This window comes from Malaclemys terrapin, chromosome 23, assembly GCF_027887155.1.
Source record: "Malaclemys terrapin pileata isolate rMalTer1 chromosome 23, rMalTer1.hap1, whole genome shotgun sequence".
Lineage (NCBI taxonomy): Eukaryota > Metazoa > Chordata > Testudines > Emydidae > Malaclemys > Malaclemys terrapin.
Genome location: NC_071527.1, coordinates 14,650,292 through 14,719,701, shown reverse-complemented (window position 1 = coordinate 14,719,701; position 69,410 = coordinate 14,650,292). Strand labels below are relative to the sequence as shown.

Below are 69,410 nucleotides of genomic sequence, written 5' to 3'. Positions count from 1 at the left end.
TGGGGGAGGGGCACCGGTGCCAGATCAGCTCAAGGGCCTGGATAGGAAGCCACGTTAGAGCCACTCCGGTAGAAAACATGACTGCACCCCCCTGTTGCACCCCAGTAACCCCCTGAGACACGACTTCATCCCCCTGTGATACCCCAGGAACCCCCCTCCCCGAGACACAACTATACCCCCCTGTTGTACCCCAGTAACCCCCCTGAGACACGACTGCGCCCCTCTGTGATACCTCAGGAACCGCCCCTCCGAGACACAACTGCACCCCCTACCCCCCCAAGACACGACTGCACCCCCCTGCGATACCCCAGGAACCACCCCCCGAGACACGACTGCACCCCCCTGCGATCTGGGTGCTAAGCCACAGGAGAGCAACAGCCCATGCAACCAAATCCAGCCCCGGTTGGACGGCTGTTCCCTGGGAGGCATCACGAGGCAGCAGTCCCAACCCCAAATAACCCTGCAAAGATTTCATAGGCGCAAAAGGAATGCAGCTCCAATCGCCCCCATCTTCAGCTTTCAAAGACCCTCCAAATGCAACACCCAGCAAGAAAACAAACCTGCTGCTTAAACGTCCCCCAGCGTCCTGAAAAGCCCACCGTCCATCAGGGCTGAGCCCGGCTCAGCTAACGAACTCATTGCACTTGTGACGGCGAGCGTGAAATGCAGGCTCCCGGAGCAGACTGGGAGGCAGGAATGTCCTACAAGGGCGTGACTGCCCTGACTGTACAGGCGAGGGTTGGAGACCAGACCCGAGCCCAGCTCCCATCAGGGGATTGATGGGCAGTTCCCATTGGGGGGGTGGCTGGGAATGGCTCCCCTCAGTGCAATGGGAGCTGGAGCTGTTCCCATGCCAAGGCCAGGATGGCTGGAGAAGCTGTGCTGTGTTATCCAAGAGGTGCAAAAGGGATTGTGCAGCTGACACCCCCATGCCACCCTCTTGGCTCAGGCTCTGCTGAGCCCAGGGCCCTGGCTGGGCATTGGACTAAAGGAGGAGGCTGAGGGGGGAATGAGTGGGGTAAGTCATTGGTTGTTGAATAAAACACTCGAATATCCTAGAGTAATAGACTTGGACGCTGCATTGACTCTGGTGCAAGCTGCGATGTTCAGGGGAGAACTTGGCCGGGGGGGGGGGGCGTCCCGTGGCCTGGCATACAGCTCCAACGGAGCCACTGAAGCAGCCCTCAGTATCCCAGGAGGCTTTGCAGGCCAGTTTCCCTGCATGCCTAAGCTGTCCTATTGGCCACTTGGCTTGGGCGGGGAGCTGCCAGCCATCCTGCCTGTGGGTTTTGCTCCGGCGAGGTGGGTCAGTGGCTGCCCTGAAACCCTGAGTTTCACGGGCACTCAGCTCTCAGTGATGGCCCTGGTGGTTGAGGGCTGGTTGCTCTGCATGGGGGCAGGGGAATGACACTAGTGGGTGGTCCATCTACCCCCACCAAGACCTAGAGCTGGAAAAAGCTTCTCAGGGCCTATCCAGCCCTTTGCTGGCCTTGTGTCTGGCCAGAGAGCACTGGCAAGGGCAACACTGTAAATATCACCCATTTTTCACCTACACCCTACTGTTTATCCAAGGTGTTTGCTGGCCACTGGGAGTGGGAGCTTGAGATTCCCAAGCTCCTTGGGCCCCATCCCCAGTGGGGTGTCAATAAGCATAGCTACATGGACGCCAATGGTGCAACATCCATTCATACCAGCTAGTGATCCTGCCCCTTATGTCTCCACCCTTCTATCCAATGTTTAAGTCACTACATCCCAGCCGTTGAAGCCCAGGACCGTTCTAAAACCCCCCCATGATCTCACATGCTCTCCAGTAGTTCCACAGGCTGGGAGAAAAGGAACCAGAAAGCGAAACCCTTCCACACTCCATGAAGCTGAACCACACGCCCACCGGCCCCTTCAACTCGACCCCGTCAAATGCCTTCCAGCCCAGAGGGATGCAAGTAAATAACCATAGACTTAAGAACTCCTGACACCCAACAGCCCTGGCCAGAAAAAAAAGCAAAATAAACCCCAAACAATTTTCCTAACCTACAGTTACAGCATCTTTGGGTCTTACAGTAATTTTTTTTTTACCCACAATTCCACAGTGGCAGTGAGTGAGAAAATGACCGATCCATGTCAAGATGTATGAAAAAAGTACCTTATCCAGCAGGAAAAGGGAATGTTGAGAAAGTCACAGAAATGACGCATTATATGTTTATATTCCATAAAAATTGTGCCAAAACCAGTTATTTTTTTCTTTTTTTAAATTTTGATAGTAAAAATCTGCTCTTAGTTTTTGCGATCCCGTCCCCTGTCTTCATCAAAAGGGGAGGGGGTCTCCTTGTTCCCTTCACCTGCCCCCCCCCACAGTCAATGGGGCTGGAGCAGAGGTCAGTATATATCTATAGATCTATAGATATATATTTTAATTCCAGGACGCAAACTGTTCCCTGGGACTGTGGTTGATCGCTTGTATTTTGTTTTAAATCCCTGTTTCATTGTTCAAGGGATTCCTCAATTCCCCTTTTTGGTGTTTGTTTGAAATTTCATATTTACAGCATTTCAATCTGTATCCCCGCCCGCCTCCCCCGAATTAACCCTCCACCCCCACCCTAAGCTCCCCCCCCTCCCCGGCGAATTCCTGTGATATTGGCTCCCATGGTCTCTCTCGGGAAGAAGAGGGCGAGAGAATTCAGAGTTGTGCTTGAAAAGCACTTATGTGTAGTTTGGGGAGGAGCCGGTGGTCGTGGTACATGTAGGTACCAATGACATAGGGAAGGGTCGGAGAGACGTCCTGGAGGCCAAATTTAGGCTGCTAGGGAAGAGACTGAAATCCAGGACCTCTATGGTGGCATTCTCAGAAATGCTCCCAGTTCCACGCACAGGGCCAGGTAGGCAGGCAGAGCTTCAGAGTCTCAATGCGTGGATGAGACGATGGTGTAGAGAGGAGGGGTTTACATTCATTAGGAACTGGGAAAACTTTTGGGTTGGGGGGAGCCTATACAGGCGAGATGGGCTCCACCTAAACCAAAGTGGAACCAGACTGCTGGCACTAAACATTAAAAAGGTCGCAGAGCAGTTTTTAAACTAGGAGATGGGGGAAAACCGATTGCTGCAGAGGAGCATGTGGATCGGACAGAGACTTCTCTTAGGGGAGAGTCTAATGATAGAGAATCTCCAGGTTATAGTCAGGAGCAGAGGAGGGAGGAGGATAATGTAAGGGCCAGATCAGATGATAAACATTCACATAAAAAAGAATCTGACACATCAGAAAAGGGCAGACAAATAAATAGTGACAAGTTTTTAAAGTGCTTGTACACAAATGCTAGAAGTCTAAATAATAAGATGGGTGAACTAGAGTGCCTCGTGATAAAGGAGGATATTGATATAATAGGCATCACAGAAACCTGGTGGACTGAGGACAGTCAATGGGACACTATCATTCCGGGGTAGAAAATATATCGGAAGGACAGAACAGGTTGTGCGGGGGGGGGGGGGGGGAGTGGCACTATATGTGAAAGAAAATGTAGAATCAAATGAAATAAAAATCTTAAGTGAATCCACATGTTCCATAGAATCTCTATGGATAGAAATGTCATGCTCTAATAAGAATATAACAATAGGGATCTATTATAGACCATGTGACCAGGACAGTGATAGTGATGATGAAATGCTAAGGGAAATTAGAGAGGCTATCAAAATCGAGAACCCAATAATAGTGGGGGATTTCAATTATCCCCATATTGACTGGGTACATGTCACCTCAGGACGAAATGCAGAGATAACATTTCTCGATACTTTAAATGACTGCTTCATGGAGCAGCTGGTACGGGAACCCACAAGGGGAGAGGCAACTCTAGATTTAGTCCTGAGTGGAGCGCAGGAGCTGGTCCAAGAGGTAATTATAACAGGACCGCTTGGAAACAGTGACCATAATACAATAGCGTTCAACATCCCTGTGGTGGGAAGAACATCTGAACAGCCCAACACTGTGCCATTTAATTTCAAAAGGGGGAACTATGCAAAAATGAGGGGGTTAGTTAAACAGAAGTTAAAAGGTACAGTGACTAAAGTGAAATCCCTGCAAGCTGCATGGGCGCTTTTTAAAGACACCATAATAGAGGCCCAACTTCAATGTATACCCCAAATTAAGAAACACAGTAAAAGAACTAAAAAAGAGCCACCGTGGCTTAACAACCATGTAAAAGAAGCAGTGAGAGATAAAAAGATTTCCTTTAAAAAGTGGAAGTCACATCCTAGTGAGACAAATAGAAAGGAGCATAAACGCTGCCAAATTAAGTGCAAGAATGTAATAAGAAAAGCCAAAGAGGAGTTTGAAGAACGGCTAGCCAAAAACTCCAAAGGTAATAACAAAATGTTTTTTAAGTACATCAGAAGCAGGAAGTCTGCTAAACAACCAGTGGGGCCCCTCGATGATAGAGATAGAAAAGGAGCGCTTAAAGACAATAAAGTCATTGCGGAGAAACTAAAGGGATTCTTTGCTTCAGTCTTCACGGCTGAGGATGTTAGGGAGATTCCCAAACCTGAGCCGGCTTTTGTAGGTGACAAATCTGAGGAACTGTCACAGATTGAAGTGTCACGAGAGGAGGTTTGGGAATTAATTGATAAACTTAACATTAACAAGTCACCGGGACCAGATGGCATTCACCCAAGAGTTCTGAAAGAACTCAAATGTGAAGTTGCGGAACTATTAACTAAGGTTTGTAACCTGTCCTTTAAATCGGCTTCTGTACCCAATGACTGGAAGTTAGCTAATGTAACGCCAATATTTAAAAAAGGCTCTAGAGGTGATCCCGGCAATTACAGACCGGTAAGTCTAACGTTGGTATCGGGCAAATTAATCGAAACAATAGTTAAGAATAAAATTGTCAGACACATAGAAAAACATAAACTGTTGAGCAATAGTCAACATGGTTTCTGTAAAGGGAAATCGTGTCTTACTAATCTATTAGAGTTTTTTGAAGGGGTCAACAAACATGTGGACAAGGGGGATCCAGTGGACATAGTGTACTTAGATTTCCAGAAAGCCTTTGACAAAGTCCCTCACCAAAGGTTCTTACGTAAATTAAGCTGTCATGGGATAAAAGGGAAGGTCCTTTCATGGATTGAGAACTGGTTAAAAGACCAGGAACAAAGGGTAGGAATTAATGGTAAATTCTCAGAATGGAGAGGGGTAACTAATGGTATTCCCCAAGGGTCAGTCCTCGGACCAATCCTATTCAACTTATTTATAAATGATCTGGAGAAAGGGGTAAACAGTGAGGTGGCAAAGTTTGCAGATGATACTAAACTGCTCAAGATAGTTAAGACTAAAGCAGACTGTGACGAACTTCAAAAAGATCTCACAAAACTAAGTGACTGGGCAACAAAATGGCAAATGAAATTTAATGTGGATAAATGTAAAGTAATGCACATTGGAAAAAATAACCCCAACTATACATACAATATGATGGGGGTTAATTTAACTACAACAAGTCAGGAAAAAGATCTTGGAGTCATCGTGGATAGTTCTCTGAAGATGTCCGCGCAGTGTGCAGAGGCGGTCAAAAAAGCAACCAGGATGTTAGGGATCATTAAAAAGGGGATAGAGAATAAGACTGAGAATATATTATTGCCCTTATATAAATCGATGGTACGCCCACATCTCGAATACTGCGTACAGATGTGGTCTCCTCATCTCATACTGGCACTAGAAAAGGTTCAGAAAAGGGCAACTAAAATGATTAGGGGTTTGGAACAGGTCCCATCTGAGGAGAGATTAAAGAGGCTAGGACTTTTCAGCTTGGAAAAGAGGAGACTAAGGGGGGATATGATAGAGGTATATAAAATCATGAGTGATGTGGAGAAAGTGGATAAGGAAAAGTTATTTACTTATTCCCATAATACAAGAACTAGGGGCCACCAAATGAAATTAATGGGCAGCAGGTTTAAAACAAATACAAGGAAGTTCTTTTCACGCAGCGCACAGTCAACTTGTGGAACTCCTTACCTGAGGAGGTTGTGAAGGCTAGGACTATAACAGCGTTTAAAAGAGAACTGGATAAATTCATGGTGGTTAAGTTCATTAATGGCTATTAGCCAGGATGGGTAAGGAATGGTGCCCCTAGCCTCTGTTTGTCAGAGGGTGGAGATGGATGGCAGGAGAGAGATCACTTGATCATTGCCTGTTAGGTCCACTCCCTCTGGGGCACCTGGCATTGGCCACTGTCGGTAGACAGGATACTGGGCTAGATGGACCTTTGGTCTGACCCGGTACGGCCGTTCTTATGTTTTTAAAAGGGAGACATTTTTTGTTGTTGTTGTTTTGTCCTTTGAAAGAAAGAAAGAAAGAAAGAAAGAAAGAAAGAAAGAAAGAAAGAAAGAAAGAAAGAAAGAAGTGCCGTTTGGGTTTCTGTTGTTCTTTTGCTCAAAGATGATCTGACCGATTGGGGGGGAAATGGTTCAATTGTCAAATTGCCCCCCCCCCCCAAATCCTCCCCACCCTCATCTTAACCCAACCGGGTTCAGACAGCAGCTCCCACGTGGCACCTGACTTCTGCATGTCTTCAGAGGAGGATATAAAAGCAGAGTTGGAAAACGCAGAAGGGGCAAGAGCTGCAGGAGTTTCCGAGCTTCCCATTGAGCCATAGGAAAACGGCGAGTGCATCTTGACAGACTGGGAGGGGCAGACCTGGGCCTAGCAGCTTTGTCAGGTTTAGAGGCCTGGTCCGAAGTTTGCTCGGTTGGCGCCGCGGCGACCACTTCGGGCCTAATGGAGGGTCCTCCCAAGGCTTTTTTCGAGCAACCGGGGAGTGGGAGCGGTGCTGGGGTGAGCGTCTTTGGGGCCCAGGAGATTGTCAGTCCCGAGGCGGGCACGGGATCTTTTGTGGTGCCGTGGCCAGTACCGTTGTGGGAGCACTGCGAACCGAGGCGCTTGGTCCCGCGTCTTGGGAGGGCTGCAGTGCGGACTCCATCAGGAGTTGCTTGAGGTGGATTTCCTGCTCTTTTCTTGTTCGGGGCTTGAACGCTTTGCAGATCTTACACCCGTCCGCCTGATGGGCCTCCCCCAGACACCTAAGGCAGGAGTCGTGGGGATCGCCCGTGGGCATGGGCTTGTTATATGAACTGCAGGGTTTGAAGCCGGGCATGTCCCAGAGCCCCGCAGGGCAGTCGGTGAAGGGCGCAACCGTCCCCAACTACTAAACTACACTTAACACTAAGATAACTATCTGTGACGTTGTGCAGTCTATGGGATATGCTTCATGCAAAAGGTCTCTTGTAAGGTATCATTACAAAGCTTATAATCTACTGAGTATGATCATCTGATTTGTATAAATGTACCACTCTTGTATCTAAAACTAGAAATATAAAATGTAACTCTGAGGGCCTATTGTAATTGTGTAAAGTGTGGACCATTAATGATGGGTTGGAATCTTGATGACTCCCATTGTCTGCAGATGGCTGTATTTACCTGTGAGTCTTCCTGTATATGTGTGTGCTGGCAAGTGAGTAATGAAGTCTTGCAGTGACATGTGATCATGTCACCTGAACTGGAATCCATCTTTAACCTGGTGCTTTTCCAGTGAGGGGGGGTGGAAACCCAGAGAGACAAAGAGTTCCCGCCTTATGCAAAAGATATATAAAGGGGGGAAGAGAAGAGAGAGGAGAGAAGCCATCATGAAGAATCCCCTAGCTATCACCTGAGCTGCAACAAGAGCTGCACCAGGGGAAAGAATTGTGCCCAGGCCTGGAAGGTGTCCAGTCTGAGAAAAACTTACTGAAGCATCTCTGAGGGTGAGATTATCTGTATTCAGTTTGATTAGGCATAGATTTGCGCATTTTATTTTATTTTGCTTGTGACTTACTTTGTTCTGTCTGTTACTACTTTGAACCACTTAAATCCTACTGTCTGTATTTAATAAAATCACTTTCTATTTAGTAATTCACTCAGAGTATGTATTAATACCTGGGGGAGCAAACAACTGTGCATATCTCTCTATCAGTGTTATAGAGGGCGAACAATTTATGAGTTTGCCCTGCATAAACTTTATGCAGGGTAAAACGGATTTATCTGGGTTTAGACCCCATTGGGAGTTGGGCATCTGAGTGCTAAAGACAAGCACACTACTGCGAGCTGTTTTCAGGTAAACTTGCAGCTTTGGGACAAGTGATTCAGGCCCTGGGTCTGTGTCTGGAGCCAGACGGGAGTGTCTGGCTCAGCAAGACAGGGTGCTGGAGTCCTGAGCTGGCAGGGAAAACAGAAGCAGGGGTAGTCTTTGCACATCGGGTGGCAGCTCCCAAGGGGGTTTCTGTGATCCAACCCGTCACAGTGGCGTAGTCGGCAGGATCTGTGCACAGCTGATTGCTTTGAGATACTGGTAGTGATTTTAAGTGAGTTTTAAGTGTGGTGGCTGGAGAACAGACAAAGTGGTTACTGGTTTGTTATTTTCTGTTTGCTTATTTCGGGAAAGGGAAGTAGGGACAGAAAAGGAAGCAAAATAAGTAAGAATGAAGATCAAAAGAAGTTCAAACTACACAAGTTGCAAATTGCCCAGAAAGACTGAACAATGGGCGCTGGGAATGTCTCTGTTAACTAAGAAGCCCCTGAGCTGAGTGCATCTCAGTTTCAGTGAACTGCAGATGGGTGTGGCCCAACCTCTGTCTGTGCTGAAGCTGACTGGGGTGTCTAATTTAGCAAGACAGGAGTGGAGGGGTGCCTGTTCTGGCAGGAGGGTGTTCTCTGTGGTATCCCAGCTCATCAAGTGATGGTCTCAAGGGAAGACAAATGGAAATTGATGTACAATTTGCCTGGGGAAAGCCTGACCTGGAAAAAGAAAAGGCTGCCCACCAGCCTGGACTTAAGAGACAAAGCAATTAAGACCCAGAAGCATGACCTGGCTGTAATGGAGTGGAAGAGGTGCACAGAGACATGTATCCTGGAGCTGGAAGTTGGGGTCCTGGTGACTGCTGCGGTGGGAACAAACCCCAAGGACTCTAGCTGGAAGCAAACCCAACCTGAGTGAAAGGGGGGGGGATTTTGCTGGCCAGCGAAAGGTCCCTCATAGCTGGAAGCTGTGAGCCTACAGCTGGGTCAGGGTCTCTTTCCCTTTTGGGGGACACAGGAGTGTCTGCCCCATAGGGGAGCCCAAAAATGAATTTTAGGTATACTGCCTCCGCCATGGTCAGTGTCCAAGTCTCTGGCAGTAAGTTCAGGAGGAGGGTGTGACGTTGTGCAGTCTATATGGTTTTATAAAAACTTGATAATAAGTCAATATAATGTAACTGAGATAGTTTTAGAGAAAATACGGTAATAAGTGAATGTAACGTAACTGGGATATGCTTCATGCAAAAGGTCTCTTGTAAGGTATCATTACAAAGCTTATAATCTACTGAGTATGATCATCTGATTTGTATAAATGTACCACTCTTGTATCTAAAACTAGAAATATAAAATGTAACTCTGAGGGCCTATTGTAATTGTGTAAAGTGTGGACCATTAATGATGGTTTGGAATCTTGATGACTCCCATTGTCTGCAGATGGCTGTTTACCTGTGAGTCTTCCTGTATATGTGTGTGCTGGCAAGTGAGTAATGAAGTCTTGCAGTGACATGTGATCATGTCACCTGAACTGGAATCCATCTTTAACCTGGTGCTTTTCCAGTGAGGGGGGGTGGAAACCCAGAGAGACAAAGAGTTCCCGCCTTATGCAAAAGATATATAAAGGGGGGAAGAGAAGAGAGAGGAGAGAAGCCATCATGAAGAATCCCCTAGCTATCACCTGAGCTGCACCAGGGGAAAGAATTGTGCCCAGGCCTGGAAGGTGTCCAGTCTGAGAAAAACTTACTGAAGCATCTCTGAGGGTGAGATTATCTGTATTCAGTTTGATTAGGCATAGATTTGCGCATTTTATTTTATTTTGCTTGTGACTTACTTTGTTCTGTCTGTTACTACTTTGAACCACTTAAATCCTACTGTCTGTATTTAATAAAATCACTTTCTATTTAGTAATTCACTCAGAGTATGTATTAATACCTGGGGGAGCAAAAAACTGTGCATATCTCTCTATCAGTGTTATAGAGGGCGAACAATTTATGAGTTTGCCCTGCATAAACTTTATGCAGGGTAAAACGGATTTATCTGGGTTTAGACCCCATTGGGAGTTGGGCATCTGAGTGCTAAAGACAAGCACACTACTGCGAGCTGTTTTCAGGTAAACTTGCAGCTTTGGGACAAGTGATTCAGGCCCTGGGTCTGTGTCTGGAGCCAGACGGGAGTGTCTGGCTCAGCAAGACAGGGTGCTGGAGTCCTGAGCTGGCAGGGAAAACAGAAGCAGGGGTAGTCTTTGCACATCGGGTGGCAGCTCCCAAGGGGGTTTCTGTGATCCAACCCGTCACACTATCAACGATTAACTTAGAAAGGTAACTACTAAGATAAGAGAAAGCTAGGGATTAGTGGAGCACTTGATAACAAGAGACCACGTTCCAACAATCATCATGGACGGTAAGAAGGAACTGAAGGGGATCGGGCCGGCAGGGTCTTATATAAAGCATCATATCGGCGCCACTCCAGGGGACTCCCCAGCCGGCCCGACGGGTAGCTGCTAGGGAAAAGTTTCCGTCATCCGTGCACACGGCACGCACACACTTAACTGGAATAGATACGAGCAACTCATCTCGAAGAAGAACCATTACAGCCGGGGGGAGGCAGGACCAGGCCCCACGCTGGGGGTGTCTCTTCCAGCACCAGCTCACATCCCTCCTGCATTAGCATGGCCGGTGTGTCCATTGACCCCCGATGTGTGTTACACACGCGGGTTTCCAGCCGGGATCCGAGCCGGGGTTCCTCTGCCAGCACAGAAGGTCGTTATCGAGCTGGGGGGCGGAGTCTGGTAGGATGAGCTGAAGCGGGTTGTGGGACCTTTCCACCTGAACCTGTGAGCTCCACCTGTGGGGACCCTCTGGGCTCCTCCTCATGCCCTTGGCAGCCCTAGGCCTTTCCCTGCTCTCAGCCCCGCCTGCCCCCTGCGCTGCCCCAGAGGGGCTCCCATCCAACCTGCCCAGTTCCTGCCAGCTGAGGGCAGCAGAGAGACAGGGATGCAGGCCTGGGGGAAGAGGGGAGATGTTCCTGCCTTTGCCATCCCCTACCTGCCCCGAGGCCAGTGCTGGGAATGTCCTCAGTTCCTGATGGCAGCCAGCCAGCGCTGGGTCCTCTGAGCCAGGGGTAGGGGGGCGGTTCCGGAGTGTTTGCACCTGCTCTGAAATTTGTCCCACGCCCACTCCCATCTCAACCACCTGGTGCCACCCTCGGCCCATCTTTGCTGCGCAGCTTCCCCGGGCCTGGGGTAAACCCAGATCCGGAGCTGGGGGTAAATCCAGGCCAATGCTCTGAGAGTCGAGGGAGAGCTGCACTGGGAGATGCAATCAGAGAGTGTGTGCGCATGGGTACATATATGTGGTCCCACGTATGCGGGCATGTTTGCATGTGTGTTCCTATGTGTGTGCATGGGCACGCATGGGTGTGTGTGTTCCAGTGAGTGCATCTGTGTTTCCCTGTTGGCGTGTGCATGCGTGTTCCCACATTCATACATGTTTACATACGTGTGCAGGGTCTCCTGTGTTCTGCGCATGCACGGCTGAGTATGCGTGTGCAGGTGCGTGCGTTGCCCTCTTGTGGCACAGGCCACGGATGGATAAAGGATCGACAGCTGGTGCAAACCAGCAGAGTTGCTCTTTAGCGCGGGTGCTGGGGGGCAGGGGGTTGGGCCATGCTGCTACTCAAGGATGGGGGCTCTAGCCCCAGCTGTGTGATCTGACCCCGTTCCTGTCCCGCTCTGGCTGATCACAAACTCCGCTCTGAGACTCACAGGTTCAGCCGGGCTGGCCCCACGGCCCAGGCTGGGGGTGGTGAGGTGGGATGGATGGAGGCTTCTGGCGGGAGGAGGAGGAGGAGAAACACATTGTTAAAGATGGGGTGAGGGGGGGTTAGCTGGTTTCTATCCCTCCTGGGCGCACAGGGGATGGGAGTGGGCTGTCCACAGTCTGAGGCAGCCGGGGCCGAAATGGACAAGGAAGCAATCGACTTAAACAAAAAAAGCCACAAAACTTAATATTTTAATAACTTTAAAAAGATCATTTTTAAAACCAGTGTCCCCAGTGAGACAGACAGCCGAGCCCTGGGGACCGCCGCAGGCTGGGGCCGCTTGCCTGCTTCAGCTCCGGCCGTGTCGTACCGTCATCGAAGCCAAGGGCGGTGGCTGGTGCTGCAGTGCCTGGGGGGAGGGGCGGGGTCCTCTGGGGAGGGGTTCATCACTGCTGGCTGGATTCATCTCCACTGCCCGCGCTCAGCCCGGCCCAGCGTCGTACCGCAGGCGGGGCCGGGGACCCGGTCGTACCAAAGGGAAAGGCGCCCCCTGTGGCCAGAGGACGTCGCGTCGGAGCTGAGCGGCTGCCCTGTTGGCGTTGCTATTGCTGGCGATGCTGGCCGGGCGCAGGCCTGGGGCTGGTGAGTGCCCAGCGGGTGGGGGCAGCTGGGCAGCGTAACGGTGCCCCCCGCTGCCTGGCAGGTTCCGCTGGGCAACCGTTGAAGCATCTGCATGCGGCGAGTCCGGGTGCGTGGTGGGTCTCTGCTCACGGGCAGGGCCAGGCCGGGGGCAGGGGGCCGGGTTTTCTCATGTGCAAAGCTGTGGTGTCCGGAAATGGGCTGAGTGCAAGAGAGCTACAACCCCGAATCCTGTGACGGCTGGAACCCCTGCTGGGAAAGGGGGGGGGGTTAGAGCAGGACTCGACCCCCCACTGTCCCCTACTCCCAGGCTGCCTCATGGTGAGTCAAAATGACAAATGGGATCCTGGCTCTCAGCCCCTCCCAGAGCTGGGGACAGACCCCAGTGCTCCCAGCCCCTCTCTCTGGCTTCTAATTCCTTTTCAGCCCAGCTCTGCCTCATTTCTCTTCTAACCCCCCCCCCTCCCAAACGCAGGCAGGAGGCAGTGAGCACTTGCTGGGTGGGGTTTGGCTGTGGGGGCTGTAGCAGGAGGGCAGTGGGGGACGGGGGACGGGGAAGGGTTGCAGGGCAGAAGGCTCCTGCGCTGTTGTGGAGCCCAACCCGGCCCCCCTTACCCGCGTGGTGCTGGAGCTGGAGAACTTGGAGTACTTGGCTGGTCTCTTGAGGCCGCCGCAGCTCAGCCACCTGCGGTACTCATCCCTCACCTGGCAGGAGAGAGGAGAGGGCTGGTTACTCCACGGCACAGGGGAGCTCATGGGGTGGGGTCTCAGCTGTAGGGAGACAAGGGCCCGGAACTTGCCAGGCAGGGCAGGAGCTCTCAGCAAAGCCAGCCCCAGCCCCTCCCACCAGAGGGACCTCCCAGTGTGGGGCACTGTGGGGCAGGAGCGCTGGCTGGTGCGGGGTAAGACGAAGTGGGAATGTTCTCTGAATACTGTGTGGGTGCCTCAGTTTCCCCTATGCATTTCTCAAGTATCTAGGTGGTGGGATAAGGGGGTGCGATTGTTGCAGAGCCCGAGAGAGCCAGTGTGATGGTGTCTGCACAGAGAATGGCCGACACCCCGTCTCCTGGGCCCCTCCCCTGCAAAGGTGCTAACTCAAGGTGTTGGAGAACAAAGCGATCAGGCGACCTCCTGGCCCGGGAAAGAGACAAAGGCCAGAGGAGGGGCTGGAGAGCGCCAGCTGGGAGGGTTCCTGGGGGGGCGCTGTGGGGCAGGGGTTGAGCTCCGGCTCGGGGGGGACTGGCCTGTTTCTTGAGCAGACAGTGCAGCAGGAAGATGAAGAGCCCCTGCAGGCTGTTGAGGATGGTGAAGATGTAGGAGACGACCAGGCTGCGCTGGTTGAACTGGAACAGGCCGAAGATCCAGGTGGTGCCCAGGACGCAGAGCTGGGCGATGGCCGTGATGGTGAGCACCCTGCGGGGGAGGGGGAACCAGTCACATGGCCCCGCCCCTCAGCCACGGCCCAGCTCCCCTTGGGGCCCCGCCCCTCAGCCTCAGCTCCTGTCCCCCTAGGGTCCCACCCCTCAGTCACAGCCCACCTCCCCGCCCTCCTCAGGGCCCCGCCCCTTGAGGGCTTGCCCCACCTCCCCATCTCTCCTAGGGCCCCGCCCCTTGAGTCAGAACCACCCCTCCCCCCGCATGTGACTGACATCTCCTGCACACAGCCCCACCTGCCCAGACTCTGCCCCCCAGCCAGTAGGCGGTGGGGGAAAATGTCACTCATATGTGGGCCCCTCTCCCCGGTCGCCCCTCCCCCCACACATGGTGGGATGACTTCTCACCCCTCTTGTGCCCCCCCCGCTCCCCCTCCCCCGACAGGGGGCAGCAGGGCAGTGCCAGGGTCTCTGCTGCCCCGGGGGCCGCGCCCGCTACCTGAGCTTCTTCAGCTGGCTCATGTCGGGGTTGATGTCAGCGAATTTCAGCGACAGCTTCCAGACGGTGACCACGAAGATCACGGCGTTGACCTGCCGGGGGCAGAGGAGAGGCGGGTTGGGAGGGGAGCAACTGTGTCCCAGGGGTGGGGGCTATGGGATCTGCCAGCTGTGAAGCCCATGGGGCAGCCCCTGGCCTGGGCCGGGGGAGCCCCACTCCCCATAGTGACCCAGCTCGGCCTCTGGGGACTGGGGGGGGACGGGGGATGACAAGTGCGGGGACCAGCTGCCCTGGCGCTGGGGCTGGGTGGCAGGGGAAAGAAGCGAGGGCAGCCGCCAGCCAGGCCCTCAGGGGCCGGCCAGGGGGCCAGGCGCTGGCATGGGGCTGGGCTGGGGGAGGGGATTTACCGCGATGATGCTGCAGACGGGCGCCAGGAAGCTCCAGATGAATTTCTTCTCCAGCGAGAGCCAGCAGCTGTGGGGGAGGGACAGACACGGGTCAGTCACTCACCTGCCAGCAGGGGGCACTGCAGGGTGGGGTCTGCTCCCGCTACCGGCAGAGTGGGGGATGGAGACTAGACAGCCCCCCCGCTTTGGTGCTCGGGAGCGTCCTTGTGTTGTACAAGTGTCCTGGGCTGTGGCCCTGAGCAGAAGCTGCCCCTGGCCCAAGTGGCAGGAGGGTGCCCCCCTCCCTCACACTGGCCTCACCCGCCCCATGGGGGCCCACCCCTCCCCTCCCCTGGTGGGCCAGATGACAGCGGCACACCCGGCTAAGCTGCTCCTGTCCCCGTGTGCTGCCTGGGCATGGTGCCATGTTCCCCTCGAGCCCCTGGCCGCGAGCACTGGGCCTGTCCCCCCCAGGCCGGTGACTCACTGGCGCGCCGTGCCGTAGCCCTCGCTGTAGGTGGCGGCCGAGACGCCCACGATGAGGGCCGGCACGCCGTAGCCCAGCAGGAACATGTAGCGGCGTCTGAGGCCGTGGGGGGTGAAGACCTGAACCACCAGCAGGTAGAGCTCGGCGCCCTCCAGGCACATCCAGCAGAAGGCGGCCAGGAAGAAATAGTGCAGGAGCCCGGCCACCACGCCGCACACCACCTGCAGCCAACGGGACGTGGGACGTCAGGGCCGGGCTCCCGGCTCCTCCAGCCCCAGCCCCTGGCAGCAGGGGGTGCAGTGGGGAGCGGGGCAGGAGCACTGGCTGTGGGTGGAGCTCCCGGCTCCTCCAGCCCCAGACACTGGGAGCACTGTAGGGAGCAAAGCAGGACTGCTGGCTGTGGGGTGGCTCCTGGCTTCTCCCGCCCCAGCCTGTGCCAGCAGGGGGCATTGTGGGGAGCGGGGCCTGAGGCTGGCTGGGGGGGCGCTCCCATCAGGGAGTGCTGCGTGGAGCCAGGCCTGAGGCTGGCTGGGGGGAGTTGCCAGCGGGGGTCTCTGCAGGGAGCGGGGCCCGAGGCTGGCTGGTGGGTCGCTGTGGGGAGCGGGGCCCGAGGCTGGCTGGGGGAGCTCCCAGCAGGGGTCGCTGCGGGGAACTGGGCCCGAGGCTGGCGGGGAGAGCCAGGTACCCTGTTGCCGGTGCTGGAGGTGCTGGTGAGGAAGACGGTGTAGGCGATGAAGAGCGCCAGGCAGAGGTGCAGGTGGATGGTGGTGCGGGGGCCCTTGAGGGCGCGGCAGAAGAGGAAGGTGATGATGGACAGCAGCAGGCACAGCAGCGAGATCACCAGCCCCACCTTGGTGATGAGGTCCAGGGTCCAGTCCTGTGCCGGGGGTGGGGTGGGGTGAGGGGGTTAGTCAGGGTCCCCCCCCCCAAGGCAGCAGCCAGGCCGGGCTTTAGGGTATAGCCAGACTAGCCTGTCGGCCTCGCTCTGCGAAACGGCTGGGAGAGCCCCCTAGTGGCGACACCGGGCAGCCTGCGGGAACCAGTGACTGGCTGGGTCCAGCCACCCAGATGGATTCGATGCTGCCCAGCCTTCCCCTCCCCCCCGAGGGGCTGACCCACAGCCCCAGGGCCATGGGAAGCCGAGGGGGCTCTAGGGTCACCACCACCCAAGGGGGAATCCCTGGCACCGATCCCTGCAGGACGGGGGCGCCAGAAAGTGCGAGGGGCCGGGGCTGTTCCCCGGAGCAGAGAGCAGAGCGCCCCCGCCTGGCGGGAGGAAGCCCCTGCCCAGGAGGGAGCTGCTTTTAGAGCAGACGGACGCACTTGTGGCTAAGGTGCTGCAGCTCAGGACTCCTGGGTTCTACCAGCTCTGGGAGGGGAGCAGGGTCTGGGGGTCAAAGCAAGGGGGCTGGGGGTCAGGACTCCTGGGTTCAATTCCCAGCTCTAATGTCAACCTCTCCGTATCTCCTTGAGGCATTTAACCCCTCTCTGGCTCTGTGTGATGGGGATGGGGACGCTCCCTGCCCTGCAATGCAATGGGGTGAGCCCCCTGCCCCTGCTGCCCCCCAGTTTCCCGGCCAGGCATGCAGGCACGTCGGTCGCTGCTACCTGGGGAGTCTCCCTGTGCCCTTGGGGATGCGGGGGCTGCTTGTGCCCCTGATCAGATCCAGGGCCCCGCCTGCCAGTGGGGAATGGGTTTACTCTGGGGGGAATCTGGAGTGACTCCTGCTCCGCTGGGGAGGATTGAGGGGAAGAGCAGAACCAGACCAGCCCCGAGGCCCCAGCGAGGGCCGCGCCTACCTCCAGCTCGTAGAAGGCCATGAGCACGGCGAAGCTGGTCAGGTGGTTGCACTGGCAGCGGGTGATGGTGGTGTTCAACTTCTGCAGGGTGCAGCCATCGGTCGCCCAGCGCCTGCTGTCAGGCTTCCAGTAGGCGCAGAGGAGGCGCATGTCAGTCTTGTTCTCCTGGGGACAGAGAGACGCTTGGGGAATGGGGGGGCAGGAACGGGGGGGGGGGGGGGGCTGGCTGGGGCCGCACAGGGGGCAGGACTCCTCAGGCCCCGAGAGTGCAGGTTGGGGGGGTACGAGCGGCTGGGCTGAGGGCACAGAACATCAGTTTGTTCCTGTGTGGGAGGCGGATTCACCTGCTGCCCAGGGTGGGGGGTGTTACTAGAGATGGGCCCAGCTCTGCCCTCCAGCGCCCCAGGCTCTCCTCCCCCCATGCCCAGCCCAGGGGCTCACCGGCACCGGGTGGCTGAAGCGGATGCTGACAGAGAGGCCGAGTGCCTGGGGGTTCGGGTCATTGATGAAGGCCGACACCACTGGAGACAGCACACGGTAGCTGGGCCGCCCGGGCTCCTGTGCCCGCTTCCCCGTCTGGCCGATCTTGTCCCACTTGGGCATCTCCACCCGCACAGCACCGTCCAGGATGGGGCTCATCCCCTGGTATGTCAGCAACCCGGCCAGCAAGAAGCCTGCGAGAGACAGAGGAGACGGATGAAATGGGGGGCAGGAGGGGCCCTGGGGCAGACTGGTGCCAGGGGTGCTGTGCTGCTGGGGGTGCTGCCCCCAATGCCCTGGCCATGCCCCGTCTCCCTACACACCCCAGTCTGGCGCTAGGGAGTGCTGTGCTGCTGCTCCCAATGCCCTGCCCATGCCCATCGCTATACAGACCCCAGCACAGGGGATGATCACATACCTTTTTTCTGCCCTGGGTCTCCGGCCCACTTTAATTCCATCTGCGTCTTGCTCTGCTGCAGCGTCACCGTCTCCTGGCTCTGGTTCCCAGCCTGCCTGACCGCCAGCCCCAGCTCTGCAACCACAATGCCAGCCAGGGCTCACAACAGAGAACATGGAGAGGAAGCCTGTAGGTAGGCAAGGTGCTTTCCTGGCTGTGGGGGGAGCTCCCAGCTACTCCAGTCCCAGTCTCTCCCAGCAGGGGGCGCTATGGGGAGCCGGGTGGGAGCACTGGCTGTGGGGGGTGTCACAGAGTCTCCAGGCGATGCTCTGGAACTGCTCCCCACAAAGCCAGTCAGGACTCTGGGGAGCCTCCTCTCCCATGGAGCAGACTGTCTTTAGGGCAAGAAGCTCACACGGCTTCACCTCCTGGGTCTGACCTTGGAGCATTCAGCATTTGCCCCTCCGTGCGCTTCCCACAGCGAGTCCGCCCAGGCGGGGTCCTGGGGAAGCCAGAAGTCCTGTACGCACCCCCACTTCGCAGTCAGACGTGACTCTCAGCCAGCCAGTAAAACAGAGGTTTATTAGATGACAGGAACACGGGCTAAAACAGAGCTTGTAGGTCCAGAGAACCGGATCCCTCAGCCGGGTCCATTCTGGGGTCCCGCGAGCCAGACACCGACACCTGCCCTCACTCCCCATCCCCAGCCAGCTCCCAACTGAAACCCCCTCCAGCCCCTCCTCCTCTGCTTTGTTCCTTTCCCGGGCCAGGAGGTCACCTGACCTCTTTGTTCTCCCACACCTTTAGCATCCCCTTGCAGGGGGGAAGGGCCTGGCCATTAGTTGCAAGGCGACAGAGGGTCAGTCAGAAACTGAGGCACCCACACAGTATTCAGAGGAAACATTAAGAACATTCCCACTTAGTCACAGGGGGGAGCTCCCGTCTCCCAGCAGGGGGCCCTGTGGGGAGTGGGGCGGGAGCACTGGCTGTGGGGGGGAGCTCCCGTCTCCCAGCAGGGGGCACTGTGGGGAGTGGGGCGGGAGCGTAGGCTGCGGGTGATGAAAGCCCAACTGGGGCCAGGTGCTGACCTGTGCCATTGTGGGATGCGACGCTGATCGTGCTGTCAGGCAGCATCAGGGCCAGTGTCCTCAGCAGCTTCTCCACTATGGCCATCAGCTCCGTTGCAATCTGGTGTCTCCACTCCACGCTCTCGCTCTGCTGCCCGACCAGATTTATCTGCTTCTCCAGAATGTCCAAGAAGCCCTGGCCAAGCAAACGTGGGGGGTGTTGGTGTCACAGTGCCTGAGCCCCAGCCGCACCCCCCATTCGCAGATTGCTAGTCCTCCACTGTGTTCCCACAATCCCCCTGAAAGGAAAGACAAGTTCTCCTGCAATTGACATCACTGCCTGGGAGGTCAGACTAGATGATCACAATGGTCCCGTCTAGCCTAGGAACCTAGGAGAGCTAGCTTCTTGGGCACAGAGCCCCCTGGAGAGGCAGGCATGGGAATTTTTGGGCAGTGCTGCTGTTTATTTCTCTCCTGTTCCAGGCGCTGCATCCCTATAGATCACCCTGAGACTAGATCCGAGTAGGAGCAGCGATTCCTCCCCCTAACGGGAACACACCCAGCAAGGCCCTGAATTTTGGCTTGGCACCTGCAGCTGCCCCATCACAGACTCAGCGCTCTGAGCCTTCATCTGCTTCAGCTCCTCCAGCGCCGCCTTGCAGAGACGTCCCACCTGTGCTGGGAAGCTGCCCTGGAGGTTCTGCAAAACAAGCCCCAGGCCTGGCTCAGGAAAAGAGATCACAGAATCGCAGCCCACCTCCCCCCGTCCCGAGAGGCTCCCTCGGCTCAGAAGCCGGGCGCCAGAGGGAGCGCGGGCAATGCCCCGTCTGGCCCCTAGGGGGTGCACGGCGTTTGCCAGGGATGGGGGGGGACGGCGGTTGCAAGCTGAAGCGAGTTGCAGCAGCCTGATGCTGCCGATCCTGGATGGTGAGAATCACCCCGGGGCAAAGGCCTAGGCCGAGGCTGGACTGCAGGGGCTCCAGGGACTGGCCACTGGCTCTTTGCCCAGGGGCGAGTTTGGCCCCAGAATCCTCGTGGGGCGAGATCAGTGAAAAGCAACGTGGCACTAAAGGGGAATCGGGGTCTATCCCCCCCCCCCCGGGGTCTGTGCCCCACTCACCTTGGCTTCGGCAGAGTTGTCATCATCCGGCAGCCGGGGGCAGGTGAGCTCTGGGGATGGAAAGGGAGGAGGAGTGAGAGATGGGCGGCGGGGGGGAAATGCGGGGTCTGGCTGGGTAAGTGCATGCACCAGAGCCAGGCACAGAAAGCAGGACTCATTCCCTCCAGCAGGGGGAGCAGTGACCCCCCCACACACTCAGCCCCACACAGGTGCGCAGCCCCTTGTCCCCATCCTCTGCTCACAAGCTGGTCTCTGTGAAAGGAACCGTCCCCTCTCCCCGTCCTAGGGGGACTGAGCCGCACTGGGGTGGGGCGGGGGCTGTGGAATCATCCCAGCCGTATCTCCCCTCAACCCTCTCCCCCCAGCTGTGGGTGGTTCTGGTGTGTGGTGGGGGTGGGGGTGGGGGGTGAATCCAGCAGGGAGCCCTGGGCTGGCCCCACAGTGACCTCTAGTGGCCACTAGGCCCAGACTGTGCCCCCTGCTGCCATCTTCCCAGGGCAGAGAATCCAGCCCTGCAGCAGGAATACAGGCACTGCTGGGGGGAGAGACGCCCGGCCCCTGCCAGCCCTGCTCACCCCCTCCCCAGCCTGGCCCTGCTCCGCTCCCAGAGCCAGACCTGGGCACGCTGGTGGCTGTGGCTGTGAGACAACCGGAAACACCCCAGTGGATGGACAGGCTGGGCTGGGGGGAGGTGAGGGCCTGGAGGCTGAGCCCTCCCTGGCCAGGGCTGAGACCCAGAGGGACCCCGTCCATGGGGGGCAGGGGGGCTGATGCACCGTCCCAGACCAGTTCCCAGCTCACTGCTCCCTTGGGCAGGACCCCAGGCCTTGCCAAGACCCCCCAGGTGTCCCCTCCATGCCCCCCGCGGCAGGACCCACCTTGGCACAGGGTCCTGTTCCTGTTGGAGGGGACGTAGCCGGCCCGGCACTCACACCAGTAGCTTCCGTAGGTGTTGACACATGTGGCATTGGGGCCGCAGATATCTCGGGTCTTGTTGCACTCGTTGATGTCTGAGAGGGGAAAGCAGGGGGGGTGTCACACACAGCATGGCTGGGGGCTCACGGGGGGGGTGAATGACCATGGAGGCACCTTCCACCGATAGCAGGGGGCGTGGTCTGTCGGTCAGTCTGTCTGCTCCATCTAACCCCCCTCCCCATTCTATTCTCCTTTCTTCGCTGCTATTTGCAGTGCCCCAATCCTTGCAGCGCAACCCCTCCCCCACCCCCCAGATTGGGGGGTCCAACCTTTTCCAGACCAGGACCCTGCGATCCGCTCCCTGCACCAGCCCTGACAGAGCGGGGTTCAGGCGGGGGCCCGATCAGCCAGTTAAGCTGCAAAGGGGAAGTGACTTAGGCTGCCTAGGAGGGGACAGGTGGGGCTTCTATACAGCCCGAGGGCTGGGCCCAGTGGTGGGGGCCTGAGGCAAGGGGGGCTAGGAAGCCCTGAGTGGGGCTAGGAGCCCCAGAAGAAGGGTTTCGCTAGCAGGCATAACAGAGAGGGGTCTGACTTTGAAAGGCTCCTCCAGAATGGGGATCACAGCGTGACCTGGCCAGACGGCCAAGACACGGGGCAGCCGCAACTCCGGGAGCTGCAATGGTGGAAGAGAAGAAAGGGGGCGCTGAACTGGAGCTAGTTGTCAGAAGAGCAGCGTTCCAGACCTGTTCGCGATACACCCAGCCCCGCCCCTCCCATGGAGCACTAGGAGAAGGGTGTGTGGGCTGTGCCCAGGGGAGTGCAGGGGAATTGGGTGCTGTCCCTTTAATCTAGTTTCTTTGCTCTCTGGTGGCTCACGGGGGTCGATGGCAGAAGCCCGCAGACCCCCACATGCGGCCAGGCCCTGCACGGCTGGTAAACGGGTTGTTTGGAATCCAGCTGGATCCAGGGGATCCCCCTACTCCTAACTGCGCAGTGAGCAGCGGGCCCACAACATCCATTCCCGGACCCTGCTGTGACCCCCAGGCCCAGGGCCCCGCGGGGCGAATCCACCGAGCCCTCGGATGGATGACGCCAGCTCGACACTCGCTGCCGATCCGGACTGTGGAAGCCGAAGCCGGAAGAGACCCGCCCAGCCTGACCCCCAGCATAGCCCCAGCCGGAGTCGCCACACAGTGGGTCACCAATCCGGCCCCAAACGGAGGGGACTTTACTGCCCTTGCTGCCTCCTGGGGCCTTTCACCGCTGTGGAGAGTCTGATCTGACAGACGGGCCCCGCCCTGCCCGGGCACAGAGAGCCCTGCCGTGATCTAGCCAAACGCTGGAGGGCCGTGCACCCGCCAGGCTGCCAACACGGGTAGTGCCAGCTGCCGGGCAAAGGGGGATACACGGGGGATGTCGGGGCTCCATGGTGCAGCGAGGTCACTCACCCCATGCAGGGAGTGGGGTTTTCTACCTAGAGACCCGACCTGTACGTGCAGAGACGCACTCGTTCCGGCCAGCCCCTGAGGAGCCTGCAGTCCTGTCTGGGGCAATGAGAGCTGGAGAAGCAGAGCTGGGACGAAAACCCCTTGAAGTCAGTGGTGCTGCACCAATTGACACCACTGGGGCTCTGGCCCCGCTTTGTGACCATTTCACATACAGCAGCACTGAGTTGGTGGCGACGCATGGGGGACGGGCGCATCGTCTGTCATTCCCAGGGGTTGGGGGAAGCGGTTGAGCCGCTGCGGAAACGGCCATGACTGATTCTCCCGGAAATCCCAGCCAGGAACGAGTGCTGGAATTCGACATTTGCCTACTTATTAACCCAACATTTCAGTCGTCCAATCAGGAAGCAGAGAAAGACCATAGGACTCAGGCAACCAATTGTACAACATCAATGACAAGTTTTCGGAGCAAACAGTTTGCCAATAAAATCACAGACATTTATCCACCCAAACAGTCGAAGGGTCGGCCGGTGAACGAGGAGTCTTGGATCAGCATGCAGAGCTGTTCTGCTGCCTCCCCCTGGCGTTCAGATCAGCAGTGGCCTATCAGTCACCATCCCTGGGGACAGATGGGTGGCGATCTTTCTTGAGGAAGTAGGGACAGGGCCACAGAAGAAAGCTAAGCTCTCCCCGATATTTATTCATAACGCTTCTGCTTCACACAGAAAACCTTGTGGCTAAAATCCCCTTTGCCTGGACATCAGCAAACAAGTCAATCAGTGGGGAGAGTCAAGAGCACTCACGGATCCTTCCCTTGGGCCGTGTTCCAGCAGCTCTGTCTCAGACTCCCCTTCTCTCTCTTTCCCGTGACAGCGGGTTTTGCTATTTCCCGCTACGCCCCTTCCCCTCGGTCGTTATTTGCATAAAGGCAGCACCCAGCGCGCTGCACACACACTGCCATAAAGAGCTTCTGGTCTAAATGGACAAGAGGTGGGAAAGAAAACTGAGGCAGGGAAGTGCCCAAGGACACCCAGCAGTAACAGAGCTGGGACTAGAACCCAAGTCTCCTGAGTCTCCGTCTCAGACCCGACCCACTAGACCTTTCAGCTTGCTCCAGAGAAGGCCAAGAATGTGTCTCCCCTGCCTCACCATTCAGATTTTACCCTCTGCTCCCCCTCACTGAGAGGAGCTTTGTGTCCCCTGGCTCAGTTCGGGAGTGCATCAGGGCTGGAAAAAATCCCTTGTTCCTTTGGCAGGAAACTCAACTTTTTGCTCCATTGTTAAACCTCTTGGAAGGCAACGGGCCTACGCCATGCCTGTGAGGGGGCTTGTATGTGCCAGCATCTAGCGAAGGCCACTGAGCCACAGAACAAGGAGAGAGCAAGTTTGTCCTGCTCTAGTGGCTGGTTCCCATAACAGCCTGCTACAATGACTAGCTAATGGAGTTACTCCCTTAGCTCCAGCAGCTGAAATGTGTGCTTTCAACAGGCAGGGCCGGGGTTTGATTCCTGCTAATGACCAAGGCTTGTTCCTTCATAATGCCAGTTCCTTAGCAGGTGCTGAGGGTTTGGTTAATGGGGTTCCAGAAACTAATGGGCTTGTTGAGCCCAAGCTGTATTAAAGGTTGATCCAACACAGAGTCCTCGGCTCCGTCTCAGCCCAGTTTGCTTTGCAAAGACCTGACCTGCCCCCACCTCAAAGCTCTGCTACGAAAGAGCATCTTGGGCTCTGATTGCAGCTGCAGGTTTGGGGGGATGTTGCAGCTTCTAATGACGTCCCCAAGGCCCTACGCTGGTGCCGCGGTGGAATTAAGCAGCATGGCAAGAGACATGGCGACGTTCAGTCCCCGGGCTCAGTTTCCAATGTGTAAGACAGGCTGGGAGTCAGAACAGACACTGCCTGGGTGTGGCGCAGAGAAACAGTGAGACCTCAGAGCAACCTGGTTAGTTTCACCCTCCAGGCATGGGGTTAGATTCAGAGATCCTGGGTAAGCTCAGTGGCCGTGCATTAACAGCATCGCCAACGCCAACCAATCAATAAAAGCCCCAAACCGTGAGCCAGGCTGCAAAAAAGTCACGAGATTGGTTTAAAAATCACGAGATTTTTCTTTTTAACAATCCATTTTGGCTTCGTTTTGTTTGACTCTGGTTTGGGAGCTGTCGGTCACCCCAGCATAATGTTTGGCAGTTTTTCCTCCGTCACGTGGAGCAGGACCTAATTTTGATTTTAGGCAAAAGTGGAATCACGTGACTCTGGGAGGTGGGGCTTTAAGGCAACACCAGACCTTAGCAACACTGCAGACAAGCCAGAAACATCATCCCTTTCCCATGACTCTTTCCAGCTCCCGTTGTACCTGTGCAGATCTTAGACGTATCCTTTTGACTCTTCCCAAATCCCTCACTGCATTTACACATGTAACTCCCTAGCATGTTGATGCAGTTCCCGTGGGGCTCACAGATTGTGGTGTTTCGCTGGCACTCGTCAATGTCTGCAAGGAGAGAGAAAGCGCTAGGTCAGGCTGATCTAGGAGCTGTACCTTGGGCACAGCGGTGACGCTGCTGGGGGATAATCCAGGCGTCCGACATGCACCGTGCTCTGGGGAACGGGGCTGGTTAGAGCCAGGAGTTCAGTGACTGGGTCAGCGACCGGGAGCGAGTTGGCTATTGTCCGGAATGAGCCGCTCCAGCTGGGAAGGGAAAAGCAGCCCTGCCAGGACACGCGCCGGCTGCTTGCTAAAGCTACCAAGCGGATCTGGCGATGCCCAGTGCCGCAATATCAGTGCAGACGGCAATGCCCGAATGAGCCGTCTGCCCCTGGAAGGGACAAATGGGGAGCTGCTTTGGAGGAAGGGGATAGAGAATAACATGAGGGCTAGTCTAATGCCTGGAGATCAGTCAGTGGGGTGACCTCCTCTGCAACCCATGAGCTGCCCTGGGCACCCCCTTCACACAGGACAGTGCAGAACCAGAGGGGTTCAGAGACAGGGAATGAGAATGATCAGGGGCCTGGAAAAACCCTCTACGGAGAGAGATTGAAAAGACTGGGACTGTCACCTTAGAGTGAATGTAAGAGGGGACCTGTTAAGAGTCTATAAATGACTGACGGGGATAGAGAAGGGAGATGGGGAGCTTCTGTTCTCCCCACCTCATAGCACGTGAGCAAGGGCCAGTCAGGGAAGTGAGAAGAGGGGAACATTCGAAACTGAGCCGAGGAAAGGCTGTTTCACGCAATGTGCGATTAGCCTGTGGAACTCCCCACCACAGGAGTCCCTGAGGCCAAGAATTTAGCAAGATTCAAGGAGCGACTGGACATTCCTACGGATGATGAGAACAGCCGGAGTGATCATAGTTAAAGGGCACAAACATTTGGGAAGAGAGAAAACCTCCTGCTGTGGGGCTTCAGCCCAGCTGAGTATTAGAGACCAGGAAGTGAGGGCAGATTATCCCCCGGCTGCCACTGCAGGGCTCTTCCACCGTCCTCTGCAGCATCTGGCTCTGGCCCGTTGGAGCCGGGATACCAGGCTAGATGGGCCCCAGCTCTGATCCCGTCTGTGCTGTGCAAGTGCCAGCGTGACTTGTGTCTCAGCCTGGCCGGGGCCACGGTTTTACCTCTTCCGAGGCTGAGCTGCTCCCGGGGCCGACTGACCCTGTAAGAACCGACCGGCTGCATCCTGCCAAGTGCTGCCTCCTCCGCCCCTCGACCCTGCGACACTCGCGGGTTCTCCTGACAGCACCAAGGCGGCTCCGCGTTTCCAGAACCTGCTTTATTCTGGAAACGACGTACAATCGGGTTCTGCCCCCAACGGTTACCAAAAGTCCATGCGGGATGGGAACGGAGCTTCCAGCGTCCTTATCCATCCCGTCCTGGTGCGATTGGGATGTTTATAGCAGGTAGCGCCGCAGCCGGGGCCCCGTGGTGCCAGGTGCTGTACACACATTCAGCCACAGCACAGCCGCAGCTCCAAAGCGCTTTCCCCAGCTCCGATGCTCTGTCTGCTGGAGAAGGGGCGCCATGCGCTGGGTTCTCGGTGGTGCGGCCAGAGCTCTCCCCTCCCTCAGGCACACGGGTGTCCCGCGGCTTCCAAACTCGCTCCGAGTTGCAGGGAGCTCTGAGATTGGGTGTCTCTAGGGGCTTAAGTAGATGGGGAAATTGACGGGAACAGCTCCTGTGGAATCGCTCCCCATCCGGACACTCTGGTCTGGAATAATCAGTGCACTTCCAAAGAGAACAGCGATCGCCATCAATTCCCCCCGGGGACAAGCCCTAGGGATTCTCCGCACGGCTCCCGATACCAGCTATCCCCGGACAATCCCCGGGACGCTGGCTGAGATACCTGCGGCGCTGATTTCTTCTTGTGCCTAGACCCGCCCCAGGACACTGGCTGGGGTTATCCCACGCGGCCGGGGGCTGGGCGCAGGAACGGCTGGGCGAGGTCTCTGCCAGGGGAAGCGTTTGAACCAATGGGCTCCTGAGTTCTCCCAGTTCGACGGGCCCGGTGCTCTGCGCCCCCCAAACGGGGGTGTAAAGGGCGGTTTCCATGGGAACGGCCGGCTAGGACTTGATACAAGCTCTAACTACCGGCTGAACGTCGCAAACAAGGGCCTGGAACGCCCCGGCCCCTTCTCCGGTCAGGCCGTCCTGGCTGCCTAAGGGGGCAATCCAAACACCGAGGCAGGGGAGATCCTGGCCCCCACGCGCTGGGGCAGCAGTTGAGGGTCACGGCTGATCACAGCCCCAGTGAGTGGATCTGGTGCCTTTGCTGCAGCCGGCAGCAGCCTCCGGCTCAGCACCAGGCCTGGAATGAGCCCAGGGGGGTGTGTATTGGGTGGGGGGAAAGACACTCGCGTTTGTGAACTTGGCTTTCCCAGAGCTGGGCTCGTAGCCATCGATGCAGGTGCAGTAGTAACTCCCAGCCACGTTGGTGCAGTTTGCGTTGGGTCCACAGTCTGCCGGGCTCAGGCCCTGACACTCGGGTGACCAGATTACATGAACAAAATATCGGGACACGTGGGGGGGCAGGTCCAGAGCGCTGCTGAAGCAAAAAAAAAAAGGCCCGAGCCAGAATATCGGGGCAAATGGCGTCCCAACCATACATCCATCGGGACGCGGGACAAACGACTGAACATCAGGACAGTCCCGATTTTATCGGGACGCCTGGTCATCCTACCTGACACCCGTCAACATCTGCAGCACAAGAGGGGACGCTCTGTACAGTCCTGGTAGGGAGACGTTCCCTGTTTCACCCGCTCCCCCCTCAGCCCCCTGCACTGAGCTGGGTAACGGGACCCAGGCGACCGGGCTCCCAGTAGATTAACAATCACAGGCCTGATTCTCAGCTACACTCGACAGCACTGGTGCATTTACAAACGCCTCCTTCCACCCAGATCCCCTCCCTTCCAGGGGAAGAGACTTCGGCTCTGGAAACAGCGATGGCTGGGTCTGCAAGACTGCCCTAACTCCAGAGAGCTCCTCCGCTCCCAGAGGAGGGCAGGGCGGGCAGCATGGCTAAGGGGCTGCTCCTCTAAACCCAATCCCGGACTGGCGGCTTTTGGAACCGGGGAGCCAGAGGAAAGGGGGCCGAGCAGGGAGCAGTTACCTAGAGCGAGTGGCTGGAGACTCAGGAGCAACGCGAGCTGAGCCGGGCTACCATCCCTGCCCCCCACCCAGCAATCAGAGCCGCCCCCCAAAGAGCTCCCTGCACTGGGCGGGGGCAGGGGCAGGGGCGCTCTCTGCCGGCTGCCGGCGCCTACAAGCCCCGCCCCTGCCTCTGTGTGTGCCTGGGGAGTGGGGCTGCAGCGCTCTGCAGGTTCCTGCCGGCCGGGGGCCGGCGCCGGGAGCTCAGCTGCGCTGCCCCAGGGCCCGGAAGAAGCGGGGAGCGGTGCCGGCTTGCCGCGGTCCCCCAATATCGGGACATAAAGTGCGTCCCGACCGATGTAAGGTCGGGACACGGGACAAGGCCCCTAAAATCGGGACTGTCCCAATAATATCGGGACGTCTGGTCACCCCACCCGCACCGAGCTGGGTGACGGGACCCAGGCGACCGGGCCCCTGGCAGCTTAACAATCACAGGCCTGATTCCCAGCTACGCTCAGGCGGCACTAGGCTGCTCTGCCAGCGGAATGGCCACTCGAGAATCCCCCACCCTGCAAAAGGGGCCACCCCAGCTGGTGGGGAGCTGCTGTCGGGGTCCTGCCCCCACCCTGCTCCTGGCCCCTGATGTAGGGGCCGAGGCCGGGGTGCCCAGCACTGCAGCTATTCCCTGCCCCCCAGGGCCCATGGGGGAGGATCGGGGGCATGCCAGGGGCACACCGTGCTGTGGCTATTCTCTTCTCCCCAGGGCCGATAGGGGACAGAGCGCACTGTGCTATTTCCATGGCCCAGACACGAGGCCCCTTCCCAGCTCAGCGGGACACTAGCAGCCCAGATGCTGCGTGTTGGGGCCAGAGACGGTCCCCTCCCCTCTCCCCAGCACATCTCTGCAGCACAAGGAGTTTGCTCCGTGGGTCTGTTTATTCCCCATCCAAGCGCCAGGCACAGGGGTGAGTCCGGCCCCATGCTCTGTGGGAGCCGGCAAGGGCAGAGCCAATCAGAGGGGGGGGGGGCAGGAGGCCATTTGGCCTGGACTACAAGCTCATAGGGGGCCTCAAATTTAAACACTTGTTAATTTTTTGGCATTTGATAAGTTTTGCAACTTGTTTTTATGCGCGTCCCCATCGGACCAAAATGTGACCCACACACTCAGCTTAAAACTGCAAATTTAAGCAAATAAGAGATGTGATTTGGTAAAGGACATCATTTTTTTGTTAACTGATATAGATTTTGTCATATTAAAGAGTTAAAAGTATTGTCAGTTTGCCTGCATCAGTGGCTTCAGGTGAATGAACCTTCAATGTGTTGAAGCAGGTAAAGGACTATCACCGTTCAACTACGGGACAAGAGTGTTTGAACGGGCTCGCCATGCTTAATATCAACTGTGACATTGCACGAAAGTTAGACTTTTCCTCAAAAATTATTAGATTTGCACAGAAAAAGGCTAGAAAAGCATTTGTTAATTTCAAAAATATTCCAATTATGTCTCACTCTTTTTTTGGTGCCTTATTTTGTTTTCATGTGTCTTCATTTTGTATGTTTATTATGCATAGGGGCCTCAAAAGCTGGAAGTGGCTTGTGCCTCTCTGGACCTCTGAGAGAGCCTGGGTGAGGGTCATGTCTCATCACAGCCTCACTGAGGCCTCTGGCCACTGCCAAAGCTGGCAGCAGCCCAGGTGCGGCCCCTCGCTGGGAATGGGCACGAGGGGTCGGGGTGTCAGCAGGTGGGGGTCAGGGGAGAGCTCACCCTGGCAGGTGTTCTCACTCGCGTGCGTGAAGTTGGCTTCCCCAGAGCTGGACTCGTAGCCATCGACACAGGTGCAGTAGTAACTCCCAGGCACGTTGGTGCAGTTTGCGTGGGGTCCACAGTCTGCCGGGCTCAGGCCCTGACACTCGTCAATATCTGCAACACAAGAGGGGATGTTCTGTACAATCCTGCCTGAGAGACGTTCCTGTGTCACCCACCTGTGCTGAGCTGGGTGATGGGACCCAGGCCCCTGGGACCCTGGGAGCTTAACAATCACAGGCCTGATTCTCAGCTACACTCAGGCCACACTAGGCTGCTCCGGCAGCGGAACGGCCACTCGAGAATATGGTGTATTGAAAACTGTGTTAGCATCACAAGCTCTCACTTTATATCTGCAAGGGGCTTTCCTGGACCGGTTTGTGGGCTAGGGGACTCAGGTGACAAGCATGTGATCTGGGGTTTTCAGCCGTGTGTCTGCCGAAGGGCCAGCCTAGAGCCAAGTGGGGTTAGTTGTGCCCGTCTGCCTTCAGGAGCAGCCTGCTTTGTCTATCTCTGTTCGGGGTCCTCGTGTGCTGGGGTTCTGGAGTCTAAGAATAACCCTGTGTTGAGCTGCAGCCTGCCAGCGAGAGGATATAAGGTTTTTTTCTAACTCTGTGTGTGTGCCGTGACCATAACAGATGGAAGGGGACATTCAGACCCAGAACAGCCACTGTGGCCGCTATGAGCCAAGCCCCAGTGGGGCCAAGATCTGGGGAGATTTTGGAGTCCATGTGTGAAGTTGAGTTGCCCAAGGGGTGGGAACAATGGGACTTGGCAGAAATCCCCCTCAGGTTCCAATCACAGAGGAACACACAGGCATTGCCAGCCTGGGTCAGCCCCAGGGCCCATCTACCCCGGTATCCCGTCTGCGACGGGTGCTCCAGAGGAAGGTGTAAGAGTCCCACAGCAGTAGCCAGGGGATAATCTGCCCCTATGAAGGTCTCTCCTGGTCTCTAATAGTCGGAGTTCGGCTAAAGCCCTGAAGTGGGAGCTTTTCCCTCTTCTTTTCCCTCTTATTGTCCATTAACTAGCACAGCTCCAGGCATTGTCATTCCCCAGAGAAACAGCCAGTCCCTCTTTAAAACTGACACATTCACAGCCTCCAGGCCGCGGTAGCAGGGAGTTCCAGAGGCTACTGCTGCCCCGGGTGGAGGAGTATTTCCCTGTATCTGCTTTGAATTTGCCCCTTTTCAATTCACTCCACACACTGCCCCTTGCTCACTGGACTTTCTAAAGCTCGTGATTTTCTAAGTGAATCTGATTTTTTTAGTGCCTGGGATTGTCGTCACGAGCTCAGCCATGCACTTGAGACCCCCTGGAGCCGAGTTAAGTGCGTAGCTGGGCAGGGCTGGAGCCAAGCATGTGCTTTGCTGACTCGGGGGCTCAGGGAGCACAGACAGGGACCAGCACGAAGCGATTTAGCAGCTGGGAGCTTCCAGCATCCCCTGGTGGAGACACCAGCATGTGGGTCTCCCCTGCCAGGGGACTGGCATTGGTACATGCGCCAGCTTCACCAGCGCAAAGGGGTCTCCCAATCCACTGCACTGCGAGCCCAGAGAGACCTCTCGGTCTGTGTCCTGGGCAAACTCCCTGCCCTGGGGAGCAACACGGAGCTGGCCGACCCGGGTGTGCCCCGCCATGCCGCGGGAAGCCAGGGTGTCTCAGGGAAGCCTGGGGCTGGGCTGGCAATGCCAGTCGCAGCACATACCCCTCCCAGCACTGCCCTGGGGGAGCGACATGGAGCTGGCTGACCCGGGTGTCCCCCGCCATGCCTCGGGAAGCCAGGGTGTCTCAGGGAAGCCTGGGGCTGGGCTGGCAATGCCAGTCCCAGCACATGCCCCTCCCAGCACTGCCCAGGGGGAGCGACATGGAGCTGGAGCAGAGAGAGCCTGGAGCAGAGGCCTGGTACAAGGCCCGAACCAAAGTCAGCAGAAGTGATGCTCTGAGCAAAAGTCCGGCCCTGTGGGACACTGAGCCAGAAAGGGTTAAGGAACTTGCCGGCTAAATGACCCAACTTCTGCCTTTAAAGCCACACTAGAAAAGGAGCCGGGAGCTGTGTTTCTGGCTTCTGGGTGAGCAGCACGGTATCGGAGCAGCTGTTTTGTTGCTGGTTTGGTGAATCTAAGTGTTAGAAATAACCAGCAGTTTGGGGGATTGTCGGCCCCACTCTGCAGTTTGCCCGGATGGAGCAATCTCAGTGGGGACCCCCAGGCACCAGTCACACCCTGACACAAAGCAGAGGCTTGTCTGCAAGTTCACCGTCCGGTGCACCAACTCGGCCCCGGTATTGCCTGCATTGCTACGACCCAGTGACTGTGTAACCACATCCCAGCGCGAGATTCCCCTGCCTGGCGCACGATAAGATAGTTTGACGGGTGGGGAATGTTTTGTCTGAAGCATCAGGAGAAAGGCATAAGGGGGGTAAGAAGCATGTTGTGAAACACACAAGTAGGTTGTTTATCCCGGATGGTTTGTCTCAGTCTGTAACTGTCGGGTCCATTGTCAGAGGCAGACGTGTGGCTGTGTCCATGTGGCATCAATGGGCGCTGGCACCGGGCTGCATTGGCGATAAACCTGGTCAAGCACCTTTGCCACTCATCTGACTCTGTGGGCTGTCTGGGCACGTCGATGGAGGTCTGCCGGGCCGGCGACCCGCCCAGAGCCAGAACAGCACACGAAGCTGACAAACACCAACCCTATGTCCCCACCCCAGACTGCTGGAACTCGGGGTGCCTCAGGGAAGCCTGGGGCTGGGCTGGCAATGCCAGGCACAGCACATGCCCCCTCACAGCGCTGCCCACACAGGGAGCTTGTGGCAGTGGGAGGGTCCCTCGAACTAGCAGCTGCACCCCCTGGAGGCCAGAGCAGAGCATGGCTGCCTCCCCGAGCGGAAGCTCAAGCCATAGGGGACGGGGGCGAATTCAAGAACGTTTTTGCCCAATTCCCAGAGCTGTTCCCGGGGCCACTTCCCAGGCTCAGCGGGGCACTAGCAGCTCAGATGCTGCGTGCTGGGGCCAGCAAGGGTCCCCTCCCCTCTCCCCAGCACATCTCTGCAGCACAAGGAGTTTGCTCTGTGGGTCTGTTTCTAATCCCGAGGGTTTATTCCCTGTCCAAGCACCGGGCACACGGGTGAGCCCGGCCCCATGCTCTGCGGGAGCAGGCGAGGGTCACGTCTCATCACAGCCTCGCTGACGCCCTTGAGCCACTGCCAAAGCCGGCAGCAGCCTCGGTGCAGCACCAGGCCTGGAACGAGCATTTGTGTGTGCGAGGGGGGGGGTCTCAGCAGGTGGGGGTCAGGGGAACGCTCACCCTGGCAGGTGCTCTCATTTGCATGCGTGAAGTTGGCTTTCCCAGAGCTGGGACCGTAGCCATGGATACAGGCACAGTAGTAACTCCCAGCCACGTTGGCGCAGTTTGCGTTGGGTCCGCAGTCTGGCGGGCTCGGCCCCAGACACTCGTTAATATCTGTAATGCAAGAGGGGACGCTCTGTACAGTCCTGGCAGGGAGACGTTCCCTGTATCACCCCCTTCAGCCCCCTCCACTGCGCTGGGTGACGGGATCCAGGCGACCGGGGTCCTGAGCGGTTAGTAATTAAGGGCCCGATCCTCAGTTACCCATTTCTGCTGCTGGAATGTCGGAAGCAGCCCCCCCGAGCCTCCTGTCCCAGGTCCGGGGGGTTCAGCCCCTCAAACACCAGATCCCCCATGTGAGGGGAGGGGGGGAGACGTCCCCCGGGGCTCCAGGCTCCCTGTGTGTTGGGGGGGGTGAAAAGCTGCCTCTCCTCTGCCCCCTCCCTCCTTGGATCCCTGTGGGTGGGGGAAGGGAGTATAGCCAGGGCTGCCCCATTCTGCTCCCGTGGGGCCCCTCTGCCCCTGGACACCCAGGGGCTGACTAGGGCCCAGGCTGGGGTTCAGACGGGTCAGTGTGATGGGCCCCCCCACCCTGTGCCCAATCCACAGAGCCCAACACTCCTGGCTCTTGCTGCAGCCGCTCCTGCTGCTCACTCTGGAGGCCCCGGTTCGATCCCCAGGAGGGCGGCGCTCACCCGTGCTGCTGCCCCCCCTCATTCCCCAGCCGGGCTGAGCCCCCCCAGCAGGCCCTGCAGTCAGTGGAGTTGGCTGCTCCGGCCCTTAATGCCCTGCTCTGTCCCAGCCCCCCCAGGACAACGTGGGAGCCCCGTTACCGTCACAGATCTCCATTGTGTCAGTGAAGAAGACGGGGTGATTCCCACTTGTCTGGTATCCATCCAGGCAGGTGCAGTGGGTGTTGTTCACACACTTGGCGTTTGCTGGGCATAGCACATGGCTGTTACAGTTCTCAGTGGTACCTGCAGGGGCGGGAACAGCTTGGCAGAGTCAGCCGGTGCAGAGCGGCTCCCCCCGCCCCCCACACACAGTGGGATCGACTCCTTTCACACGCCCCATTCACTGATTTTCGTCCCTGGGAGCCTGGCAAACAGCTCCGACGCCATCCACCGCCTGGCAACAAGCTGCCCTCGGCTGCACAGGGGCCTTGGCTCCCCAGGGAGCCCCCGGCACAGACAGGCAGAGCAGCCGGAGCCGGGCGTCGGTTCAAGTGAAACGTTTTCGATCTCACCCAATTTTTCTCCTTTTTGTTGCTGTCAGTGTTACTCTCATTAGCGTCAATTTCAAATCGAAACCTCGCTCCAAACCGGAAAACGGGAATTGTTCGTTTTCAAAATTTTTTCATATTCCCCCCCCCCGCCCCCGCCATTTTTTCCCGAGTAAAACCAAACATTCCTCTGAACCGAATCGGCATTTTCTGGCAAAAAATGGTTCCTTGGGAAGTTCCTGCCCAGCTCTGCTCTGGATTGACTGAGAGCGGAGTCGGGCGCGAGGCTAGTTTGGATCCTGAGCTGCCTCCCATGACCCAGACTGTGACCTGCCTACGGGGGCTCCTGGATCCTTTAGCTGCCCAGTGCCTGGGGCTCCGCTGGGACCCGTCCCTCTGGCCAGCGTGAGGGGAAGGATCCCAGCACAGCTTAGCCGGCTGCAGGGCTTGGGATGGGAGCAGACGGAGCAGGGTGGGAGCAGCACCGGGGGATTCGCAGCAGAGCTGGGCTCGGGGCGCAGAGTCCGGATCCCAAACACCCCCCAGCTGGGCACGTGGGTCCCAGGTTTCAGTTCAGTCTGATTTTGGGGGGGGGCACCTACAAATACCACTTCTAACGTCTGAGCCATCAGGGGTTTGATTCGGGCTGGTCAATAACACAGCCCTTGGCTACAAAGGGGATCTGCCCCTCAATCCACCCCCAGTGTAGAGCCCTGGGCCCCAGTGTCTATTCTCTGCTGGCCACGGGGCTGGGAAGGGAAGGGGAGGGCTACACAGGGGCCTTCTCCTCTCCCCTGCATGCACCCACCCTGCTCTATAACCCACCCCAAGACGCCCACACCAAGGGGCTGCTCCCGGCTCGCCAGACCCCTGACTCTGCTCTCCTCCCACAAGGGAAAGGGGCGGAGGGCAGACACCCCGGGCAGCTGGGAGCGCTCGGTTAGGTTAGCCAGGAGGAATCAGCCTTACCTTGTGTGCCGTTATTCTGGGCCATGGTGCCCCCCAGGCACAGGGCGATGCAGAGCCCTGGAAGGCAGAGACAGGGTAAGGCACCATGGGCAGATGGTAACCGCCACTCAGCTGCACACACCCCCAGCCGCCCCCATCCTGCCACTCCTGGGCCAATGGCCAGTCAGTGCCCTGCCGATGGTGGAATTAAAAATGCAGAATCCTGGTGCTCTGGGAAATCAGCCCCAGCTGGGATCCCTGGTAATATTTTTACCTGATTCCCGTTGGGAACTGGACTTTTGGCCAGGGCAACTGGGTCTTTTACTGTGTGTATTAACAACAAAGACCAGGAGCCCACCATTGTCAGGGCTGGATTTACATTTTGGGTGCACCTAGGCACAAGGGCTCGGCGGTCTCACCCCGCCCCCGGCTTGGAGGCGACTTGGAGGGTACCCCTGCTGCCCAGAAGCTGTTAACTGCCACGGGCTGTGCGGGATCCCCACCACTTTTAAATTTTAGGTGCTGCCCAAGATCCTCTCCACCAACTGCCCAGCGCCCCCCACCCTCTCTGCCCAGAGCTGCCCCATGAACTCCCCCAGAGACCCACTCTCCCAAGCCGTGCCCCCCAGCCCGCACTCACTGCCCCTCCCCCAGGAGGTGACACTGTTTGCCGGGCGGAGCAAGGAGCGCTCCAGGAACAGGGCTGTGTGGGGGTCTCGCCCCCTCAGCCGACCCTGCCCCCTGCTGGGACCTGAGAGCAGCAAAGTTTGAATTTTTAGGAGCCCCATAGAATGCCTCCTGTGCCTCATCAGAAATCCAGCCCCGCTCATAACGCTCGGTGCTGCACATACACACAGTGAGCCATGGCAATAGGCAATAGGCAGAGGGAGGATGGGGAAACTGAGGCACAGCGAGGGGTAATGACTTACCCAAGGTCACCCAATGCGTCCATGCAATGGACAAACCCACCTGGAAAGGGGAAGCACCGAGGGGGGATGGGGTGAAAAGACAACACAGGCTGCTCTTGATCTGCTTTTCACTCAGGTATCGGCCCAGATCCGCCCTCTCCTGCTGGTGTTTATTTATAGCCTGTTGCTCTGAGTCATTAACCACACGCGGGTGCGAAGAACCAGATGATAAAGGACCCGGGGCCGAGTGCCCGAGGTGATGTGAAAGGGGAAGCACAGCAGGCTGTGGAACCCCATTGTGCTTTCCTAGGAAGGGAGCTAGGAAGGGGGCGCGGCTTTGAAATTCAGCTCCGGCCGATCTCCCCCGGGGAGACTCCATGGAGGACGAGGGAGCTGGGGAGGTGACGGCATCACAGTTCCCGGGGAGCGAAGGCCGAGCCATTCATTCAGAGATTCTCAGGCCAGGAAGGGAGCAGGCTGATCCGGCCTTTCCCACTGCACGGGCCAGAGAATGACCCAGGGATTCCTGCATCCAGCCCGTAGCTGGGGATGGAGATAGCGCAGAGCTTGAGAGAGGACAGCCCGTCTGTTCGACTCCACGTGATGGAGAAGGTGCCGCGTCCCAGGACAGTCGGTCCTGAGGGTGACGTCCCCCCCCCCCGCACCCCCCCCAGTTCAAACACGAGCCTTAGTCCTGCCCTGAGAGGGGACGTGTTGGCTATTCGGACTCTTTAGAACAGGGGCAGCAGCAGGGCCTGTTCCCAGGCAGCCCCAGCCCTGCTGGGACACACCCCACCCCACCCGGGGCGAAGGGCTTTGGCCCCTTGGAGGCCTTTCTTCTGAGATGGTCCATTGGTGCGGGGGCAGAGCTAGGAATAAAACCCAGGAGTCCTGATGCCTTGAACCACTAGACCCTACTCCGCTCCCCTCCGAGCTGGGGATAGAACCCAGGAGTCCTGGGCCCCAGTCCCCGCTCTGACCTCTAGACCCCACTCCCCTCATCCCAGAGCTGGGACGGAACCCAGGAGTCCAGATGCCCAGCTTGGAAGCAGGGCCAAACTCATTTCAAACGATGCCTGCCAGCCATTGTTAGTCTCCAGCACCGTGCACTAGACTGGAGCACAGGGGACCTGATCCCCAAGGCCAGGCCAGCCCCCCAACATCTTCCCTCACCCCCATCGAACCTTTGTGTCCACAGAGCGGCACTGCACAGCCTCAGCCACTAGGGGGCGCCACAGCCCCACGCCAAGGTCACAGCCCCAGTGTCCATGCTGGGCTGGGTCTGGCCCCTCAATTGTCCCCCGAGTCCCCATGGTGCCTTAGCAGGATAATTACCCACACGCCCGGCACACACACCGCACATGCTAGTGTTCACATGCACACACACTCCGGCATGCACACAAACGTGCAGATGTGTGCTCACATTTGTGAACAAGTACAGATGTACATACCGGTGCACCCACACCCACGCACGGGCACACACGTGTGCCGCACACTCATGCACGGGCACAGAGGTACAGACACGTACGGTCACACATACCAGCAGCCTGCTGCAGCATTAGATGCAGGGATAAGGGGCCCCCAGGACCCTCCCTGCTGCTCAAACACCAGCCAGGCCGGAATGGAGGGAGAATCCTTCAAACCCTCCCACTGGCGAAAAGCTGCCGTGACGCTGCCCAGAGAGACGTGATCGTGGGGCCCGGCCCCCTCTGCCCCCCCAGGGACATGGCCAGAATCTCCCATGCAGCCCCCCCCCACCCACACCAGCCCCAGTGCAACCATCTTAGCAGGGAATCCGTCCTCCCTCCCTGAGTATCCCACAGCCAGAGCTCCTGCCCCGCTCCCCACAGCGCCCCCTACTGGGTCAGCCCAGGACTGCAATAATAACACTCCAGCACTTTAACCAGGGCTTGCTGCTGCTGTCCCTGGAGTCCCGCGTAGCCGGCAGGAGCCGGGGTATCACGCCACCCCCAGGCTGCCCCCTCAGACGGCAATGGCCGGGCGGTGACCAGTACCAGTGAGCGCCGTCCCCTCCCACCGCGCCGGGAAGCCGTGAATCATGAAACAACCTCATCCAAGAGCTGACGCAGGCACTCGAGAGACCCAAACTCCCCCTCCCCCTGGATTCCCACCTGAACCCCCTCGACCCCTGCATCCAACCTCCCCCCCTTGACTCTGGATTCCCACCTGAACCCCCAAACTGGCCCCCCTGCTCTCTGGGTCCCACATGGCCCCCCAGACCGCCGGACTCCCACCTACCCCCTGGGTCCAACCTGTCTCCCCTGCTCTCTAGGTCCGAACTGCCCCCTCCTGGGTCCGACAAGCCTCCCACCCCCGCCAGCTCTCTGGATCCAATACATCTACCCTGGATCTAGCACGTCCCCCCCCGACCCGATGGGGACTCATCCCATCTCCTGTGCTCCCAGGGTACGATCCAGCACTCCCCTTCCAGGTCTGCCACCACCACAGACACACCCCGGCTCCCCTGACGTTTTAAGGCCCCATTGCGGGGAAGGGGGGTGATGACTCATGTTGCTCCCCCGGGAATGTCTCAGGCTCATGTCTCAGCCGGAGGCGGGCGCACAGAAGAACTGTCCCTTTGTCCCATCGGCCCCTCCAGGCCTTGGCCAGCAGCTGCCTCCCAATGGCCAAGACCATTTTCCCAGGGGGCAGAAGGGATGAAAATAAACATTCATGGGGAGGGCGGGGTGTCAGGAGCTGCGCTTAAAGAGACAGTGCGCAGCTAGCCGGGGGGCCCCTCCCTCCGCCCCCCAAACAGCCCCGATCCTGCCCCTCGGCAGCCACAGCAGAGACACCCCTGGCTGTTCGGGGAGGGGGAATCTGAGCATGGAAAGTTTGGGAGCGGGCTGGGGGGCAGGATTGGGCCCTCGCCAAGCAGAGGGGGCTGGGGAGGTGAACGAGAGAGGAGCGAGGTGAGGGGCAGGAGATGTGCCCAGATCCGGCTGCAGGTCTGCGTGGAGTCACCCCAGGGAGGGATCTGACCCACAGCCTGGGTACAGGAGAGGCCACGCTAACTCCTGGGGTGCTAGGGGGCCATGGGGGGGGGGAGAGGAGCAGCACCCAGACCAGACCTTTCACCCCCAAGGGACCCCTGGCGCTTGGCACCATCAGCCCGGGAGGGGTGTGCCGGGGGCGGCAGAGTCTCCTCTCACTGCCCCCAGGAGTCACCCCATTGTAAACCAGGCCCAGTTACCACCACCTGCACAGAAGCTCTTAGTTTTCCTTTCCTACGTGGGGGTGTAAATCTGGAGTAACCTCCTGTGAAACGGTGTGAGGGATGGATCAGGCCCTGTGGCCTCCCCCGAACCTGCACGGACTGTCAGGCACTCGGGGACCCCCCCTGACACAGCCCCATCGGTACCATCCCAGACCTGAGGATGCCCCGCCCCCGAGGTCAGTCTGGGGGTGGAATCAGAGCCGCCCCCCACCTCCAGGGCGCTGGAGGAACAGAGGCTGGCGCTGAGAAATGATCCAGGACAAACGGGTGATTCTCCCCCTGACGCAATGGAAAGGGCCCGACTCCCGCAGCCGCGGCCCCAGACAAAGTGCAGACAGTCCCCGTCTCTGCCCTCCTCCACGCCGGACAGACGTGCGCTCGCCCTGGGGCGCTGGATCAGAACCACCGCAGAGCCCGGCTGCTGGCGGGAGGGAGGGATCCGGGCTGGCGTCAGCCAGAGCACAAACTCTGGGGCAGGAGCACATCCCAAGGGGGGAGGGGCTGGGCTGACGGGGGTGGGGGGCTACTCTGGGAATGGCCTGTGGAAAAGTGACTCACACACACACACACACACACGTGTCAGGCAGATGCACAAACTGGAGTGACGGGCACACAGCGCTCTCAGCGCTGGCACGAACACACCCCAACCCGGCAGAGCCAGCCCGGCTACCGGCGGACGAGCCGAACTCTCATCCGGATCCAGCATCCTCAGACTGAATCGTTAGCCCCAGCTCAGTCGGCTACACCTGCGCAGACCTGGGAAGGTCAACGGGGCCTTTAGGGGCACGGAGAGCACCATGGGGGGGGGGGAGGGAGGAGCAGGGCCATGCAGGGGGCACCGAGGGCAAGATTTCCCTCGTAGACCCTTGTCACAATGCACAAGGCTAGCACAGGGGTGACTGACCCCCCCCATCTGTTTACTGAGTGCCCCTCCCAGCAGCCGCCCCACTGCAGGATAACAGCCTACTCCTCTGCATGCCGACGACGCTCCCCCCTTAGCCCACCCCGCTGGGCTGCTCTGCTCTGTGCGGGAGCTGGACTCTAACAACCGGAGGCTCTGGCCTCAGGAGAACGGTGCCTCCTGGGGCCACAAGGGGTTAAGATGACAGAGCCTTGCGGTGGTGGGGTGGGGGCTAAGCCCCCCCCATTTCCTGGCCTGCAGCCCCGCAGAGGCAGCCTGCACAGCTGGGTTGATTTAGCTCCGCACAGTCTGGGCTTCGTTTCTCAGGCAGGCTCAGCTGCGGTTTCCTCTGGAATCTGCCGCCCCTGGGGTGTCCCCCTTCCCCTGACGCACACGGGGTCCCGGCAGTGGGCGCCGCTTCCCAGCTGGGGCCGGAAATGCCAGCCAAGTCCCCCCAGCGCTGGCGGCTGGTGGCCGGCGGCCATGGCTGGTCAATCTCTCTCTAGGCTCTCTGCGGGTCCATGAACCCCATTCCCTGGTGTGCAGGCAGGAGTCCGGACCGGCTGCTGCTCAAATTCCAACCCAGGAGCTGCTGGCTGGGACCAGTGGGGGCCGTCTGCAAAGGGCCCCATGGCGTTCCCACCCCCGGCCAAGCAGCCACGGCCCCAGGGGCCCGCAGGCCCCCAGCAGCACCCCCGCTCTTGTGCAATCAGACATGCAGGGCTGGGCTGGCCCCTGTGCTGAGACAGGACCAGTTCATCCCTAGCCCATCCCTGTAGGGGTTTGTCCAACCTGTTCTTAACCCCCCAGGGCTGGGATCTCCACAGCCGCCGCTCTGCCACCAACAGAAGTTTGTCCAATAAAAGAAATTACCCCTCCCCCCGTCTCTGAAATCCTAGGGCCGACAGGGCTACACCACCACGGCAAACGTACAGGTAGGAAGGCCCTTCCGTGGACATCTCCGGCCTCTTTGTAACAGCCCTCGAGGTGTTTGAGGGCTGTTCTCAGGTCCCCCCTCAGTCGTCTTTGCTCAAGACTAAACATGCCTCGTGTTTTAACCTTTCTGCACTGGTCTTGTTTGCTAAATCTCTGATCATGTTTGGTGCTCTCCTCTGGCCTCTCTCCAACGTGTCCACATCTTCCCAAAAGCGCAGCGCCAGAACTGGACACGGGACTCCAGCTGAGGCCTCCCGTGTCTTACAGAGCAGTGGTTCTCAGCCAGGGGTACGTGTACCCCGGGGGTACGCACAGGTCTTCCCAGGGGTACGTCAACTCATCTAGATATTTGCCTAGTTTTACAATAAGCGACAGAAAAAGCACTCGCGAAGTCAGTACAAACTAAGATTTCACACAGACAATGACTTGTTGATGCTGCTCTATGTACTCTACACTGAACTGTAAGGACAATATTTATATTCCAATTGATTTATTTTATAATGAGACGGTGAAAATGAGACACTCAGCAATTTGTCCGGAGTAGTGTGGCAGTGACACTTTTATGTCTGATTTTGTAAGCAAGCAGTTTTTAAGTGAAGTGAAACAGGGTACGCAAGACAAATCAGACTCCTGGAAGGGGCACAGGGGTCTGGAAAGGTTGAGAGCCCCGATACAGAGGACGCTGTTATCCGTTTTGCACAAGCGGAAAGACACAGAGCAGCAGGGTGGTTTGGGGATTAAGGCGCTGGGCTGGGGCTCTGGAGATCACCCCTCAGTTCTCTGGTCCTTTTGCAGAATCCCTGGACAGGTCACGGCCACCCGCCGTGCCTCAGTTTCCCCATTTGTAAAACAGGGATAAGGCTCTGATTTGTAAAGGTAGTGAGGTGTCTAACTCCCATTGATTTGACAAAAAAAAATCTGCCCCAAGGGCCTTCCTTTGTCTAGCTCTTAGGGCAAGGGCTGTCTGTGTTACGCCCAGCACAGCAGGGCCCTGAGCGCGGGCAGGGTCTGTGCAGCACCCGGCGCATGGACCCCCCAGCTCAGTCGGGGTCTATAGCTGCTACCATAATACACCTAATGCAAGAGAGGAAGTGACCTGACCCAGTCCCAGTAGAAAGGGCAAAGACGGACGGCACCTAGAGACCCAACACCCAGGGCTGAAGCAGAAGGGCCGGGGGCGGGGGGAGCTGGGGGAGAAAGGAGCGGGGCAGTAGTTTGCAATGCCAATGGAGCGAGGCTGTCACCCCAGCTGGGGGGCTGGCCCCATGGACTCCCATGGAGCGAGACTGTGGGATCTGGGGGAAGTGCCAAGGACGGCTCTGTTGTGAAAACATCCGGGTGGTAACTAGGGGTTTTATCAGTTCCCTTTTCATGAGGCCACTTATCTGCTGGCTACTTCCCCCCACTTCTCTGAAGGGCAGGACTCAAGCGGTGTCGAAAGCCCTGAGCCGTTAGGGGCTGCAGTGGGGCAGGTTGCTAACAAGGCTCGCTGAGGTCATCCCAGATACAAGTGCTGAGCACAGAGCCTGTCCCACTAGGGAGCCTGGCCCTGCAGCAGCTGTTGTGAGGGACCCGGTGCTAGTGCCTGGGTGTGCGAGGACACCCAGGGGCTGGGGATTAGTGTGAGAGACCCGGGTGCTAGTGCCTGGGTGTGCGAGGACACCCAGGGGCTGGGGATTCATAGAATCATAGAATATCAGGGTTGAAAGGGACCTCAGGAAGTCATCTAGTCTTACTCCCTGCTCAAAGCAGGACCAATCCCCAACTATTTGGTGCGAGGGACCCTGGTGCTAGTGCCCGGGTGTGCAAGGACACCCAGAGGCCAGGCAAGGGGTCAGACTGGTTCAGACTTTGCCCAGGGCTCCAGCGAGTGACTGGATCTGGGTCCAGTCACGACATGGTGCCGCTTTGCCCATGGTTCAGCCAGAGCCCCCCTCGCTCACAGCCCCCCCCCCCCCCCCCATGGACAGCCAGGGCCTTTCCAGAGCCGGCTGCAGGCCTCTAACCATCATTAATTCCTCTCTTCGCCCTGCACTTTGGCCCCGTGTCACACGGAGCTGGGGGAGGAGGGGAACTGGGCTCTCTGGAGCCATCACCATTGTCTTTGTTAGCAATCACTTTACGAGCTGGGCTAGGTCAGGAAATTCCTATACACTAGGGGTGGGGTTGGGTGGGAGCTCAGCCTGACAGGGCACTGGGAAGAACGGAGCTAGCATGGCAGGGTTGGGTGACCTTGGGGAAGTCACGTTGCTGCTCTGTGCCTCAGTTTCCCTTTCTGCCCCGTGTCTAATTAGACTGCGAGCTCTTTAGGGGAGGCATATTTTTAAAGGGACTCAGCGCCCACTGCATGTCTGCACTGCGCCTGGCACAACGGGGGACCCCAATTTCAGGCCAGGTCTGTGCAGCCCCCGGCCTAACGGGGATGGGGGGCCCTATACTGGGCGGGGCCTCTAGCCTAGGGGTTCTCACCTCGGAGTATGGCCACCAACTCCTGCTGGTGGCCGTTCTGACAAGCCCGTCTCTGTCCCCACCCCGGGGAAGGTGGGTTGGGAACTCACCAGCCGCCTGCGGAGTCCCGGCTGGGTGGGGGGAGCTGCCTAGGGGAGCGTCCTGGTGACCGGACGCAGCCGCTGCCTCCACTGAGGAGAGCCGCCTCCAGCGCCGCGCACGCCGGCCCCACGGCTCCAGAGACACTGCCCGGAGCATCTCGCTGCCCTCGGTAACAGCTGTTCAGCTGGGCCCTGCAGGGAGGGGCCACTGCTTTGCCCCCCCAGTCTCCACTTTGGAGGCTGCCGTGGCCGTAAAAAAATCCACTGGTGGCAGCATCCGGCCACGGCAGCCGCATTTCAGAAACGCTGGTCTAGCTGCTACACAGGAGAGGTTAGACAGACAGACAGACGGATGGACCAAAGCTGCAAGACAGACAGGTGAGCCAAGCAGGCGGCCTGGTTTCCCAGTGGGCAGAGCTGGGGATTCCCCCGCACCACCCATCCTGGGTGCCCCTGCCAGACATTTCCAGGTCTCCAGCCATTCTCCAGGGAGCCTTGCCCAGCTCTCCACTCAAGGAGCAACAAAATCATTATCCCCATTTCACACGTGGGGAAATGGAGGCCCAGATGAGCAGGCAGGTCACTCAGTGGGGGTGTCAGAGCTGGGGTTACACAGGAGTCCAGACTCCCAGACCCACCCTGCGCTAACCTGCTAGACCCCGCTCCCCTCCAGAGCTGGGGACAGAACCTAGGAGTCCTGACTCCCAGCCCCCTCTGCTCTAACCACTAGGTGTTAGTGTGTGGACAGGGGTTGAGTTAGGGGGAGCTGTGTCTCCTGTTAACTCACTAGGGAAGACAAGCCCTTAGAGCTGGATTGGCCAATGAGATCCAAGCACAGGGGCGGGGAGGGGGGAGTGTCTGGGCCGCTGGGGAATTTGATCGCAAAACCTTTTACAAATCTGCTTCTTGGTGCCTTTGCCGGCACTTTGCATCCTGCCCGTTTCACGGCCCCTCCCCGCCCTCCGGCCCCAGCCTGTTCCTTATTCTGAGGTCTTGTCAGAAACCCAGCCCGCCTGTCAGTCTCCTCAGGGGTTGTGTGGATCTGTCCCTCAGCAACAGCGGAGAGGAAAAACCACACGTGAACTGGGACACTGCGGTTGTAAAACCACAATATTTGGCTGGGGGGGCGGAGGAGGGGGAGCTGAAAGGCAGCCTTTGAATTGCACTAGACAACAGGTGTCCCCAGGAAAGGTTAAGATCTGCATCCGCGCAGCACCACGCCAGAGCCCAGCTGGGGTCCGGCAGCCGTAGCGCAGCCGGGTCAATGGGCCAGGTTCCCAGCTGGCGTCAATCAGCATCGCTCCATTGGAGTCAGTGGGGTCACCTTACATCTGCTGGGGACCTGACCCCATTGTCTCATTTGTAACCCTGGGAACATAGGGAGGAGCCGTTCCACTTTAGGGGGCCAGACTCTGATCTCGGCTACACCAGAGGGAATCTAGAGTAACGAGTAACATCAGGGCATAATGCTGGCTGGAGGCAGCACCGCCTAGCAGCTCGGCCACAAGACTAGGAGTCAGGATACCTAGGTTCTAGTCCCACCTCTTCCACTGCTTGTTGGGTGACCTTGGGCAAGTCACTTTCCGCCTCGGTTTCCCCTCCCACACGTTATCAATGTAGCTTGCAAGCTCTTCAAAGCAGGGGCTGTCTCTCTTAGGTGTCTGTGCCACACCCACCACCTTTGGGACCCCTAGATCTTGGGCAGGGTCTGTGCAGCACCCATGACAATAGGAGCCTCCGATCTTGGGTGGAGTCTCTGAGTTTCTGTAATCTAAGTAATAAGAGTGTGATAGCCAAACCAGACACTGGTGTGAATCCACTGGCATAACTGGAGTGACTCTGGATTTATGTAGAGGGGCAATAAGAAGAGGATCGGGCCAGATTTTTGAGAGCTGGGCTCCCACCAATAACAATGGAGACTTCCTCTGCCCACGCTTTCCTTCCCACCGAGCAGAATGCCGGGCGCTGGACACGTGGGCAGAGCGAGATGCCGGCTGACAAAATCCACCCCGGTCTCCTATTAATACTCAGGCACCTGAAATAAAGAAGGCAGGTGGAGGTAGAAAATATCCCCGGCTGGGGGCAGAGGAGACAGGGGCGAGGGCTCCATTGTGGAATGGGGCCAAGCGGAGACACTGGGGGCGGATTGGAGTCAGAGCGGCAGAGTTCTGGGAGCGCTGGCCTGTGCAATTCGCTTCCTGACCGGGCCCCGTTAGTCACCAGGAGAAACGTTCACAGCAGGGTCAGTGCCTGGTGCTCAGTGGTTATTGAGACGAGAGCCTTGTGCCCCAGTGACCTCACTCTTCCAATCCACCAGCCCACACACGTGCAGCTCACAGGCTGGCAAAGTGCCCAGCGAGGTGCTGTTTGCCCAGGACGTGGAGCTCTGGGGCAACCCCACCACTCTCAGGAGGTCAGGGCGGGAACCCCTGAGCTGGGCGGGTGACGCAGAGCGAAAGCCACATGTCATCCTGCCCAGGGAACACCCCGCGGGCAATCCCTTGCCCCTCCCTCCTGGGACTGCTGGCCCGTGGGAGGCAACAACTTCCCCCAGCCCCACTGGTCCCACATTCCCAGCCGTACACCGAGCAGCGACTCCCGGTCCCGGCCTTCCCAGCCGAGCAGATGCTGAGAGCCCCCTCCATGCACCCAGCCTAGGCGGGGGCGGCGGCAGCTGATGCAGCGCCCCCTCCCCCCCCCCCCCCCCCCCCCCGCGCAGGTGCCTTTGGAAAGTCCCTGCTCCTTGAAAGAGGCAGGAAACTCACTGCACTTCCCCCCCCTGCACCCCTCAGGAGCCCAGTCTTGCTGCTGCTTCAAACCACAGCACTGTGCGGGGAGCCCTGCTCTAACCACTACATCACACTGCCCTCCCAGACCTGGGGCTAGAACGCAGGAGTCCTGGCTCTCCCCCACCCGACACCAATCCCCTCTCAAAGCGGACACTTCCACCCCTCTTCTTGGAATCAACCCCTGACGTTCTGGGCAAGGCCCCAGCGGGTGTAACCCGGCCTAGCCCTATTGAGCTCAATGGAAGGGGCCGATTCACACCAGCAGGGCTCTGCCCCCCTGTGCTTTCCTCTGCCCTGGGTAGTTTCCAGGAATCGTTATCGCCTCAGCATCTCGCTGCTACTGAGTAACCCCCCGGAGATCCGGAGAACTGCCCCCCCCCCCCGATACTGTATCTGCCTTTCTGCCCAGCCCCCGCATCTCACAACGGGGGCCTGATCCCCCAGGTGGGCCTGATCCACCACTGATCTGCCCCTTGTGTCATCAATTCCACCAGCACCAAGTGGAGGTGGTGCCTGCGCTGCTGCCATGGTGACCTGGGAGAATTAACTCCCCCCCCCCACACACGCTGGCTCATGCTCACTCTGCCCAGGTGCCAGCCCTGGCACAAGACGAGCGGGTTTTGGGGGGGGAGGAGAGGTTACGGGACCCGTCATTTTCCCAGACCTCTCACCATTTCCCCACAACTCATCACCCGCCTTTCGGTTTTGCTCTTGATTTCGAAATCAGCTGTGCAACGCCTCACCCGGCAAAACAATGCTCACCTCCCCCCCCGCCAGGTTAACTCATCCACCAACTCCCCCCCCGAAAGATACAAGGTGCCCCTCCCCCAACACACAGCCTCCCCGCCAACCCCTGGAGATACAACCAATCCCCACCCCGACCCCCAGCCAGCCATTTCTCCCAAAGCTCCGGGTCCCGATACAGGAGACAAAGGGCATCACGGTGCTGCCGACACTTGTGATTTTACCACCAGCCTCGTGACAGTTGTTGCTTTTCTGAAAGCCCCAGCTTCTGGACTCCTGGGATTCTGAGGATCTGGGCTCTCATTAAAAGCAAGTTTCTAACCTTCTGGATGGCAGAGTGGAGCTCAGAAATGTGACACCCCGCCACAGGGTTACGAGACCGCAAGGAACCAAAATGTTGCAATCTCACTATCTTTTTCAAGCCACTCATGATTTTCGAGGACCTGTCTCAATGCTTCAAGGCTTGGGGCAGCAAGGCTGGAGTTAGTATTACGTGTATTATGGTAGCGCTTAGCCTGGGTCTGGGTCCCCGTTGTACCAGAAAGATGGCCCCCGGCAAACAGGAGACAGTCCAAGGAGGAATCTGCCGACAGATCCCAGCAGCTCAGTCCCCACCCAGGACCGTAGCTCAGGACGCTGCGTGAGACGAGACACGTTCGCTACGTCAGTTCTCTCATTACAGCCCTGCCAGCCAAGTGGTGATGGGGAGAGATGCTGCCAGGCCAAGGCTGACACCCAGACACGAGCGCTGCCGGCCCCTCTCTGACGGCGTGTTGGCGGCACTTCGGCCCCATCCAGCCCTAAAGCGCTTCATGGGCATTCACAGCCCACATGGCTCCACCTGCTGAGAAAGGAGCTGCCACCAGCCCCATTTTACAGGTGGGGAAACTGAGGCACTGAGAGACAACTCACCCACTGTCTCAGAGCAAATGGCAGCTGGGAAGAGAACCCAAGAGTCCTGGCTCCCAGCTCCTCTCAACCCCCACCCCCCGCTTTATGAAACAAGGAAATCAAATGCAAAAAACAAAGCCACTGATCAAACAAATGGCTGGCACCAATCCTACCATCACAGCTTGTATTTATTAGCCATACTGCTATGGCACCAAGGCCCCATTGTACCAATTTTGGCACCTACAAGCCTTGGCATTGAGAGCCAATGACCCAAACAGACAAGCCAAGTGAAGGACCATTCACCCCATTTTACTGCTGTGGAAACTGAGGCACAGAGCAATTCAGTGCCAGAGCTGAGAATTGAAGCTGGATTTTCCCTGTGCCAGCGTAGCTCGTGAACCACTCGGGCACCTGTGCCACACAGCACCTGCCAGCTGGGCTGTGCCACACAGATCTACGGAGGCATCAAAGATAACATCAGCTACAGGAGCTCAAACTCCCCCTGGATCCGATCTTGAGCCCATTGCACCAGCAGGACAGCGCCTGCCTCCAACGGGAGCTGAGTTGGAACATGCAGTGCAGGATCCAGCCCCCAGCTGGGGACCCATGTGCCAAACTTGGGCATCTAAAATCTGGCCCCTAAATCCACATCAAGGCTCCTAAGATAGCTGGCCTGGCTGGCTGGTTCTGCCCAGATTCTGCAGGATCTGGGAATGCTCGTTATTAAGTGAATTACGGTAGCAACTATCAGCCCTGACCAAAATTGAGGCCCTATTGTGCCAGGGGCTGCACAGACCCAGAGCGAGAGACAGCCCCTGCCCCAAAGGGCTCCCAGTCTCAACTGACAAAACGCAAGTGGGGAAACTGAGGCACAGAGCAGGGAAGCGACTTGCCAAATCCGTGGCAAGAACCCAGGTGTTCTGACTCCCGCGCCGACACTCTGCTGACTAGACGGCGCTGCCTGCCTACGAATCGCAGCCCCTTTGTAAGTCAGGCTTCTCGTTTCAGGAGCCTAAATCTGGATTGAAAACCAGACCCCGCAAAGCTCTGGAAAGGTGGGTGGGCACAGACCCAGAGCAGCACCAATGTCTCCCTCTCCCTCCCTCCTTTCCCAGAGGGCGGCTGGACTGGCAGGGCCAGGTAGGGCAAGGAATGCTTCATTTTATTAATCACTTGGCACAACATGGACAGAAATATTTCTGAAAACGAGGCTTCTCTGCTGGTGTCACAGGCGTGGCACGCCCCCCCCCCCCCCGGGATGTAGGATGCACGGAGGGGCAGGGCACTGAGCATCCAACAGGATCCAGATCTTTGTACAGCCAGCCACTTAGACAAGAACTCACGACCAACACCCCTCCCCCAGCTGTGGGGATAGAACCCAGGAGTCCAGGCCCCCAGCCTCCCCTGCTCTAGCAAACTAGACCCCACTCCCCTCTCACTGCTGGGATAGAACCCAGGGTTGCTTCTAGCCCTGAAGGCATCTAAATCCAGGCAAATGCTCCTATAAGTGAAACACATAAGAACATAAGAACGGCCCTACTGGGTCAGACCAAAGGTCCATCTAGCCCAGTGTCCTGTCTTCCGACAGTGGCCAATGCCAGGTGCCCCAGAGGGAATGAACAGAACAGGTTATCACCAAGTGATCCATCCCCTGTGGCCCATTCCCATCTTCTGGCAAACAGAGGCTAGAGACAGCATCCCTGTCCATCCTGGGTAATAGCCATTGATGGACCTGTCCTCCATGAATGTATCTAGTTCTTTTTTTAACCCTGTTATGGTCTTGGCCTTCACCACATCCTCTGGCAAGGAGTTCCACAGGTTGACTGTGCGTTGTGTGAAGAAATACTTCCGTTTGTTTTCAACCTGCTGTCTATTAATTTCATTTGGTGACCCCTAGTTCTTGTGTTATGAGAAGTAGTAAACAACACTTCCTTATCTACTTTCTCTACACCAGTCATGATTTTATAGACCTCAATCATATCTCCCCTTAGCTGTCTCTTTTCCAAGCTGAAAAGTCCCAGTCTTATTAATCTCTCCTCATATGGAAGCCGAAGACTTCGAAGACCCCAAAGCAAAGGACCCCGACCCACATTCCAACCCGCCCCCTCCCCATCCAGCCTCCTCTGAACCCCGGGACACCAGGCACCCAGCTCCTGATGCTGCAGCTCCCAGCTCCGAGGTGGATCCCACGCTCCAGCACCACCCACAGCCCAAAGGGGACGCGACTGCGGATGCATCAGTGGCTGGTGGGGGTGGGGAAGGTGACCCTGGAACTTCCCCTGCTCCCAAAGATCAGATCAAATCTGGATTGGAGGGGGGGCTTACTGAACCCAGGATGACTCGTGACCAGAAAAGCTGGGAAGGAGGGAAAGGGGGGCATTTGGGGCACCTCCACCTGGGATGCGCCGACACTGCAGGCCAGGGGTAGAGCCAGGACACATGCAGGGAATTGCATGCAGCCTTCTGTCCTGTCATTAATCACTCAGGACTCGTCTGAGGGTTCGGAGGCAGCCCACAGACAACACCAGCACCCCACCCCCCGCTCTGATAGGGCCTCATACCCAACGATTCCTCTCTGGGGGAAATGCAAAGCCTGATCAACTCAAAAGGGTCCCCAAAAGGCTTTCAAACCTGGTCCCTGTGCCTCTCCATCCCTGGTATAAAGTCCAGCTGATACACCCCGGACAGCACAGTTTACAAACCCCGAGAAATCAGTTACCAAACCCTGCTTCTGTAGCCTGAGGGAACAGGGTCTAGTAGTTAGAGCTGGGGGGCCAGGGGGGAGCTGGTTGTCAGGACACCTGGGTTCTATTCCCAGCAGGGAGAGGGGAGTGGGCTCTGGTGGGTTAGAGCAGGGGGGTTAGAAGCCAGGACTCCTGGGTTCACTTCCCAGCACCAGAACTATCTTGCCAGGAGCCTGGATAAACCACTTAGCCTCTGTGTCAAAGAAGGATCATCTCTCTCTGGAGTACAAGCCAGGATGGGACAACCTGTGACCCCCCCCCCACTCCCCAGTAACACGCTGTTCCCCAGGGAGTCAGAGACGAGCCCAGCCCAGCCGGACATAGAGCACAATCCTCTATTGCCCTGGACAGCAGAGCAGATCCCTGCCCCGCCAGACACAAGTGTCCTGGTCCCATTCACACCAGCACGGGATCCAGGAGTCACTCCACTGGAGTCACACAAGGGGAAAACTTGTGGGAGCAGAATCGGGCCCAGTTGCTACAGATTTCCAGCAGGGGGAGGGGACCGGCACTGGCTGGGCCCGATCCTGCCTCCCTCTGTCACAGCACTGTAAAGGCAGCGGGTGTGAATGAGCGTCACTCCCCTGGAGTCCAGGCAGCAAAATTCACCAACCGGGGCCCCGCTCCGGCCCCTAGACTCGGAGCCCAGCCCGCGGGGATCCAGCTCTACCGGGGACCGGAGCACGGCGGAGCGACACCGGAGTCACTCCCCCAGATTGACACCCGGGGAACCGGGAGCCCGGGCCGAGCACATGGTGGAGCCGGGGGCGGGGCCGGGATCGGGGGCTCACCGAGGGGCAGCAGGCGGCGAGCCGGGTCCATGCTGCGGGGCGAGGGAGTCCAGCGAGCGGCGAGCACCGATCTGCAGCCAGAGGGCAGCGCCCCCGAGCAGGGCCGGCTCTATGGGGCCGGGGGCCCCGCCCAGGAAGGCTGGGACAGGGGTGGGGGGAAGTTATTCTCTGCTTAGCAGACAGGGCTGGGTTGGAGATCTGGCGGGGGGGGGGAGGAGAGCGGGATCGGGGGAGGGGAGGGGAGGGCTGTGTGTGGGGAGATGGGAGGGGAGACCTCGGGGGAGGGGGAGCCGTGGGGATGACAGAAAAGGGGGGCAGCTGACAGGCCGGTGCGGGCAATATTTTAACCAGGGGTCCCACTAAATGACAGACCCCGGACTGGGCTGAGCCCCCATCCCAGGGGGCTCGCGGGGGCGGGGCATGGATTCGGTTCCCGTTTACACAGCTGTCCCCGACCAGACAGCGACATGGGGCAATCGGGGCGCCCCGGGGGCTGCTACAGGGGGTGTCTGCCCAGGTCTCGAGGTGCAGAGTGCGAGGCAGAAGGAGCCCCCCTTCCTGGGGTTAGCAATGGGGGAGACCAGGGGCAGAGGTGCCTGGGGAACACCTGAAGATGGGATGGCGCAGGGGGCTGGATGGGTGTGGGGTGCTGGATAGATTGATGGAGGGGGAAGGGGTGTAGCTGGAGGGAGGTGGGGGAGGCTGGTGGGTGAGTGGATGGAGGGGTGTGTAGGGGATTGAGGGAGGTTGGCTGGGAGGGGGGGGTTCGGTGTATATGGGGATATCTGTGTTGGAGACCAACGTGCTGGGCTCCCATCCAATCTGACACACCACAGACACTGTTCTAAACTCCTCAGGCCCGGGGGACCCTTCTTTGGACCAAAGACACCCCTACCCCTGGACGCATCCCCTGAGATGGCCCCAGGAATGACCCAGCAGGGCCCGTACCGGCCCGGCCCCCAGCCCCAAGCTTATCTCCACCCCATGCTACCACAGATCTGTGCTTGGCTGGGAGCTCACGACCTGCACTCACCCCCACCATTACCTGTAAATCCCTTCAGCCTTGTGTTGTTAACCTGGGGAACTCCCTGCCACAGGACAGTGGGGAAGACAAGAGCATCCCAGGGATCGGAAAGGACTGCAGTATTGATACGGGGCAATGCGGCTGTCCAGTGTGATGCTCTTCGTGAGGAGAGAGCGATCGTAAAGAAGGGACTAGAACCCACAAGTCACGATGCCAAGTCCCCCTGCTCTGCTCTAACCACTAGACCCCACTTCCCTCCTCAAGCTGAGACTAGAACCCAGGAGTCCTGACCCCCAGCCTGCTCTCACCCCACAGGCTGCCTCCTGCTTGGCAGGGTCATGCCCTTTGGGATGTGGGCAGCAGTTCAGGTCAGGTTGCTGAGGCCCCATGGCTGGAGCCCGGGGGATCGTGTCACTGCGGGGATATCCTGGCCACCCCTTGGGCAGGCACCAGAGACGTCATGGAAACATTGCCCCAGCAGAAACAGGAACCGGCGGGTGAGATCAGCTGGAGGATGGGAGTGGGGGGAATGTCCAGCTGTGGGGCGCCGGGCTGGGATACCAGGGGCCTGTGAGACAGGACTGAGGGGCATCAGCAAAGTTGGGGGACAGGGCTGGAATAGCGGGGGGCTGCGGGTCACAGTCCCCTGCCCTAAAATACTCTGCAGTGCTGGGCAGCTCTGGCACAACCCAACACCCCTTTGGACTCCCCATCAATACACCCCAACCCCTGGTACCCCCCAAGTGTACTCTGACCCCCCCCACCAACAGCTCAAATACACCCCATCTCCTCTGCCCCAACATTCCCCCCCCAGCCCTCTCCCCACGGTATTGGGGGTCAGGCCCCAGCAGCAGGGCTCTCCCCAGTGGGAGGTTAGAGGCCGGGTGCCCGGGGCCCTGTGTCCCATCAGGGGCAGGTTTCCTGATTGCGATTGTCATTCTGTGGAGTTCCTCAAACCCCCTCCTGCCCCAGTCGGCCCCGGGCTTTTTCCAGGGACAGTTTCATGCCAAGGGGATCAGTTTCCCCGGCGGGCCTGGATTTCGTGTGGGAACTGGCGCTGACCCTGCTGCTCGGGAACCAGGCAATAAACCACAAACCAACCCCGGCCCCAGGGGTTCATGCTTCGCTGGAGCGAGAGAGACCGACAGTAAAGAGAGACGAGCGCCAAACACTGTGGCTAGGCCCATGGGCCCGATCCTGAGATGGGCCCCCAGTGACTACAGAGGAGAGGGGACGTGACCAGGGCAGTGGGGGCAGCACCCCCAGCATCACAGCGCCCCCTGGTGCCAGGCTGGAGTGTCTATGGGGAAAGGGCACAGCCAGGACACAGGGAACGGCACTCCAGCAGCACAGCGCCCCCTGGTGCAGGAGCTGGGGGGCAGGGAAACAGGGCATCCACAAACAGGGCCGGGGGGGTGCAGTCTTTGGAAATCAGAGCCACAAATTGGATCTATCTACCAGCCCGGAGCAGGGTCTCATTTTGTCCAGCATCTTCTACGTTTCTGGTGCAAATGACAGACGGGAAATAAGGCACATTTTTAACAGTGTGGAGAACGAAGCCTTAGAACAACTTACCAAGGGCCATGGTGGATTCTCCCTCACTGGCTATTTTTAGATCAAGGCTGGATGTTTTTCTAGCAGATCTGCTCCAGTTCCCACAGGAATTAAACCGGGGAAGTCCTGGGGCCTGTGTTATGCAGGCAGTTAGATGGGATGGTCACACTGGTCCCCTCTGGCTTTACAACATACGAACGGTGCTAGGTGCTGTACAAATCCACACCCAGAAATCCAGCCACCCATCGGCTGTAGATGAAAGGAAGGTGGAGGTTTGTGTCTTCTCGGTTCTGCCTGTGGTTGTCACACCTCAGCCCCTCAGAGAATCACCAGCGCAGTTTGCAAACCAGGCGATCTTCTAAAATCAGAACCACTGGGCTCTGTTCATTTGCCATCTGCCTCCCAGTCAGTTTCCAGCCCAAATTGGGTCCTGCACAAAGCATCATGGGGGGTGCCCCACTTATCCCACTGGTCAGCACGTCTTCCAGGTTCTAATCTCCACTCTGCCTGATGCAGCACAGGGCTCACAAGCAAGCAACGTATGGGATATTCAGAGCTGGGGTGTTCTCACCCTCTCCTGTTGAAGCCCTTCTCCTCTGTAGAAATACTTAAATCACATTGGAGCAGGGGGACTGGACCCAAGCTAGCAAGTAATTCTCAATTGCAGCCCAGAGTTTCCCAGAATGCACTGGGACAAACTCCGGCAGCAAGGACGAGGCAGGTGGAAAAGGCTGCTGTGTGGACACCAGCCTGCATGTTGTTAGTAGGTCAGCTGAGAGAGTCACAGCCAGGACACAAGGCCTGGACACGAACGTGTCTATTGCAAAGCAATGGGATTACGCAGTTGCAGTGTATTCTGCTTGCACCTCTATAGTTGCACAGTGCCCTTGGAGCCTAGTGTGGTTGCACTGGTAGCATATTGTGTTTGCACACTTGCACTTTCAGTGGGGTGTGCTTGCACGGCTGTCGTTATACTTGTGAGCTTGCCAGGTTGTCATACAATTCCACTTTCAGCATAAAGGTGCTTGCAGTTGCACTGTCGCATTTGCAGCGTATGGTGCTCGCATGGTTGCACTTATAGTATAGTGTGCTTGCACAGTTGTGCAATTTTCCTTGCAGCATCGTCATGCACAGTGGTAGTTGCAGTTACACTGGGAGCATTGCGTGCTTGTACGGTTTTAGCTGCATCATTGCACTTGCAGCATTGTGCTTTTTTTACAGTTGTAGTGGAGCTGTTGCACCTGTAGTGTAGTGTTTGTACAGCTGCACCATTGCACGTGCTGCATTTTGCACTCGCATGGCCGTCGTTACCCAGGTGTAGTTGTGCTGTAGTGTACTTCCCTGGTTCTAGTTGCAGTTGCAGCCGATTGTGCCTGCAAGGGTGTAGTTACGTGGTAGTTGCACTACATCTTGACAGTTGTCCGGTTGTACTTGCAGCAGATTGTGTTTGCACAGCTGTAGCTACAGCATGCTTGCACGGTTGTCGTCACACAATTGCATTTGTGGCATCGTGTGTTTATACAGTTGTACTTAACCTAGAAGTACAACCTGTTCCCTCAAACCCACGTACCCCCGCAGTGGCCCAGGCCAGTTCCTCTTTCTTATAGAGCCAATGGGTGCCCGGTGGGGGGAGGCGGGGCACAAGCGGGGCAGGCTGGAAATAGCAGCATTTATAAGGCCGGCACCGACTGAGGAAGTTGCACCCAGAGCGAGAGAACGCGACAGAGGGAGCAAGTGAGAGAGAGCATGACAACATCAGCCTGAACCATGTCGGTGCCTCCGTGGGGCCTGCAACAGCCAGGGCTAATGGGAAATAATCACCAAGGCTTAATACTAATCAAATATTATATGAAGCAACAGAGGGTCCTGTGGCACCTTTGAGACTAACAGAAGTACTGGGAGCATAAGCTTTCGTGGGTAAGAACCTCACTTCTTCAGATGCAAGACATACAAATATTATATGTCACCAAGCAAACAGCTCCCCCTAGAGGCCAAGTGGGTCAGGCTCTCTCTGCTCGCGGTGGGAGCTGATCATTAACAGCACCAGAAGATGAAGTGAGACAAACCCCAAATCAGGAAATCGGCCCCCAAATCAGGAGATTTTAGTAGAAAACGATGAGATTGTGGTTTGGGGGTTTGTCTTTTGTTATTTTTAACTCCCCCTGTTCCCCCCCCCCCCAGTGTGTGTGGGGGCAGTTACACGGTGTGAACTCCCTCCAAGGTGTGTTTTGTGAGGCAGTTACAGGGTGTGAACTCCCCCTGCCCCCCAGGGTGTGTATATGGGGCAATAACACTGGTGATTCTGCCCCACTGCAGGAGCTCATTGGCTGTTCATGCTGCAGAAGTTTCCAGCTTTGTCTCAATCTCCAGCATTGTCATCAATGAATTCTGGGCCCGCCCAGCTCCACATCTGCAGCTCCAGGGGCTCCTTCTACAGCCCCTTCCCCTGCCAGGGGCTGCAAGGATAGAGGGGGTGGGGGTGGAGCAGAGAGTGGACTGACCCATTGTTCACAGGAGGGGAGGGGAAGGAGCAGAGAGTGGACTGACTCACATTGTTCACAGGAGGGGAGGGGGTAAATAGTGGAGAGCGGACTGATCCATTGTTCATGGGAGGGGAAGGGGGAAATGGAGCTGCCCTGAGTGACTGGGCTCTTCCTGCTCCGTCCCGCCCAATGAGAATATTGTCCGCTGCTTCCCCTCCCCCACCCCAAAACTCCTCTTAGCCTTTGAAGGGAGGGGGAGAGAGCTCAGCTTGCATCCCGCAACAGCCCTGATTGGCTGCCCTTCCCCAGGAGGCGGGGGAAGTGGAGAAGGGCAGCCAATCAGAGGGTTGCAGGGCTGACGGGTGAAGTCGTGTGGCTGGCGAGAGTTGGGGACGCTGCACCGACCGTTAGCGATTCACAGCTGCTGTTTGATCATTGCAGGGCAATCGTTAATGGTGAGCTGCCTTCTCAGCCCTTCCCGCCCAAGGAGCTACACAAAGCCAGGCAGGCAGGGATCAGGTCGCAGGCTCAGCTGGCGTCGGGAGCCAACCTGCGGCTGCTGGCTGGGGCACTGGGGGGGAAGCTGCGGGGGGTGGGCGTTCTGGGGACAGATGCGCTGGGGGTGAACTTGCTGAGCTGCAGACTGTGCAACTCACTGCCAGAAGGGGGGCGGTCAGGGAGAATCACAAAGTCCATTAAATCCTATAAACACAGGGATTGCCCACGCAGTGCTGAGATGCAACTGCCTCTGGGGTGGGGCGCAGAGGCTGTTTAACAGCCACACACTACAGCATAGTAAGACAGGGAGTGAAGCAGAATCCCTTGTCGACTTGCAGTCCAGGTTGAATGGAACTGGCTGGTAGCGCAAAGCCAGGCAGGCGCCCCTGAAAATAGCCCTCAAGAGAAACAACAGGATTGACACGGCACATGTGGATTTGTCCAGGAGATGAAGGGTTAATGAGGAGACATTCACCCCACCCTGCTCCCTGCAGCACAGCGCCCTCCCAATCTCCTCCCCAACAGCCTTTCCAGCAGCACCTGCGGCGTCCCTCCAAGTGCCCCCAGAGCCCACCCTGCAGCGCAGCGACGCCCATTGACGCCAGCCGGGATCTGGCCCCAGAACCCTTTTGCAGTGAAAGGGGAAGGTGCATGTGCCTGTCGAAGGAGAGACACAAACATCTCCAGAGCACGACCTGGCACTTCCACTTCCACCTTTCCTCAGCCCCCTCCCCTCCCCTCCCCAGCTCCCTCCCCGTCTGCGTCACGCCAGCTTCACCCACACAAGAGCTTTTTCCGCTCAGAGTTTATTTTTTTCTGTTGCTGAGTTGGCGATTTCGCCTGCCTGGGTGGAAACGTGAGAAAGACGCTGGTGGGGGGTGGGGAGCTCAGAAAGCAGCAGAAAGGACCCAGGAGTCCTGACTCCTACCCTGCCCCCGGGCTGGCTGGTGAGCGGTTCTTAATTAAGGGGAGGCGCTGGATGGCTAGAAGGTGTTGGGAGGCTGTTTAGCTCAGTGGGGAATTTTCTGGTCTGGCTCTCAGCGAGCTGCTGTGACACCCTGCGGGTGTGAGCGAGAGCACGAGTCTGCCCCCTTCTGGACAGAGTCAGAATGCTGCCTATGTGCCATATGCCCTATATGGCCCACAGCGAGTTCCCTGTAGCCCAGAGGGTCAGCTTGTTGGTACAAAGGGGTCTGACCTTGCAACGCTGCTTCTTTTGTGACTGACAATGGGGCCCCCGGGCAGCAGCCCCAGTGGGGAAGTGGGGGCCATGGAGGCGTGGCTCATGGATATGGGCGGGGGTCCCTATGGAGCAGGGTGCAGGCTGACAGGCTGGCATGGGCTCTGGGATGGGGCTTTCCCCAACTGTTCCCATTCTGTGTCTGGCCAGAGGGCATTCCCCAGCATCCTGCACTCTGGACCTGACCCCGGCCCCGCTCCCTGCTGGGGAATTTGGGGGGCTGCCCCCCGAGCGAGCAGTGGGGTGATTCCTGGGAGGTGGGTGGAGACCTGGGTCCTGATCTGGGGAACAGGGTCCAGATTGGGGTGGGGAGATCCCTGAGAGCCACAAATCCTGGGGATAGCTCTGCACCACAATGGCTGGAGACCGACGGGGGTCACAGCACTGAGGGAACACGGGGTGCACAGTGCCTGCACCCCATGGAGGCTAACAGCCAACTCAAGCTGCTGGCTGAGGGAGCGACTCCTTTAGCTCGGGGTGGAGTGCAGCAGGCATACAGCTGTCAGGGACACTCTGCTGCTCCCCCACTGCGATGTCATGGCTAGTTGGCCCTGCCCCCCCCCCCCCCCCGCCAGTAAATATTGTGCAGTTCGCTGTAGAGATGCAGGGACCATGGGCTGCGGGGGGCGGCGGGAATCGTTTTTCCATCCAAGGAGCCAGCTGTTTTTATTGTGGCCAATCTTGGAGCGAAGTTCAGCGCTCGGGCTGTGGGGATGGGGGCAGACAGCGGGCCAGGGTCGCTGCTGGTCGAAACTGGTGTCAATGGGGCCAGGGCCCCAGCTGGTGGAAATCAGCTGTCTCTCCATCAGGGTCCATGCAGCAGGGCCCCAGCGGGATTCTGGACAGAGCGCTGTGAGCTGCAGGAGGGTGACACAGAGTTACCCCAGCCGGGGGCCTGGCCCATGGACCGGAAGCGTTGGCCTATCCCAGGCTGTGGAGCTGCGACGGGCAATGGGCCCCAGCTGCTGCTCCCAGCTGGGCTGTCCTGGGGTCAGCTCTTCGCCGGGACATTCAGAACTCTCCGGCGCTGCCGCGGCACCTAGGGGCCATTTCTGGCTGTTTATAAAGGGATCAGTTCTCAGTTCACTGAGATGCAGCCGCCTCTGGGGTGGGGCGCGGGGGCTGTTTATACAGGGATCCCTCGCCCGGCGCTGAGATGCAGCCACCTCTGGGGTGGGGGGCAGGGGCTGCTGAACAGCCATGTAGCAACAACACAGAGCAGTGTGGAAATGAAGAAAACAAATAACAGCTCCAGTCGGAGACCACAATGGGACTGAGACGGGTCTCAACCCAGCTGAGCTAAGGGAGAGCTCCCTCAGCAGCTTGCAGCAGTAGGTCTCTTAACCACACAGCCGTCCTGGTCACTAGAGGGCAATAGAATTGATCACACAGCGCCAGAACCCTGCTGTGTCTCTCCAGACAGGGGGCAGATGAGAACAGAGATCAGGGCCTCATTGTGCTGGGCGCTGCGCAGACACACAGACACACAGTCCCTGCCCAAAGAGCTCCCCATCGAACCAGGGACGATAACCTGCAGTGAAGAGGGACTGACCCAGGTCACTCAGGGAAGTCAGTGGCAGAGCCAAGAACTGACCCCAGAGCTCCTGAGTCCCAGCCCATGGTTTGAACGAGTCGCCCCCCCAGTTTGGTGCCAGGTTAGCATGGGGATAATCTCTGCCCCCAAGGCAGCCGAGCAGGGGGCTGAGCCCCACACCCCCACGCTGGGCCATGCTCTGCTCTGCTCTGCTCTGCGGAGTTTGGCCAGGTCCCTCTGCCTGCTGGCTGGGGCGGGGGGCAGGGACACACTGGATGGAGGGGAGGCGTGGGGATAGACCCCCGAAGGACAGAAGGACGCGGCACATACGGACCTGCCATCCTCTCCCCATTCATCCTGCCAGGCCAGTTCCCCACCCTGGACCCTGGCTCCTGACATCTGCCCCCGCGGGTGCCTCAGGGGACGGGGAGACGGGAGCAGCGTGGGGGGGCTCCTAGCTTGGCCATGCCCAGGGCTGGGGGTGTATCTGATCCATCCCTCCGTTCCTGGCTCACCCTGGCAGGGCCGGTCCTGCTCGCTGGGGTTTGCTGCCATCTCCTGGCCGGCTGAGGAAAGGTGGGATGGAGATCCCCAAGGCCTTTCACACACTGCCCCCCGCCCCCGCAGCAGTCTCTATGCCCCCCCAATTCCCTGAGAGTCTCCCAGTTCCAAGCCAGGCCTGATTCCGGTGCAAGTGAGCTGCTGTCTGCAGGGGGCTGGCGCAGTCTCATCTCCCCCTCCCCGGAGCTGGGGATAGAACCCAGGAGTCCTGACTCCCAGCCTCCCCCCCATCCCCAATCTAATCACTGTTATCAAATTCAGCCTGGCTCAGGGGCGGGAATAGGACACAGGGCCCTGCCGCTCTAGGGGGCGCTGGCTCTGATCCAGCCCCGGGGCAGGGAATGGGGCATGGGCCTGGTATGAAACGAGTTTGAGGGGGTCTCAGCTCCAGGGTGTGTGGAGGTGGCAGCTGCCCCCATGGTCTGCGCAGTGGGGCACCGGGGCTGCCAGGGCCACAGAAACAGGCTCCCAGAACGTGGGGGTGGGGGGGAGCCGAGGGGCTGCCAGCTCCCAATGAGCCTCTGGAAACAAGAACCAGGCTGAGGCGATGCCAGGCGCTGACCCCTGGGGGCCACTTTCGTTCACATCCACAGTGATGGGGCCTCCCTGTGCCCCGAGCCCCCATCCCCCCACAGCTGTCTGTCTGGGTCGGTGAGTTGAGGTGTGGGTGTGCACAGCGCCCCCTGGTGGTGGAAATAGCCAGGCCTCCCCGGTGGTGACCATAAAGGCTGATTCTGTCTTGGGGGCTGATGGACCCTGACCCAACCTAGCTGTTCTCTGGCTCAGCAGCGTCCTGGGGCCTCCACTAGGGGGCTCCGTAGATGCTGGGCTGACACAGAAGGGGCTAATGAACAGAGAATGGGGTGGTGGAGGAATAACCCTAAAGAGCCAATCACGCACCCCTGTGCCCCCGGCATCACCCCACCCCCTCAAGCAGCCCCTTCCCGGCCCCGGCATCACCCTCCACTCCCTGGCACCTTCCCCTGTCCCCATCCCTGTCCCCAGGCATTTATCGCCCTGCCCGCCGCGCCATTCGACCCCCCCGCCCCGCCTGCCGCGCCCACCAGAACAAAACCACCCAGCGCTCGGCCCCTTGGTTCCAAGAACTCTTGTTTCCTTTATTGTTTGAATTTCTCGTTTGTAACTCAACAATAGTTGCCATTTTTTTTGTATTTTTTTTTTGTTCTTTTTTTTTTAAATGATCTGCATCGTCGTTATTGTTATAATTCTTTTTGTCTTTTGTTCTGTTTAATGCACTCGACCCAAAATTGGTTTGGCATATTGAATAGAGGAAGGAAGGAGCAACGGAATTCCAAGTGAGAGACAGAGAGAGCAGGAAAGAACCAAGGAAAAGAAGGAACGAAAAGCGCGGACAGGGGAGGAGACAGATCGGAACCACCGCCGCGCAGCGAGGTTAGTACAGGCCCCAGCGCACAAAGGAAGCTGAGTTCCCCACAGGAGATAGTTGCCCGTCGTGTGCAGCCCTGAGGATCTCGCTGGCCCATGGTTTGGGGTGACGCGGGGGGTGGGAGGCGAGGTCACGTCTAAAGGCACAGGGACAATTCTGGCTCTTTCAGCCAGCCAGGATGCACTGCGGCTCCAGGCGGGTTGGCGATGGGAACCGGGGCTGGGCAGTTTGGATGAGGCACTAGGCCGGGTTCTGTTTTCAGCTTTGCCCTACTGGGTGACCTTGGGCAAGTCACCACCCCGCTCTGTGCCTCAGTTTCCCTTCCCCAACTCTTGGCTATCTAGAGAGTCAGGTCTTTGAGGTGTGTGTGTGTGCGGGGTGTGTGTGTCTTGTAGGTCTGCGCAGCGCCCGGCACAATGGGGTCCCCGATCTCAGTTGGGTTGTGTAGATCTGATGCTCTTGTTATTTGGTATTTGAGTTTCTCTAGTCACCATCAGGTGGTGCTGAGGGTACCAGAAAATCTGGACAGGTTCCTCCCCAGCTGTGGCTGCCATGGAAGGCCTGTCCCAAGACCCAACAGGCAACAGGGCGGTGCTATTCTGCAGGCACCCGCTGGGCAGCCCTGGTCACACGTGGTGGGATTGGGCCAACGAGGGGTGTGATGGGAAAGGGGGAGCTAAACCCACAGGGCCTGGCACAGGAAGCACCCGCTAATGAGGACAACAACCTTCTACTAGCTCCCAGCTGGGAGAGCTGCACCCTCAGCTCAAGGAGGGGGGAGGGTTGGGTGTCTGAAGGGCCCCAGGTGGGTCCCCATGGGTGGCTGGCCATGTAGTGTGACTAAGGGGTTCCCCCCCCTTGTGCCATCTCCTGGTGAGGGAAGGGCTCAGAGACACCTTGTCCCCAGGCAATGGGCAGCAGCATCTCCCCCATCCCCTGCTGCAATATGGTGGTGCCTGCACCACCGCTCCCTACTGGCTGGGTGTAGAATTTGCACAGGTGGCTTTGGCCTCAGCAGATCGTGGGTTCTAATCCCCCTCATGGGGCTGTGGACTCTGGGGTTGCAGCTGCTCCATCCCAACTTGGCCCATGACCCCACGGGAAATGGAGTCACCAAATAAGCACATCTTCCTAGCCATTGGCTAACAGCTAGCCAATCATAGAGGAGATCTCTCATGGAAAGGGGAGGCACAGGCTTCTCACAGGTGGACGGAGCTGGAGTTAGAAGCTGATTGGAGAGCTTGAAGCTCCGCCTTCCCAATCAATAAAGGCGTTTGAGGGGGTGGACTGACCGGGGGGGGGGGATCATGGATGGCCGGGGTGGGGGGCTCATTCAGCGGTGCGGATGGCAGCAGGATTTTGTGGGTCTCTGGCTTCAATTGCAGCTGGGGGCTGGGAAGGGGTTTGGGGCCTGGGTCAGAGGGGGGCAGCCAGGATGGGTTGGGGGATGAGGGAAGGGCCCTTCCGCGACTTTAAAGGCGCTGGAGCTGGGAGTTGGCCCAGGCCCTCAGCGTAACACTAGTCCCAAAGAGATGGGGGGCAGGCTGAGTGGGAGAGCAGGGCTCCCCATGGCTGGGGGCCAGTTTACCAGCAAGAGAGGGGGAGCAAGAGGGAGGAGCCCCCTGAACTGGGGCGAGCGATTGCCCTGATGGTGAGTGTCCTACCACCCATGAAATAAGAGGCTGGCGGGTGTGGGGGCCAATGGGGGAGATGGGAGGAGGGGATTAAAGGGAGGTCACCCCCACAAATCAACCCCCCCGATACACTGTATCCCCACCCCCGATCCCACTCTCAGAAGGGCTAATCCTCCCTCCCCCCGATAAATGAAAAGAGCCATGTACAAAGAGAGCGAGCAACATTTGATACGTCGGAGCACAGGCAGGGTCCCCCTGACTGCCCAGTGACACACACCCCCTTGCCCTCCCGCAGATCAGAGCTGGCTCGTCAGTCAGCGAGGTGGGGGGCTGATGGGTCCAAGCCCAGACCACGCTGCCATCACCACTGGGATTAGAACAAGAGACCTTCACCCCAGAGCCCGCCCCCACCCCAAGAGCAGATACATGCTACTGAGGGTCAGCAGGAGGCGGTTAGTGCCGCTGCAAGCCACCAGGGGGCGACGCGGTCAAATGCACTGAGCCAGGGAATTGCATTGAAAGGAGGGTCCCTGCTAAGGCCCCGCCCAGAGATGGGGAGCTGCGGCCAACCCCCAAGAGCAGCCAAGTGACAAGGGTCCCGCAGGCGTCAGCAAAACCTAAAGAAAATGGAGGAGGGGCACCGGTGCCAGATCAGCTCAAGGGCCTGGATAGGAAGCCACGTTAGAGCCACTCTGGTACAAAACCCAACTGCATCCCCCTTCTGTACCCCAGTAACCCCCCCGAGACACGACTGCATCCCCCTGTTGCACCCCAATAACCCCCGAGACATGACTGCACCCCCCGTTGTACCCCAGTAACCCCCCAAGACACGACTGCATCCCCCTGTTGCACCCCAGTAACCCCCTGAGACACGATTGCACCCCAGTAACCCCCCGAGACACGACTGCACCTCCCTGCGATACCCCAGTAACCCCCCCGAGACACGACTGCACCCCCCTGCAATACCCCAGTCCCGGGAACCCCCCCGCATAGGGTCTTTGGCCCTGGGGTCTCTGGCCAGAGCACGTGAGGAGCCCATCACTGTGCTATCTACGCTCCTGCCTCGTGGAGGAAAACCACCAATAGTTTTCAGCTCACTCTGCTGGCGCAGGGCATGGCTATGAGTGCCAGGGGGCACATGCCACTCCCACAGGTCGCAGTGGGCACTGGGGGTAAAGGCTGCACTAAGTGCAAGGCGATGAAGAACTGGGATTATGCGCTAATCCAGCTACAACTCATGGGGCTCAGGCCAATGGGACCCAGCCCAGCTGGGCTGCTGAGGGGCTCCAGTTTGGGCCGTGCCATGCTCTACCCACCCTCGCGATAACCTGCCAACCCGGGAGCCCCCCTCCCTGAGCACTGTTGGCTCCCACTAGGGCTAGCCAGAGGCAGCCAGCCCCTCACTCCGCCGGGTATGTCTTTGGTTTTGGGGTGGGGCTAGGTCTGCTGAAGGGCTGCACCTCGGATGAAGAAACGTCCAGGCGGCACCAGCCACATGCGAGACGGGAGGGCATAAGGCTGGCTGGTTTGCCGGGTTGTGAGCAGAGGAATTTCCAACCCCCCAGAACAGGAGGTGCAGAATTGACCTCTCCCTCCAACCAGATCTGGGCGCTAAGCCCCAGGAGAGCAACAGCCCATGCAACCAAATCCATCTGTGACACGGACACGAGCCCCGGTTGGACGGCTGCTCCCTGGGAGGCGTCGCGAGGCAGCCGTCCCAACCCCCAATCGCCCTGCAAAGATTTCATAGGCGCAAAAGTCACATGGCTCCAATCACCCCCACCCTCAGCTTTCAAAGAGCCTCCAAATGCAACACCCAGCAAGAAAACAAACCTGCTGCTTAAATGTCCCCCAGCGTCTTGAAAAACCCACCGTCCAGCAGGGCTGAGCCCGGCTCAGCTAACGAACTCTCTGCACTTGTGACGGGGAGGGTGAAATGCAGGCTCCTGGAGCAGACTGGGAGGCAGGAATGTCCTACAAGGGTGTGACCACCCTGACTGTACAGGCGAGGGTTGGAGACAAGACCCCAGACCAGCTCCCATCAGAGGATTGATGGGCAATTCCCTTTGCAGGGTGGCTGGGAATGGCTCCCCTCAGTGCAATGGGAGCTGGAGCTGTTCCCAAGCCAAGGCCAGGATGGCTGGAGAAGCTGTGCTGTGTTACCCCAGAGGTGTAAAAGGGATTGTGCAGCTGCTACCCCCATCCCACCCTCTCGTCTCAGGCTCTGCTGAGCATTGGACAAAAGGAGGAGGCTGAGGGGGGAATGAGCGGGGTAAGTCATCGGTTGTTGAATAAAACACTCAAATATCCTAGAGCAATATTTCCGAAACTTGGGACGCCGCTTGTGTAGGGAAAGCCCCTGGCGGGCCGAGCTGGTTTGTTTACCTGCCGCGTCCGCAGGTCCGGCCGATTGTGGCTCCCACTGGCCGCGGTTCACTGCTCCAGGCCAATGGGAGCTGCTGGAAGTGGCGGCCAGTATGTCCCTCGGCCCGCGCCGCTTCCAGCAGCTCCCATTGGCCTGGAGCAGCGAACCGCGGTCAGTGGGAGCCGCCATCGGCCGAACTTGCAGACGCGGCAGGTAAACAAACTGGCCTGGCCCGCCAGGGGCTTTCCCTACACAAGTGGTGTCCCAAGTTTGGGAAACACTGTCCTAGAGTAATAGACTTGGACACTGCATTGACTCTGGTGCAAGCCGCGGTGTTCAGGGGAGAACTTGGGGGGGGGGGTCCCGTGGCCTGGCATACAGCTCCAACGGAGCCACTGAAGCAGCCCTCAGTATCCCAGGAGGCTTTGCAGGCCAGTTTCCCTGCATGCCTCAGCTGTCCTATTGGCCACTTGGCTTGGGCGGGGAGCTGCCAGCCATCCTGCCTGTGGGGTTTGCTCCAGCGAGGTGGGACGGTGGCTGCACTGAAACCCCTGAGTTTCACGGGCACTCAGCTCTCAGCGATGGCCCTGGTGGTCGAGGGCTGGTTGCTCTGCATGGGGGCAGGGGAATGACATTAGTAGGGGGTCCATCTATCCCCACCAAGACCTAGAGCTGGAAAAGCTTCTCAGGGCCTATCCAGACCTTTGCCGGCCTTGTGTCTGGCCAGAGACCACTGGCAAGGGCAACACTGTAAATATCACCCATTTGTCACCTACACCCTACTGTTCACCCAAAGCGTTTGCTGGCCACTGGGAGGGGGAGCTTGAGTTTCCCAAACTCCTTGGGCCCCATCCCCAGCGGGGTGTCAATAAGCATAGCTACATGGACGCCAATGGAGCAACATCCATTCATACCAGCTAGAGATCCTGCCCCTTATGTCTCCACCCTTCTATCCAATGTTTAAGTCACTACATCCCAACCGTTGAAGCCCAGGACCGTTCTTAAACCCCGCCCCCCCATGATCTCTCACACGTTCTCCAGTAGTTCCACAGGCTGGGAGAAAAGGAACCAGAAAGCGAAACCCTTCCGCACTCCATGAAGCTGAACCACACGCCCACCGGCCCCTTCAACTCGACCCCGTCAAATGCCTTCCAGCCCAGAGGGATGCAAGTAAATAACCATAGACTTAAGAACTCCTGACACCCAACAGCCCTGGCCAGAAAAAAAAGCAAAATAAACCCCAAACAATTTTCCTAACCTACAGTTACAGCATCTTTGGGTCTTACAGTAATTTTTTTTTTACCCACAATTCCACAGTGGCAGTGAGTGAGAAAATGACCGATCCATGTCAAGATATATGAAAAAAGTACCTTATCCAGCAGGAAAAGGGAATGTTGAGAAAGTCACAGAAATGACGCATTATATGTATATATTACATAAAAATTGTGCCAAAAACAGTAATTTTTTTGTTGTTTTTTTTGTTTTGATTGTAAAAAATCTGCTCTTAGTTTTTGCGATCCCTTCCCCTGTCTTTGTCAAAAGGGGAGGGGGTCTCCTTGTTCCCTTCACCTGCCCCCCCCAACAGTCAATGGGGCTGGAGCAGAGGTCAGTATATATCTATATATCTATAGATATATATTTTAATTCCAGGACACAAACTGTTCCCTGGGACTGTAGTTGATTGGTTGTATTTTTTTGTTTTAAATCCCTGTTTCATTGTTCAAGGGATTCCTCAATTCCCCTTTTTGTTGTTTGTTTGAAATTTCATATTTACAGCATTTCAATCTGTATCCCCGCCCGCCTCCCCCGAATTAACCCTCCACCCCCACCCTAAGCTCCCCCCCCTCCCCGGCGAAATGACGTATTCCTGTGATATTGGCTCCCATGGTCTCTCTCGGGAAGAAGAGGGCGAGAGAATTCAGAGTTGTGCTTGAAAAGGGAGAAATTTTTTGTTTTTTGTTGTTTTGTCCTTTGAAAGAAAGAAAAAAAAAAGTGCCGTTTGGGTTTCTGTTGTTCTTTTGCTCAGAGATGATCCGACTGATTTGGAGGGGAAAATGGTTCAATTGTCAAATTGCCCCCCCCCAAAAAATCCTCCCCACCCTCATCTTGACCCAACCGAGTTCAGACAGCAGCTCCCACGAGGCACCTGACTTCTGCATGTCTTCAGAGGAGGATATAAAAGCAGAGTTGGAAAACGCAGAAGGGGCAAGAGCTGCAGGAGTTTCCGAGCTTCCCATTGAGCCATAGGAAAACGGCGTGCGCATCTTGACCGAAGTGGGGCAGCGGCAGGCGAGAGTGGGGAATGTGGATTGAACAATTACACTGATGGCCCAGGAAGAACCCCTCGGCTCACGGTCTCCTCTGCCAGCTCCCGGAGCAGGACGGTGATGTGTGTTTGATTTGTGAGCTGGGAAGGGCGTGTGTGTGTGTGTGTGCGCCACACAGCAAAGGAAAACAAAAATCCAAATCAAAGAGGGCCACCTCAGCGCCATCTCCTCCTCCGCTGGAAACAATGTTGTGCATCAGCCCTTCCTGGTGCCCAGGATGCTTTTGAAAGAAAAAAACTGCACCTCTCTCCCGGTCTCCTGCAGACTTTGCTGATGGCTTGGCATAAAAAAGAACCGAACTCAAAACCCTGTCAATGAGTGACTTTAAGAGTCCCTTCCCCACCGTGCCTCAGTTTACCTCAGCTGACAAATACTGGAAGGTCAGCACCGGATTCAACATAATTTCTATCCAGACCCCAAACAATCCCCACCCCCACCTCTCTCTCTCGATATAGCTCTCTCTTTATAGCTCTCTATATATCTATACAGATTATGGTTTTTGGCAAAGTTCGTATAGAAGACAGTGGAGGCCATAGGAGGATGCTCCATCCGCCTCTCTCTCTCCGGACCAATCAGATCCCTGTTTGACATCGCCAAGGTGCATACGTGGGGGAGCAGGGATGGCCTATACATGGGTGCCGGTGTACATGTGGGGGGTTGTTCTCGGGCTCTGATACAGGCCCAGCCGGCCCCTCCCCCATGGTTCTGATCCGTTTCTTAACACGCCTTAAAAAGAAAATTGGTTTCCCTGCTCCACTTCTTTTTGATCTTCTTTCCCCACAAAACCAACGTAAAGAAACGGAAGAGGGACGACCTTAAAAAACGAAAAAGTGAGATCCTGTCGTCCGGCCCGGTGCCTTTTTCACTCCTTCCTTCCCACCCCTCCTCCTTCCTTTCCTTCAAAAACAAAAGCAGCAACCCCCGATTTCCACCCTCCCCTCTTCG

At 57.8% G+C, this 69,410-nt stretch overlaps 2 protein-coding genes across 8 annotated transcripts in view; both read right to left on the bottom strand.

Annotated features, from left to right (window-relative positions):
* Nucleotides 1–12,073: 12,073 nt before the first annotated feature.
* Nucleotides 12,074–51,951, bottom strand: LOC128828100 (adhesion G protein-coupled receptor E5-like). Of its 4 annotated transcripts, XM_054012470.1 has the most exons (20): nt 51,838–51,951; nt 35,368–35,424; nt 34,010–34,153; nt 33,135–33,290; nt 29,787–29,942; nt 24,804–24,938; nt 20,969–21,100; nt 20,091–20,140; nt 19,560–19,670; nt 18,992–19,166; nt 17,925–18,038; nt 17,468–17,700; nt 17,027–17,191; nt 15,912–16,103; nt 15,227–15,447; nt 14,761–14,827; nt 14,354–14,445; nt 13,726–13,894; nt 13,097–13,186; nt 12,074–12,730 (listed from the first exon to the last, which is right to left on the bottom strand). In XM_054012470.1, exons 1-20 carry the CDS (start codon nt 51,866–51,868, stop codon nt 12,698–12,700), a joined length of 2,523 nt encoding a protein of 840 aa, XP_053868445.1. In that variant the 5' UTR covers nt 51,869–51,951; the 3' UTR covers nt 12,074–12,697. The 4 variants fall into 4 exon arrangements, 1 of the variants encoding a protein (XP_053868445.1); XR_008443157.1 differs by having other exon boundaries at nt 13,097–13,894; XR_008443158.1 differs by lacking the exon at nt 24,804–24,938 and having other exon boundaries at nt 13,097–13,894.
* A 16,017-nt stretch (nt 51,952–67,968) lies between these two features.
* Nucleotides 67,969–69,410, bottom strand: part of ADGRL1 (adhesion G protein-coupled receptor L1) — a 94,785-nt gene continuing 93,343 nt past the window's right edge. For all 4 annotated transcript variants that reach the window (XM_054012460.1, XM_054012461.1, XM_054012464.1 and 1 more), the window contains one exon: nt 67,969–69,410. This exon is cut by the window's right edge and continues 1,025 nt beyond it. The gene's annotated coding sequence lies outside the window, so the exon portion shown is untranslated.

Coding starts and splice junctions, on each gene's coding strand:
- LOC128828100 (XM_054012470.1), bottom strand. CDS start 51,868: ATGGACCCGGCTCGCCGCCTGCTGCCCCTCG. Junction 16,104..17,026: donor TGGCCTTCTACGAGCTGGAG/GTAGGCGCGGCC, acceptor CCCCCGGCACAG/GACTGGACCCTGGACCTCAT. Junction 14,446..14,760: donor CCGTCTGCAGCATCATCGCG/GTAAATCCCCTC, acceptor TGCCCCCGGCAG/GTCAACGCCGTGATCTTCGT.